This window comes from Pavona decussata, unplaced genomic scaffold (genome assembly GCF_977016875.1).
Source record: "Pavona decussata unplaced genomic scaffold, jaPavDecu1.1 SCAFFOLD_93, whole genome shotgun sequence".
NCBI classification, from domain to species: domain Eukaryota; kingdom Metazoa; phylum Cnidaria; class Anthozoa; order Scleractinia; family Agariciidae; genus Pavona; species Pavona decussata.
In genome coordinates, this window is record NW_028145510.1 from 2,075,899 (window position 1) to 2,146,718 (window position 70,820).

At 38.9% G+C, this 70,820-nt stretch overlaps 5 protein-coding genes across 44 annotated transcripts in view; 2 read left to right on the forward strand and 3 right to left on the reverse strand.

Moving 5' to 3' along the window:
• Positions 1-9,356: 9,356 nt before the first annotated feature.
• Positions 9,357-15,925, reverse strand: LOC146473558 (uncharacterized). Of its 3 annotated transcripts, XR_014866371.1 has the most exons (3): positions 15,117-15,924; positions 10,076-10,862; positions 9,357-9,746 (listed from the first exon to the last, which is right to left on the reverse strand). XR_014866371.1 is itself a non-coding variant. In XM_085118280.1 (2 exons), exon 1 carries the CDS (start codon positions 15,819-15,821, stop codon positions 15,123-15,125), a length of 699 nt encoding a protein of 232 aa, XP_084974406.1. In that variant the 5' UTR covers positions 15,822-15,924; the 3' UTR covers positions 9,357-10,862; positions 15,117-15,122. The 3 variants fall into 3 exon arrangements, 1 of the variants encoding a protein (XP_084974406.1); XM_085118280.1 differs by having other exon boundaries at positions 9,357-10,862; XR_014866372.1 differs by lacking the exons at positions 9,357-9,746; positions 10,076-10,862 and adding an exon at positions 13,241-14,765 and having other exon boundaries at positions 15,019-15,925.
• A 2,070-nt stretch (positions 15,926-17,995) lies between these two features.
• On the reverse strand, positions 17,996-24,543 carry LOC146473559 (uncharacterized). The gene is made up of 5 exons (XM_085118279.1): positions 24,390-24,543; positions 22,868-23,046; positions 22,314-22,449; positions 18,660-20,811; positions 17,996-18,308 (listed from the first exon to the last, which is right to left on the reverse strand). Exons 1-4 carry the CDS (start codon positions 24,515-24,517, stop codon positions 20,508-20,510), a joined length of 747 nt encoding a protein of 248 aa, XP_084974405.1. The 5' UTR covers positions 24,518-24,543; the 3' UTR covers positions 17,996-18,308; positions 18,660-20,507.
• Positions 24,544-24,573: 30 nt separating this feature from the next.
• On the forward strand, positions 24,574-32,001 carry LOC146473560 (putative sodium-coupled neutral amino acid transporter 12). Its single transcript, XM_085118268.1, has 6 exons — positions 24,574-24,719; positions 27,876-28,271; positions 29,067-29,348; positions 29,938-30,267; positions 31,163-31,264; positions 31,668-32,001. Exons 1-6 carry the CDS (start codon positions 24,666-24,668, stop codon positions 31,857-31,859), a joined length of 1,356 nt encoding a protein of 451 aa, XP_084974394.1. The 5' UTR covers positions 24,574-24,665; the 3' UTR covers positions 31,860-32,001.
• Positions 32,002-36,996: 4,995 nt separating this feature from the next.
• LOC146473561 (uncharacterized) lies at positions 36,997-41,432 on the forward strand. The gene is made up of 3 exons (XM_085118269.1): positions 36,997-37,798; positions 40,098-40,274; positions 40,739-41,432. Exons 1-3 carry the CDS (start codon positions 37,238-37,240, stop codon positions 41,309-41,311), a joined length of 1,311 nt encoding a protein of 436 aa, XP_084974395.1. The 5' UTR covers positions 36,997-37,237; the 3' UTR covers positions 41,312-41,432.
• An 8,174-nt stretch (positions 41,433-49,606) lies between these two features.
• LOC146473562 (uncharacterized) overlaps positions 49,607-70,820 on the reverse strand; it is a 22,885-nt gene continuing 1,671 nt past the window's right edge. Inside the window, exons 2-24 of one of the 38 annotated variants that reach the window (XM_085118226.1) lie at positions 70,239-70,334; positions 69,834-69,929; positions 69,316-69,411; positions 68,902-68,958; positions 68,364-68,459; positions 67,002-67,097; positions 66,488-66,583; positions 66,047-66,142; positions 65,547-65,642; positions 63,559-63,654; positions 62,728-62,823; positions 62,321-62,416; positions 61,876-61,971; positions 60,962-61,057; positions 60,555-60,650; positions 59,827-59,922; positions 58,862-59,023; positions 58,033-58,110; positions 57,058-57,125; positions 56,504-56,554; positions 51,159-54,496; positions 50,409-50,446; positions 49,607-49,752 (exon numbers count right to left, since the gene is read on the reverse strand). In XM_085118226.1, the coding sequence (XP_084974352.1) occupies positions 50,428-50,446; positions 51,159-54,496; positions 56,504-56,554; positions 57,058-57,125; positions 58,033-58,110; positions 58,862-59,023; positions 59,827-59,922; positions 60,555-60,650; positions 60,962-61,057; positions 61,876-61,971; positions 62,321-62,416; positions 62,728-62,823; positions 63,559-63,654; positions 65,547-65,642; positions 66,047-66,142; positions 66,488-66,583; positions 67,002-67,097; positions 68,364-68,459; positions 68,902-68,958; positions 69,316-69,411; positions 69,834-69,929; positions 70,239-70,334 (5,213 nt within the window). In that variant the 3' untranslated portion in view covers positions 49,607-49,752; positions 50,409-50,427. Of the gene's footprint in view, positions 49,753-50,408; positions 50,447-51,158; positions 54,497-56,503; positions 56,555-57,057; positions 57,126-58,032; positions 58,111-58,861; positions 59,024-59,826; positions 59,923-60,554; positions 60,651-60,961; positions 61,058-61,875; positions 61,972-62,320; positions 62,417-62,727; positions 62,824-63,321; positions 63,337-63,558; positions 63,655-65,546; positions 65,643-66,046; positions 66,143-66,487; positions 66,584-67,001; positions 67,098-67,952; positions 68,031-68,363; positions 68,460-68,862; positions 68,959-69,315; positions 69,412-69,833; positions 69,930-70,238; positions 70,335-70,820 lie in introns of all 38 variants that reach the window. The other 37 variants (XM_085118225.1, XM_085118229.1, XM_085118227.1 and 34 more) reach the window with 37 other exon arrangements.

Sequence of the window (70,820 nt, forward strand, 5' to 3'; positions counted from 1 at the left end):
GTCGCCGCAGTTGGCTAAATCAATCCTAAAGATTTACAGTTGGCTGAGACTTTCAGGATTCACATTATTGGACAGCTGAGATTTGAAAACCGTGACGTTATTTGCAAGCAACGCCGCAACCGGCTAAAGGGCATATCCGGCTGAGGAAGCAAACAATGAAACATAAGGAAGTTTAAATTTATCATTGCTTGTAAATCAAAATGTAAATTGAACCCACTTGAAACCTATTTGTAGTCAAACTGAAACAACAATTTCTATTCAAACAGTTAAAGCTTTAGATTTTTCATCAAGCTTGCATTAAATGTCGTAAAAAAAACAATGCGCAGAATTACTGAGATGGAAGTAAAAGGAACCCTCCATGCCAAGTCATTCAAATTTTTGGTTCATTTTTCCTCCGGAAGGAAGACATAACTATATGCTTAGCAGGCGGAAAAAACCGACAAGACAGGAAGTGTTTGTCTGAGTGAGCTAGTATCGATGAAGAGTAAAATCATCACGCACAACATCGCCGAGTGTGTTTTAATAATAATTATAGTACACCACTAAATTTACTCGTTGTCTTATTGGTTTAAATTGATCACGTGATGTGATACTGTTCGTCCGCTGACAGACACTATTAGCGCACAGTGTCCATCCAGCGAAAATGCCCGGATGGATAGTATTCACCTTGCGTTTATTTTCCCACTGAATTCAGGCCGCTTTGATTGTGTTTTTAGATCCGTACGTTGCTCATTTGTCTTTTTCGTTTCAAACGTTCCCCTTAAAGTGAGCTATAAATTCGCCAGTCTCATGCACTGAGCGTCCGTTTTGTGTGAAAGAAATTTAATGGTGAACAATACCCAATACAAAAAATAGAGTATTTCTGTCTTGGCACTGTCGGTCTGATAGTTGCCCCTTGAAAAATTTGATGTTCTTAACACTTCCAAATGAACCCTCAAAGCTTCGCTTCTCGGGCTAATATTTGTTTTAAGAACATCACATTTCCCCGGGCAACTACCAGTCTATATTCCTCGATTAAAAAAACGCTCTATTGTTTAATTAATAATTAGCACTATACAAAAATATACCAAAGAGCTGTCAACCAAACAATTCAAAATAGACATCAGTTTTTGCCAACAATTGAGTAACGGAAATGTAGCAGACCGGCGATGGAACACTCACAGGTGAATTGTCGCTTTGTAGGCTTTGAACCAACATGGGACGAGACTTATATAATATAATATAATATAATATAATATAATATAATATAATATAATATAATATAATATAATATAATATAATATAATATAATATAATATAATATAATATAATATAATATAATATAATATAATATAATATAATATAAAAGACCTTCTTTTAATACCATGATATTGGCCTATCACCCAGTTCATTTGCTAGCTAGACTGGATCATTCGACAATTTTTCTTCACGATATTTTACCCTTTTTACCTGATTTTGATTTCATTACGATGTTTTGATCTGCAGTTTTCCCCCAATTACTGAAATAACGAATTATGGGCAATTTTTACAGTACAGTGAAAGCCAGTTAATACAGACACCAAGGGGACATGGCAAAGTGTTCGTATTATCCGGGTGTCCGTATTAAGCGGGCTCTCAGAAAAACATGAAAAAACGTCACGGACACATGTTTCATCGATGTAAAGACTAAAGAAGACATTTTTACGTCAACCAGAAGTTTTTGAATTTCTTAACTTTACTTTAACTTTAACGAGTTCACCCAAAGAAACCTTACGCTCATTTATCATAGTCTCGGACAAAAGCTACTTTATTGTTCTTGAAACACGACAATGGCCCGGAGTCGAAGCATATTGACGTCAAAGAGGAAGATGAAGACTACAAGCAATGACTGCAGCAAAAGGCAAAGGAAATAAAACTTTTGTGTATGCATAGTAGACAGAAAACTTTATTTAAGGACTATGATAGCAGCCTGTTCCAGACCGCCACTTAAGCTTGTTGGGCACTAACGAAGCCCGGCCGGTTTAAGAAAATCATCCGGCTTATTTCTTTAACTATAAGAACCTGAAACATTAACAAGTTTCTTTTTCGATTTCTCCAATTCTTGCGCCTTCTATTTTTTAAACTTTTTTCGTTTTCAAGCTTCTTCAATCTTCTTTCTATTTCTTTTGGGTCTCCATTGCATCACGTAAGAATATTTAATTTTATGAGCGATGTAGTTTACTGTGGTCATGTTATATATATACTGTACTTAGCTAAGATAATTTCTCTTTTACCGTTTGTTTCATTGGTCATGTAAAGGAACTGTATTTAATTAGGACACGTTGAGCGTTGACTTGGCTTTGACTAGCAAATGATAGCACGCATGCGTAGACAAAAATGATCAGACCAACTACGTCATCGCTGTCATGCTTTGTCTACCATCGTGGTCAGCTGATCGAGCACTTGTCCTCAAGAGTAGTGTTTACTCCAGAGTAAGAGCCCAAATAACTGCAAAGGTTATTTATTTTTGTGTGATTTGCCTCTTTACAGTGTGTAATCATTGAACTATCAAATTTAGTTTTTGCACCGAAGAACAACAAAAAAGATAGCGGAACTCAGTTAAAATTTTTTTTTTGCCTCGTCATAATAAGTGCAATTCAAAAACGTGCCTAATAAAATAAACTATGATAAACGATGACGGTTAAAAAATGCTTTTGACGACAAAGCTCTTATTATTGACGTATTTTCTTTGGATTCCTACAAATTATTTTTCCCGGCTTTAATGCACATTCTAGCTCTGAGCGCTGTTCCAAATTACTGCGTAATTATACTGAAAATGTTTCAACACAATCCGCGAGGGCATTTTAATATTCGTAATTTTATAGCGCCTATGAAATCATTTATTTTTATGAAAGAATCAGATTAAGTTCATCCTATAACATAAATCCATCGAAATTTTAAATGGGGTCATATCGCGTTTACATAGCAACGTACAAAAGGTATGCGACCAGTTTCACCAAAATTTTGCCACCAAAGCACTAAGTATAGACAAGGCGAGGCCGGAACATGCAGGAAAACTAAATGTTAAGTTAGAAAATCTGTGAATTGTAAACATGCTCCGAAATAACTGTTTATACTTCGTGCCAAGGTTAAAATTATTTTCAACCAATCAGTGCGCATGTTAAGTGCGAGTTGTTTATGCCATTGACTAGTGATTTACGTCAACACTAGCCAAACAGCAAAAACTACTTAAATTGTCACCAGGTTATGCATGAAAGTCCATGTATAATACCTTTTACTTGTGAATTCCGTGACAGTGCAAAATCTTTTGAGCACTGTCGTCTTTCATTCTTCATTGTTGAACGATAACTGATTTTAATAATTCTGTTAAGAATTTAGAAAAAATATATATATTTAAACAGTTTTTTTTTTATAAACGATTCATCACCCTCGGCGCTTAACATTCATACTGAACTTGAGTCTGTGTTGTGGTAAAAGATGACATTATTTATTCTATTTCAGATTTGCCACTTTGTTTGATAACGGTTTTTAGTGGGATGGACTGAACTTTGTACTAAAGGCATGACAAATAAGAAGTACAAAGGTCATAGTTACCTGGGTAGTTAATTTGTCCGCTTTCAATTCTAATCATGCACGTAAACTGTTATAAGCTTAATAAAAGCAGTTCATTCAGTTGTCGAAAACTAAGTGTGAGTCGTGGCTTTGTCTGACGAAAAGCTTCTCGCTTTCCTTGTTTACCTTCAAAATATCTCTATAAAAGTTTTAGACCTCAGTATTGTTTGAAACAAATTTCCCCAGAAAATACCAACATAACGACTGAAAGCCAACCAAGTATCAAAACCAACATTTACTTTTTGCCTTGTCATTGTACGAAACCCAAACTAATTACGTAAATTGCTAATCAGTGAACATTTAATATTAATTTTTTTAAAAACATTTACGTCAGTTCTTCCAATGTTCTCTTCCATTTAAACAAAACGAGATTGATCGATCGATTTTCCATGAAATCACTGCACGGAAGTTGTATTCAAAAGTTATTTTTATCATAGACTTTATATTACATCATTTCTTATCACTATGCGACTCTTGGAATTAGGGAAATCAACCTTATCGAACCAATACCAAACACGGAACAGTTTATAGCCTTTAGCGTGTAGTACAACTCTCCGTAGAGCCCCGTCAGCAATTCAACCCAACGCTTCACTGAGGATGCAACCTCAAGATACAGAGAACAATTTTAATTCGGTGAGGTTAACCACCACAGGTCAACAAAAGATGGATAGACAATCCAGACGAGGAGATTGTCGGTTACTTCGCTTGACTCCTCTCATATGTGTCCTGGTTGGTTTGAGTTTAACTGTGCTGGGCCACGTTGCTTCGATAACGACCTGCAAGATCGTTGGTCCGGTTTTCATAGCTATCGGTGCTTTACTACTTTTCTTCCTCACATTATGGACTGATTCCAGGCGAAATGTTCTCAATGAAGGCATGGCTTCGAGTTGTGAAGATGTGATAGCGCTTGAGCAAAACGCCAGTGAAATAATTGCAAACGAAGGGCCTAACCCTGATCAGCTGGGACCCATTCATCACGTTGAAGTTTGGATTCCTCCAGAGCCACCTGGAACCGAAATTATACCTCCTTCGTACGAGGAAGCTACTAAGCAATAACTCAGTGCCAACACAGGAACTGGGAATGCAGGTGGGACAACGTGTCCTCTGAAACTCATTCGGACGACTGAGGAAATGAAGCCTTGTTAAAATACAACCGGATGCATGAGTGCGTAATCTCAGCATCGAAATTCCTGGTGTTTGTTATTGAGATGCTTTCTATAAATTCTCTTGGCCGAGGGTTTATTTTCAAGACGCCATTCCTCCTTGTTCCTGTGAAGTGTTTGGTTTCTTCGCAGTTCTCGCGTCCGTGGCTTTGACTGATACTCAAATTAGCTACACACGTACTATATAAGACCAACCTAAGAAACAACACGAATATTGGTGTCAAACAAAAAGAAAGATCGCGAACATGATTCAAGATTTAGTATTCACCGTGCCAAGAGCGTAGCAGAAAGAAAACATGATCAAACTGCCCTTGGGAGTGTTAATGTTGAACGACCAAGATATCGACCGAAATAAAATAATTCCACTTCATTAAGAAATGAAACAGAACGCGCTTTGAGAAACTATGGACGAAAACAGTTAATTAATAGGATTTAATTCGTAGAATTAGGCCTAATGATTGAATAATGGTGATGTATTTTACCTTAAAGTTTGGCGATTGGATTAAAAGATGCACGCTAAATAAGTTCACAATTTAGCTATATAGTAAGCTATAAATCTCTTTCCCATTAAAGACTTTTTTCCGTCGTGTTATTTCTTGCCTGCGTCGCAGCAAAATCCAAACGTCGTTGTGGTAGAATTTTTACCGAGGATTTGATTCGTCTTCGAAGCAGGCTAGTCATTTTCGAAGACGAAAGAAATCATCTTTTATCTACCGATACACAGGAACAAGATCGTCAAGTCATTTTTGAAGGCGGAAGAAATTACCCAACCACCCATAGACAAAACACAATATGTCTTAGTCATTGTATCGCCGAGTGGTTTAGTTTGAAGACGTAGGAATCGAACTAATTTTACCGATTTACACCCTTGTAAAATATAATAAACTTATCATTGAATATAAATATATGAAACATATATTTGAACTGCGGGTGAAAGATTAAATATTGCGAGGGTCGTTCTTCTGTTTAAACTTGTCACTGTAAATATTCACTTCTGCGTTCTGATTTGTGCCAGATATCAGGAACATTGAAGATTCGAACAAACAGCAGGTTGAAAATGCGGAAATGAAGATCGTTAACGGAACTTTTACTTCGTCAAAGTTTGCTCAATCACACCAGTTGATTGTCACAAAAGTCACACCATTCGCTCCTTTTTTTTTTTCTTTATTTTTTTTTTCTTAACTTGCGAAGCGTGAAGTTTTGAATAAAGTAGAATAGGACAGCATTACTTTCAAATCGCTCAGCTTGCTCAAGCTTCCTTAAGGGTGTGAATTGTTCATTCAATTCTTACTTATTTGCCAATTAGAATTTCTGTCATTTCTTCAGTAGCTATCAGTCAACGCAAGAGCAACAATTTGACCGTTTTTATACTTAAGAGGCATAATCCGTCGGGACAAACTTAGGGTAAACATAGTGCGTCTGGTTCAGTGCGCGACGTCTCGTAATTTGGTCTGGTATAAAGGCATATCCAAGACGGATGATCTAGACGAACCATCTCTGATAGTGCACAAAAGTGAAGTTCTTCCTTTATCACATTCTCAAAAATCAGTTCGGCTGACTAAACAGACCCTACGGCGCATTTTAAGTATTCGTTGAGGGCTATGTTAACTTTCGAAATCTCCACTGAAATTTCTCGACAATTGTCGCTTATGAGACGTATTAGCATTTGTATTTCTCTTTTTCAAATATCATAATCTGTGTTTTTTGCGTGAAACGCTCGGCAATTAAGCCGTTGCCTTGGCTAACACCTAAACTTCGGGATTTGACGTCACAGTAAAGGATCAGAGAGACAGGATGTGATCTCGAGGATTCCGCGTGTTTATAATATGCGGCAAAAGCTATCTTAGTAAGGGCTATTCAGACTACTGGAATGTTAAAAGAAAATTTTGAATAACCACGCATTTTTATTTATAATATCATACCACAACAGTTCCAAAAAAGCATCCTGAGTGTTAATTGTTATATGCCTTTACTGATCTTCATGCGAAAGGTTCTCTCTACGACTCGGTTGAATTGCCTACATCGAGTTCCCGTTCTTCACACACTAAAAATCTCCTAACTTGTAAATTTCCATTTTTTTTTAAGTGCTGACAGCTTCTTCGTACGAATTTGGGGTGATTTAGAACCGGACCAAATGGTTCTGAAGGACTGCAAACACTTGACTTGATGAATCAATGAGACCTAATTGAAAGCTGGAACCTTCGCCTGAAAGTGCTTCTTGAACATTTCGCTCGTCTTCACAACCTGTGTGCACCTCCGCAGCCGATCGTTCTTGTCTTAACCTCCAGATTGTAAGAGGAGTGTTATACCACCCAGTCATAATACAGCTCTTTTGTGAAGAAGCAATGCTGCTTACAACCGTCAAAATACAATCTGTCATGGCACAGATCAAATGGATCAGGTGAAAGTAGGTGGCAGCTCCCATGGCTGGTTTGCCTGTTAATCTTTGGCTGTCCTGTGACGTTTGATGCCAAGGTTGTTATGAATGGAAAGCGAATTGTCGAATGCCCTTGCTACTCAGAATAAAAACACAAATATTAAACTTCAGAAACTCGGTTCCTTAATTTTTTACTGAATTTTCCGCCTTTGCCGTTGGTCCGCTTTTGTGCACTTGTAGTACTGTCTAGAAAATTCAGCGATAACCAAAGTTATTGTTAGTGTTGAGGCAATCATTCTCTGTGCATGTGACATCACAAAGGAATCTGCTATCTCGTTTCTATAAAATAATAATAATAATAATAATAATAATAAAAAAAAAACTTTCCGCAAAATGTTTTCAGTTCACAAATTCATACACCTAAACTGACGCAGTTAAGGGACAGGTGAAAAGGTCATATTTTCAAAGCGGGTAAGATCTTTGGAAAATTTGCATGTTGTTTCCACACTTTACAACGGTTTATCGGGATCGAATAAAGATTTACATCACAGTCTGATACCACAAACAACTTGTTATTCAACGTAATAATCATGGATTAGTCAAGTGCGTTCGATCTCTAGTGAAATAATATGGCATCCAGGCCGAAGCAAGTCAACCCGCGGGACTTCACACAGCCAGCGGGATTCAAAGCTCTCGCGTGAAATCGAGGCGACTCGTCAGCCAGTCCTGAGATGGCGCCCAAACCCTGCTGAAATCGCACAGCATCCAGAAAGAAACGACAGGAATTAGGAATAGCTTGCGTTCTACTAACGTCGAACGCAATTAAAGTTTGAACCGTCCAAAAACTCGGTTGAATGATGAAACGCAACCATACGACCACGCAACTCACAGGATTGGCTGAAGCTGCGGAACAATGAATCAACAATAGAAACAATGGACCCTAACCCTGACCCAATAGAGCTGCGTGTTAAAGGTTCTGAAGACCCTTGTGCCATCTGAACCATACCATTGGTTTGATCCTTCAACTCTATGTGGACTTCTTGCACCGTTCACCATTCGTTCCTTATAAATCAGCAAAAACATTACGCATGGATAACGACAAATGTCTCTTTTTGTTGATCTCACAGCGTAGCAGCCTCCCGCGCAGACGTTCTCAGGGGTTCGTGGGGCAGGAACGCGTGACGAACCCCTAAGAACGTCTGCGTGGGAGGCTAATAGCAAAGCGCCTCGAGCGGGTTTCAATTTAACTTTGTCAGCCGCCGTGTATCAAACCCAGAAAAATGCTTGAATAACTTATTTATTCAAGTATAAATCTAAAGTGTCCACAGTAAGTATCGGGAATATTTTTCTCGGCTATCCTCTCTCCTCCGCAGAGACTCCTTCATATAAAAAGGGACGAAAAGTCAGAAATGGAGAAACAGGGGGCGCGGGGGACGATACACGCGCTACTCGTTGCTTCCCTCTCCCCAGTCCCTAATCTCGTACCCCGATCTCAGTCGTCGGTTCGGGAATGTCGAAATGTGAGCCTGACCGTGGGAGATCTGGGTACGAGATTACCCAGTCCCTTATTTGTTTCCGCTCGGGCGCGAAAGAGACCTCTTTGGAGGAGAGCCACCTTGATCCTTAAACGGTTTTATCTGCCTTAACTTGCAACGATTCAAGTGTTTTACTCGAGTGTTTTCTAAAAATAACTGTTAATCGTGAAGACGTGCTCTGATTGGTTGAACGCTGTTTTATAACAGCGGAAATAAACGAGATACTTTATATGCTGATTATTTGAAAACAATAGAGCGTATTCATATTCACGGTATTGAACTGGGTCAAGCTTGCAATGGAGGCTCTTGCTGGGGAATATAAAATAAACAAGTTGAGAACGCATAAACCGAAATACTTTGAATTACAAAATCGCTTCATTGAGCAATAATTCCCTTCAATAGACCTTTATCACTTGGCGGCCATGTTGAGTCTCGGGGGAGTAAAGAGCTTTGTTTTTGCACGGTAAGCGTCTCACTGAATTCGCGTCTGGCCGAGGCTTGCCGTGCGAAAACAAAGCTTTTTATTCCCCCCGAGACTCAACATGGCCGCCGAGTGATAAGGGTCCACATAGTGTAGAATATACATGCCACCTGAGTGACCTCTTGTTCCAATCAGTCACGTGAACAGTATCAAAATCCATTGAAGCAAATGATATCTCATGAGTATCAATATATTTCAAAGACATCAAATACATATATTTGACATTTATTGTTTTATATCGGCCCCTCAGCCGCAAATTGATTTTAATCTAACAGAAGAATACCTTATTAATGGAACGGTAGTTTGTCCAAAAATATAAAGGTTAAAAGCAGATGCATAAATTAAGAATACCTTTTCCTCAACAAGTTAAATTATATACAAACGTTAGACAAGTTACAGTTTTTTGGAATGTTTCACTACGTTAACGGTTATTTTCCGTGTAACATTCAAATGTTACATGCATTTAACTGATATCTATTCGTACATTCCAAGTAAAAACCAACTTGATAGTAATAAATAATAAATTATAATAAGATACTGTAAAATGACAACACTCGGTATCTTGCCTTCATATTGTCAATATGCCCTTTTTACAATAACTGTCCAAATTCCCGCGCGCTGATTGGCTCGTGGCTATTGTCTATAAGAGTACAGACAATAAAAATCATGTCAGATGTAACGCGCGCTTTCTCAACAAAAAAATAGCCAATTCCGCTCGTACTTTTTCCATGTTATTGTAAAAAACAAATTAACGGCAGTTTTCTATGGCCTATACTCTTACAGACCATAAAATGACGCCATAAAATGTCCAAAACTTGGCAGTGAAACCAGGTTCCAATTGAGTTTTGAACATTTTTTGACGTCATTTTATGGTCTACAAGAGTATAGACCATAGAAAACTGCTGTCGATTTGTTAAATGTACCACACTGGCATGATGGGCAATAAGTAATAATTGCCAATATATTACATCAAAGAATAACACCTTATATAAAGTACAGTTATACATACAGTCAACTCTCTCATAAAAAAAATCACCCTTGGGGCACAACAAAGTGGTCACTTACAGGAGGTGGTCACTTACAGGAAAGACCAACAAAATAAGCCTAATACTGGACTGACTACATAAAAATATTACCTGAGCAGCTGAAATTAGGTAAATAGAAACTAATTTATTTGATTTTTTCACATCCATTCATTCTTCTGATTGAAACTTTGTATAACAGTTTGGAGCAGATCACTATAACAATTCCCAATTACCTACAGATCTAATTATAGCCATTTTTTCTGTCTGTAAACTGTTATTATCTGTCAGCAGTCCGGGGTAGTGTCATTAAAAATTGAACTTTTTTTCACTTCTGAGTAATGATTTACTAACGATCATATGTGATTATATTGGGTGGTCGATACCGGAAACAGAAAACAAAAGAATGTGTGTAAAAAGTGGTCGTGGTCCCTTAGAAGATTTGAATGGTGGTCGCTTAAGAGAGAGCTCTTGAAACAGTATTTAACTGAGAAACAAAGCCGTTGTTTAAGAGGTTGTCGCTTACGGGAGGTGGTAACTTACGAGAAGTGGTCGCTATGAGAGAGTTGACTGTAGTTTAAAAATGTTTTGTATTTTCCTAATAATTATTATTGCATGTACTTCCCAATACATATATTTCAAGCTCTTTTATCCATAACTGGTATTTCAAGGCTTTGGAGAACCTATAGCACCCTACGAAAAAAAATCACAAAATCAGTAATTAGATAAATTAATGACAGTGCTAAACTGATGTTGAACCGGGGTTACCCAAGAGCTTTGGTTTTAGAGCCATTTTGCCTGAAAATTGGAATGGACTTGAACCAATTTGGACTGAGGTCTGAAAATACATAAGGATTGTAGAGGCCAGGGGTCCGTTTCTCAAAACTCCTGTAGAGTTTTCATACCCAAAAAGTATTTTTCAAATTAGTTTTCTATAATTTGATTGGTGGTCGTTTCATGTAAACTAGCCCTGTGTCTTACTTAATCTAGCAAGTTAGAAGGAGCTGGCTTCTTTAGAAAAAAAGCCAGTCATAAGCTAAGTGTCCTCCATATTTGTTGCCTTTTCGTCATTTTCAAGTGGCCAGGCATCTTCACTCTAGTAATTACTGACCATCAAAAAATTGCTGCACTCTGAACAATTGATGACAAAATGTGGGACATGGCTAAAAAGGACAAGTCATTTCAATGGCTAAAGGTTAGCAACCCATGTGCAGTACTTGCTGCTTAGACTAGAAACATTCACCTTTTTCCTCAGATCCTACATGTGTCAAAAATGTATAGCATTATGCAAATCAACAGTGAGAATGAGGCCGAATCCAGCACCACAATACAAATAATTTAGAAGAAAAATGCTGCTCTTAGTCTAAAAAAAACCCAGCCATTTGTAAGCTATTGATAACAACCCTGGCTACAGTTGTACATCACCAAAAGTACTTATATAAACCTGAGCTGTCATTTGGGGCTGTTACCCAATTAACACCTGTTATAGCCGAGCTCACTTGATGTTACTGGTGAAGCAAAGAAAATTGAAATTTTTTTCTCAGCCTTGCTCAAGAGACCTAAGAATGCATTTCTGCAGGTCTAATATTATTTTTTTTAAAAAAAATGTTCTGGGGGTACATGACCCCAGACCTCCTAGAAACTCAAGCCCATTTGGACCCTCCATTACACGGCCATTGGCCACATATTGGGGTGTTAGAAGCGAAAATTTACGTCATGCCTTTAATCCTTAATGGTAGCCCTGTGGACAACTCTGGCAAGTCTGATAAAGCCATGAGGGTTAATTCCTGTTGAGAACATTTTAGTTGCATCCACGTTATCTCTTAAAGTGCCCCTGGGACGAAAATTTCATTTTCCATCTTTTTGCATTTTCGTGTAGAATATGACCTTCTTACTCATGTTACCAAATTTCAATCCTTTACGGCGATTGGAAGTATATTTTTTTTAGCCTTTTATTTCGACAGATTTTACGGCCACCATTACTTGGCCTTGTTCCGGAGGTTAACAAGGCTGCTTGCTGCAAATTACAGGAAGTGACATCATTGGCTCAACACGAAAAATTCCACATGGCTAATTTTCATATGGATTCTACTTCATAAACTATGTTCTGCTGTTATTTAGTTCGCAACAGCAGAATACAGTTAGCCTGCGTTGCAGCCGGACTTGTCACTCAAGACCTTAAGAGAACTCGATATAGTTCGTCTGCAAAACGGCTCCAAATAGCTTGTTCTGGTACCCCGCCGGTTTGCACGGATATCTGTAACCATTTCTGATTGGCTTAATTTCTAACACGCCCTCTGATTGGACATTTCCTTGTTGAGCAATCACGCAATACTCTACAAATAAATAACCTTTATCGCACTAAAAAATGATTAGATAAAAAATAGCCTGTGCATGAAAAATACGCTAAGAGCAGACTAGATTATATTTTAAGGTTACAATAAAGAATTTTATGAGTAAAACGCCACATTTCAGCTTGATCAACAGGCCGCAAATTTGGCTACATACCATTGTGTAATACAGTGAGCCTCAAAAGCGACTCCGATTAACATCTTTTTGAATCCGTTCACAATCAAAAATGCTTCTCCAAGATTCAGTGGAGAGCAAGCATCCAGGAGAGCCATAGACAAGCACGAAATTCCCTTCAGGACCTGTCGCATGAACTCCTCGTCCTCTTCGTCTGTGATATGCAAACGCTGGAATTCCAATATCGATATCATTTAGTTGACGAACCTGGTCTTCCATAAGCAATGAACGGTGATATTACTACAATGACACTGGAACCACAAGGCCTTTAGAAATTAAAGAGCGTCTGCCGCAATTGGAAGACATTTGAATGTTAAAGATTTGCCATAGCCAGTGGCAGTCGGCAAATTCACAAAAATATTTTTACCTAACAGAAATTCCCGAAGCGAATTTTCTTGTTCCGGCAGAAGATTAGATATTTCAAACTGCTCTTTTTACGGCTCTAAATGCTCGTTCCCAACTTTCTTCAGAAATAGTCGTCATTTCCTTTTGATTCACAACGCTAAAATATTTCAAAACGATCAATCCAAGGGAAAACACGGGGAAATACAACAAGGACAAATCGTATTTTTAGCATCGTGGTTGGAGAGCAGGGTATTGCTCAAGAAGGAATGACCAATCATAGAAAGTGTTAGAAATTAAGCCAATCAGAAATGGTTACAAATATCCCTGCAAAACTGCGGGATACCAGAACAAGCTTTTGGGAGCCGTTTCGCAGACGGACTATACCAGGGATTGTATAGACTGTCTGCGAGGCAGGCTAAATACAGTTTATGAAGTAGAATCCACATGAAAATTAGCCATGTGGAATTTTTCGTGTTGAGCCAATGATGTCACTTCCTGTAATTTGCAGCAAGCGGCCTTGTTAACTTCCGGAACAAGGCCAAGTAATGGCGGCCGTGAAATCTCGAATAAAAGCCTAAAAAAAAAATACTTCCAATCACCGTAAAGGATTGAAATTTGGTAACATGAGTAAGAAGGTCATACATGTATTCTACACGAAAATGCAAAAAAGATGGAAAATGAGAATTTTCGTCCCAGGGGCACTTTAAACTGAATGCAGCCTAGCTAATTGACTACAATAATTGACTTTCAATCAGCAAACTATTACTGTAAGGTAGTTTGGTAGAGACTGTGTAGCGCCCATTAACTAGACTCAGTTTGTTTTGAAAAAGTCGTCGTTTCTGTTAGGCCTTTTACCCACAGTTCAAATATATGTTTCATATATACATCTTACTTAATGGTTTTACCCTTACATATGATGGTTTTAACCTTACATATAACACGCGCAGACATTTTGCTCATTGCTCGTATTTTTCCTCACCCCATCTCCACAACTCGCAAAATATCTGCATGTATTATATGTAAAACCATTGAATAAGAGATTTATTATTCCACTATGAAAAGATTTTGTCATTTTGGTTTCTCTTTTCTGGTTAAGAGTGTTGAAATACACCCTCATTATCTGTCCATCCAGCTGTCTATTTAACAAATTGACGGCAGTTTTCTATGGTCTATACTCTAAAAGACCATAAAATGATGTCAAAAAATGTTCAAAACTCAAGCGGAACCACGAGCCACAGGCGAGTGGTTTCACTGCCAAGTTTTGAACATTTTATGGCATCATTTTATGGTCTATAAGAGTATAGACCATACAAAACTGCCGTCGATTTGGTTTTCACAATAACATGGAAAAAGTATGAGCGGAATTGGCTATTTTTTCGTTGAGAAAGCGCGCGTATTACATCTGACATCATTTTTATTGTCTGTACTCTTATAGACAATAGCCACGAGCCAATCAGCGCGCGGGAACTTGGAAAGTTATTTTAATACAGTTTATGGCACGTGCAAATGACGTAAACAACACAGAAAGCCAGTGAAATGTCATTGCCCATATTCACCCTGTTGTACACAGGTCAAACCGGGACACTACAGTGTATTACGGTCTTGTATTTTGCGCGTTCTCTTGACCTTATTTGGTGAAATGACAAAACAGTGGAATGATAAATATTCATATTCATTTATTCATCCTTCACAGGTAGATCACGAACTCGCAATATGACCTTAACCCTTTAAGCCCTAACAGTGATCAGCATCAAATTTCTCCTTGTAATATCAATGCTTATTCAACCCCTGAGGTCATGACAATTAAGGATATGATCACCCAAGGTGAATTTTCTTGATATTTTAATAACTTCTCTCCAGTACTTTTAGATGAAACATATGGGGACAAGATAGGAGAATTTGTTCTTTGATATTATAGTAATATTATTATACATTATTAACTGTGTGCCTAAAACTATGATTGTGTAACTACATGTACAAATGAGTGAACTGGCTACACAATTGCTCACAAAGCCAGATTACACTTTTGGTATATTGGCATAAATTATAAGCACAAAGACAAGACATCTAAGTTACCTGAATCTAACTGGCCATGCCTTTCTCCAAAGGTGGTGCACTTGGAGAAGACGTACTCTGGCCAAGGGTACTTTCATAAGATGGAGGAGGAGGCATCTCCGCAGAGTACGCTGGATACCCCTGTCCAGTCTGTGGAGATGTGTAAGGGTATTGAGTTGGAGGGGGATAGGCTGATCCCATCGGATAAGGAGAATATCCCGCGGGTGGCGGTGGGTTATTCGGGTAAGGTCCTGTTCCAGATCCGTAAGCGTGAGTCTGCACATACCCTTGGGAGCCAGGGGGATATTGAGGGGCTGTTACTGCCCCGGTTCCTCCGTGAGTTGTTGACCCCGTTTGATTTGCGGTCGGTTCAGAGATGACTTGGCCGGCATTGTCCTTTCTCTTGGCGCGGCAATACAAAATGGAAGCGATTAACAACAAACCACCAATGCCCAAGAATATCGGCCCGACAATTCGACAGTTCCTTAGCTCTCGCTCAGTCTGAAGCCTGTCTTCGCGACAGAAGTCACACCAGTCGTCTTCTGGTCCCCAGAAAGGCTTTGCCAAATTGCCAACCATCGTCAAAATGAAACCGACGAGCAAAAACATGATGGTGAAGAAAATGAGACCGCATTTTGTACAACATTCGGCGCCGAACTGCACCGGCTGTCGCCTGTACACGGGCTGGGGATAAATAACAATGCGTGGAGGATTCTGCTGTTGCATTTTACGACGAAAAAACGGTTCCAATACTCACTAATGTAATATCGTGTATAAACTCATGCTATTACACCAAACAAAATGTTAGAGCCTCCTCAGTGCTGTCACCAAAACGAGGCTATGACGTCATTGTGTTACAAGTCATGTATGGCACATGCATGTTACGCACAGATGTCATGAAACAACGCACTCATACCTCCATTTGAGATTTTAAAACGACGTAGTGCCTAGAGAAATAACTTTTCTTCATATCGGTGGGTAGACCCCCCGGGGGGAGGTGTACTCCCAAAGGTATGGTTTTTCAGTTCTTTTGTTCATTGTTCGTAGTCACGCGCTATGACGTGGACGGATGTCTGAATTTGGGACCATCCGAAATCGGCTACCACGTGCATTTGGTAGAACACTCGACTCGCGTTGGTGTTCTACTTTTTGCTGTGCTACACTGTGCTGACGAGAGCCAACCAGCTCGAAACAGCTGTCCACGGTTGCCCCATTCTGTTGATTGTCGGTTTGGTCTCTATCATGTCGCTGTCGTGTTAAGTTTTCTACGCAGTCCAGCCTTGCATAAATCTGATTCATGGTTTTTGAGCCGTTTTGGTCTGAAAACAGGTATAGATCGATCTTATGGTCTTAAATCGGGTATAGTTTTCAAGAGGGTCCCCAATAGGTTTTACGGGATCCGGGATTTGGCTTTTTTTAAGGTCGATATTCGGGATTTTAGCGAAAAAGAGCGTCGATATTTGGGATCAGAATTAGGGACGGGACGCGAGATTTGCCGATTTTACGCAACCTCGTTCCCACCCCCAAGCTAGGGAAAAGGCCCTGGGAACGAGGTTGGATTTTACGAAGCGGGATGTGGCCATGTGGGAAACGTTACTTTGAAGAAACGAGATCGAGATCCGGGAAGTCCGGTGTCGAAAATGTACAATGAAAATCTAGTTGTTACCGTCCTCGACGAAAAAAGAAATTTACGGGTCCTGTGTCTTTACAGATAAAATTTGTTTGTGCTCCCTGAGACCTTGCAGTTAACTTGAGCTGATAAGCCTAAACAAATGCCACAGAGCTAGCGTACAACACGGCTACGGAACTAATTCAAACGGCTCCGAATGATAAGAAAACCTCCATTCGGAAAATTTTAGTAGTTTCCTTCATGATCAAATTAAGAAGATCAACAGAGAGATCTCACCACATTCTGATCGGAAAAGAAAATCTCTCACAAACGTACTCAGGGAAGCACTTAATCCAGAAGCCTAAGGTACATAATACGCAACCAGCGGGAGTCGTGTTTGGCCTGCCACCTTTTCAAATATCTGCTGCAGTCCCACGTTGTGGTACGTCAAGTATCAGTGCTCTTCAGACTTTGATGGCCGTTATCCCTGACTGAAAATTTTCCAAGGAGCAAAGGATAAGAAAGGCAGCCCTCACCATTCAATTGAGAGTAAAAGGGAAAAAAAAGGAAAAAGAACATCAAGCTCTAAAAAGAAATTACTAACTGACTTATTGACTGACGTGATTCGCGGGAACCTTTGAAAACGTCTTAAATGAACGATGTCGTCGTTATGATGGAAAGAAATAGGAGAAATAATCTTACAGCTAATTTCTCGGTGACCAAAGGCCAGTGCAAAGAGCAGTGCTCAGATTTGCAGTGGGAATTTACATCCAACCGGAAAAGTTTTCTTTTTTTTTTCCTTTCTTTTTTTTTTTTTTGTGTTGTCGAGGTAAGGGGCTTGAAAATAAATTATGACCTGACCGGGATCGGGATTGGGCTAAAACAGCTGTTGGGATTACGGGATTGAGGGAAAATTTTGTCGGGTCTTGTCGGGATGGCGGGATATTGAAGAACCCTATTGGGGGCCCTCTTTCAAGGAAACCCGGCACGAAAGCGTATAAACGTATTTGTCTTTTCAACTTCAAATGAATAGTAGCGGAGAAAGGGAAGTGTCCAAAATATATCATTCGAGTGGAATTTTCGGTAGCCTACGAACGCAGACGTATTTCACAGGCTCAAGTTTCGGTTGAATTTTACCAATTCTTGACTTCGGCACAGATGCGAAGCTTAATTACGCTACGCTATCGTTTCCCTTCTTAACTTCTCATTTATTATTATAATTTTTTTTTTCCTTTTCTTTGGCCCACAATATGTAAACTACTTGGTCTACCAGTAATTGTGCAAGCCAATAAAGTTTATTTATTTATTGTTGGTGGTACAGTAGGACCTCGCTTATCTCGAACTCTCCGCTAATCTCAAGCGAAAAGTTGTATCAGTTCCCTTGGATTTGGTTGTTTTCAGTCGTTTACTATAAAATACCCGTTATCTCGAAATCCCCGCTAATTTGAAGAATTTGCTGTGTCCCTTAATCTAACTTTAACCTAATTTAACCCTGCTGTGAAATGTGATAAATATGAACTCACTGCCCACAGGAACAGTTGATCCTGTGGAATAAGCCTTTGTTTGCACCAAACAAACGTGAAGCTTTATCCCGACTTCTCAAACTCATTAATTATTCATGCAGTCAAAAGCCAATAAATGACCTCCATTTCGGTCAGGTGGATGAATCTTGATACCCCAATGAAACACCAGATGAAACACCACCAGGTTTTCATCTGAGATGAAACATGTTTTTCATCTGAGATCAAACATTTGCATTTTAATGAGATTAATTTCTTATTGTTTCATTTGAGAAGACATGTCAAAAACTCGGGCTTCGTGCTTTATCACGGGTTCCAAATACCTCGAAACAGATGAAAGCACTCGGCCTGCGGCCTCGTGCTTTCATCTGTTTCTCGGTATTTGGAACCCGTGATAAAGCACTCGCCCTCGTTTTTGACATATTACTTACAAACTGAACTTTGGTTTATGTTACACTATTCTTGTTGTTTTTGAACTCTGCGATTTTACACTGAATTTCAACAAAGAATTATTTAACCCATTCAAGTGTAATTTACATTCAGTCAGGAAGGACACCTATATGATTTTCATGTACCCGTGTTCTAAAGAAAATTTGCCCACTTCGTTATTTTTTGAACTCCCCCTATCTCGAACACTTTTTAATTCCCTTGGGAGTTCGAGGAAACGGGGTTCTACTTTAATGTTTTGTGCAAACTAACCAAACGTGTTTCTTGATTTTTGAGGTTTTTGTTTTCAACGTGTTAACGTTAAAAATTACTAAAAATCTTTTGAGAATTAGTGTTTACATCATAAAGTTTTACTTTTGTTAAGTCTTAACTCTTATTAAAAGGTACTCAATGAGGACAGATTCCTGGCCTCCAACGGTAGCGTGTTGCAGAGTCTCATCATCATCATCATCATCATCATCATTTATTTGCCTTACTAAAAAGTTAAGTTAAGTTAAGGTAATGGCGAGGAGACCTCAAGAAACCACCAGGCTTATAAGAGAGGCCACCTCGGCTGTCATTAATAAATAGAAAATATGGTGCTGCGTAAGTGCGGCTTAATACATGATTTTACTGATAAAAAGTGAAACATTTTTTCTTAATTAAGGTGAAAAAACTAGATGAAGAAGTAATTGATATTGGGAGAGAGTTCCAGATTTTGGGACCTTGGTAAAGGACTGTGAATTGCTTAAGATTTTTGCGACAAGAATGCGATCGATGGTGGTTGGCTGTTCTGGTGCCATAATTATGCACTTGGCTACTTGTTAAAAACAAATTCAGAAACATTGGAGGTAATAATTGATTTTGATAATAAAACATAAATTTGGCTATTTGAAATGAATCAACTTGGAAAATGTCTAAGATACCTGATTTAGCAACTAAGGGAGCAGAGTGTGGTCGATAATCTGAATTGGCAATGGCTCGCACAACGCGCTTTTGCAAGTAAAATATTCTATTTAGGTTAGACACATATGTGGACGACCAGGTGGAGTTACAGTAAGTGACGTAAGGATAAATTAGCGCAAAGTACAAAGTAAGTTTTGTTTTTGAAGATAAGTAAAATCGGAACCTGAATATGAAACCCACTGACTTGGAAATTTGTTTACATATAAAGCTGATGTGATGCTTCCAGGTTAGATCTTCATCAACATAGACACCTAAGATTTTGGTGAGATTAGCTTGGTTCAGAGACTGATTTCCAGAGAAAAGGGTAAAATTGTAGTAAGTTTCTTCTGTCTAGATTTAAAGATAATGTAATTACTTTTTTGTAGTTTGACCAAGGGCTTATTACATGTCAACCATGCCGGCAAACATCAAAATTGCGTAGCTCGTCATTTAGTATGGAATGTAACTTGTTTGGGTCTGAATGAGAGTAGAAGATACTGGTGTCAACAGCAAAAAACAAGGGCTGTGTTAACTTAGAAGCATTCGGAAGATCGTTGATGTATAGTATGAAGAATAAAGGGCCTAAAATGCAACCTTGAGGGACTCCGCACTTAATAGTTTGCGTTGTGGAACAAGCTTCACAAATTGTTGGCGGCAGGAAAATAGCTATTAATCCACTTCAGAGCCACATCACGAATACCATAATGTTCCAACTTAGCGAATAGGATTTCATGATCAAGAGCGTCAAATGCTTTGGAGAGGTCTGAGAACACACCTGCAATGATCTCGTAACCAGAAAACATATATATATGAATTTTCTTTTTAATAAACAAAAATGTATTTACTAAAAGGTACCCGTATATTACTTTTAAAAATTTTAAAAAACGGTTAACCTGACAGAATTTCTTAAGTTCAAAGTTTTGAGCTCCCTCTCAAAAACTGAGAGAGAGTACGGAAATTCTTCTTAGCATTTACCACTTGTCTTTTTAAAGCATCAACAACCTCACAATACAAATTTGATTTAAAGTCTTTTAACAGGTTTCTGTTTAGCTGTTGTTGTCCTACAGTTGTTCGGCCCATCTGCACAGCTGTACCAAGTAACTCCTCAACAGTGCAAATCTTCTGGACAATTCCACCAGAAAGGGCCTCTTCTGCTACAAAACGTTTTCCCATGAGCGCTGCATCTGAGAGTGTCTTGGGATCTTTAATCTTCGCCCTAAACAAATTATGACAAAACGTCCAGTTTAGCCCGGTAAGGGTACATGGTGGCAGTTAAATTTGTCTTTTGTTGAAAATGTTCAAAGCAGTTTGTCTTCGTCCAGTTTGTCTTGGATTGGTTAACATAATCTGGAACTGAGAAAAACAAGACTCAAAAGTTCTGGTTTGGACAATTTTAAACCCCAAAACAAATAAAATTATCGAAACCACATACATGTACAAGTAAATATAGCCATTCATAGAATTCACCACTTCACTGCCGTATTGTACTGTGACACCGTAATAGTCAGTCTTTGCCTTCCCCTGCAAGCAAGTACTGCATACACTGTGGAATTTGCTCCATCCTTAAAGTACAATTGTCACTTGTCGTTACTTAGCCTCCGTTTTTAGGGGACTCGGGGAGGAGGTAATACGGGTCTACTAAAATCGACTGCATGGACAGTCGTTACTGGCTTTTCATATTTTCATTTACAAAACAAAGGTTTGTTAGCTCTATTTAATGCTCAATCTCTAACTCAGAACTTTCTTTTGAGAAGTCATGCCAAAAACTCAGGCTTCATGCTTCATCATAGTCGCCTACGCAGATATTCTCTGGCTCGTCATGTCAAACAATCCTCCCCATGAGCCCCATGAGGCATGGCGTGATAAGCCAAGGAATGTCTGCGTAGCGGGCTAGCTTCATCAGGGTTTCCAAACACCTTGAAACAATAAAAGCATTTCATCTGTTTCTAAGTGTTTTGAAGTAATATATCAAACACGAGAAAGCGTGTTTCATCAGATATCCAAACACTGAGAAGTAGGTTGAAAAAAAAGAGGCGCAGCCCAGTTTTTTTAGACGACTTCGAGGTGTTTGGATATCTGATGAAACACACTTTCTCGTGTTTGATATGGCTTCTCAAATGATCAATAACTCTTGAAGAAATTCAATTCATACAATCATATGTTACTGGTTATGAGATTAAGTATACATAATAATATGATTATAATTTATTTTCAGTCTCAAATCTTATAGCCTTGCAGATATGCCTTTACAATAATTTATTGGGAGACTATTTATTAAATGAATAATTCAAAATGATGACCCAAATTGAAGTGGTGCTTGGAAAAAAGCCCTAAGTGACTTCTAATAAATTACTAGATTCTCCTTCCAAATTGCCTTGTATTCGTCTGTAAAACGAAAGGAGAACTTGACTTTACATCAAAAGTCACTTAGGACCTTATTTCAATTAATATTCTTGAGCAGTTGTCCATATTCCATTAGGTATAGTTCCCGCAGTGAAAATAAAACACCATTTGCCCCACTTTCCAATATTAACTATACTAAATAACTAATATTAAATTTATTATTAATATTTAATTAACTAATTTCAATCATTAATTAATTATTCTAATAACCATTGCTTTCATTTTGAAACTACTTAGGATTTGCATACATAACTGAGATGCTCATTCACTTATTCTTTAATCTAATTAGTCATTCAGAGACTTGTTTTGTCGTACCTTATCAATAAGAAATTTGCATCCCCTAAGTGCAGGCCAAGGTGAATCTCATTTATGGAGAACCATCCCCTTTTTGTTCTCATGATCCGATAGTCGTGTGCAAGGGCTAGCAAAGCTCCTCCCGCAAATGCATGACCTGTGTTGACGCAAAAATGGTTGAATAAAATTGGGTCATGTTTCTCCAAGCCAGGGGGGGATTAAAAGAACTTACTGATATGAACAAACATTCCATCCATCCAACTTCTTTCTAAGATTTAACGTAGGGTGGGCCATAAGAAATATTGGAAGGACTGGAACATTTTCAGTGCAGGTAATATTATTATTTTCCAGCCTAAATTCTCCACACGTTTCTTTTCTTGAACAACTGCCTACAGCTGGATGTTATTTCCATAATTTTTCCTTGCACAAATTTCCTCTCAAATTTTTTAATGGTCCATCCCAAAGAATTCCAATTTTACAACATGCAGCCTGAAAAACTGTCAAATAATTTGGGCAAACACTTACTGGTAGTCTAAGTAGACAAAGTAATGGGTTGTCAAAAATACATACAGTACCATTTAAGGCAGCGATGGTTGGAACTGGAAATGTTAAAAGCCTTAACATCAGAGAGGGGAATCCATTTAGAGTTTCCAGGGCGTCTTCTGGAGAACATTTACTAAGGAAGTCAAGATCAACGCCATTTGAAAAGAATTTTCCACTCCCAGTTGTGATCATAAATTGAACATCTTCATTTCTGAAAAAAAAGAAAAAAAAAAAAAAACATCCCTGTGCGGTTGTAAATTCAATAAAAAATATTTTTATTAGTAATTAAGACAAACATATATGTTATTATTAAAAGGACATTTTTTTTTTTCACAAAAAGTGGCACAAGATATTTCAGTTTCTTATAATTATTGTAGAACACATGATAATTAACAATAAATAATTGGCAGTGGTGTAAAATAAATATATTGATATATTGGTCAGGACAATCTTTTTTTATTATAAGTTGCTTTGATAGCAGATTAAATTAATTATTTTTAGTGTATAGCATTTACTGTTAATTTAATAATGCAGAATGATTTCAAAATTTTATATGTTAACCATGTGAAAATGCAAGAGGCGTTCAGTTTTTTATTCACGGCAACCCCACAATGGCACACTAGAATAATACCTGCATGAGAATTGGGGCTGAGGTTACTCCCTCATATAATCTGATAAACTATATAGGTATGCCACCACCCAAAATGGTTCACAGATTTAAGTCTGGAGTTGGATATGGATAATTTTGTCTTCTGGTTGAAACTGAACTTTGTTTTTAAGTAAGCCGTAACAGTATGTCAACAAATATGCATTTTTAAATGAAAAGGAGATGGAGGGTGATAAGCAGCAATTTTCCACTTCAGATAAGCTAACATGCATGATGCATCCCGTCTGAATATAGGTTTTGTTTTCAGAGACCAGGTCTGAATAGGGATTTGGGAAATGAATAAAATAATGGCTGTTTTATACTAGAGGACACATTATCCATCTGGATGAACTTGGGGAGATATTCATTGTAAGTCTGGTTATGCGTCTCTAGTATAAAAACAGGCACCAGAGGCATCATCCATCTGGACAAACTATCTTCCGTTGTGCGTCGTTCAAGAGGTACAAATTATGGAAGATAGTTTGTCCAGATACATAATGTGTCTTGTGCTGTCTTTATACTAGAGACGAATAACCAGATGAACCAAAAATGTTTGCCCAAATTCGTCCAGACGGATAATGCATCCTCTAGTATAAATTAAAAACTCTAGTTTAAAGTACCCTTCTGAAATAAGGCTTAGATATCCAGGCTGTGCACCCCCACCAAAAATTCTGAGGAGTAGGTATTCCCCCAGCGCAAGACGGGGATGCAAAGTGTAACTTTAAATGGTATATGTACAGTGTATTTCTTACTCTATAGTTTCTGTAGGGGCCGCGGAGAGCTTGAGTGTTTGTAGCCGACCCAAAGTTCCGCCTATTAAACTTTCCCGGGAACTTTGGAGCTACCTGGTGAAAGCTGCCGGGAAAAGCTTAGCACACTAAAGAAAGAAATTAACTAAAGGCGAATACCTTTCAATTTCATCAAGAGAAGAATGAAACTCTTTAAGAAATTCAACATTCAGCCTGTTTTCACCACTTTTCATGCACAATATCGCGTAATGTTCCTTGAAAGATACCTCAAACATTTGGGGCGCCATAATGGACGAGTAGTAACCGAAAAGGCTGGGGACGAGAGACGCCTTTCTCTGGTCCAGTCTCTCTTATTCACAAACAAGATGGCCACTTTCAGATAGGAGAAGTTCGACGTACGAAGAACGCTTTATTTGGTCTTGAAGCCCATAAATTATGTCTGAAAAGTTAATCGAAACTCATTCTTCGTCATCCAGCTACTCCGGCAAGGTAAGCTTGATAAATTTAGTTGGAAGTTATTCAAATTTACTGCTCACTCATGCATGAAATAACAAAAAAAACCTGAAAAAAGGTTTCAACATATTTATTAACTCCCTCTTTTGAACAAAAAGTACCTGTTGTCAAGAGAAGTAGCCTAATAATAACGATTAAAACAGAAGTAAAGGTTAAAACTCCGAAGTGCAGTACACGAAGAAATTTGACAAATTCTAAACTTTTATCCTGGGAAGACGTGGAGCCACTAAAGTATAATTATAATACCGTCCCATATGTTTGGTTGACTCGTGATTTACTACTGAGCCACTAAAATAATTATATACAGCGTATCTTTTTCATTAAGACTATTGAACACTAATTCAGTTGATTGACAAAATGCTGAACCACCAAATTGGCAAGCCACTAAAATATATACCTTCCTCTTTCTTTAAGACATCTAGTCAACTAATGAGCCTTCAAACCACTGAGCTACTAAAGGCAGATTTACACAGTATGACTTTCTCACATGGGACAAACTTACTACAGGCCTACGGCACAAATTGTTTCATGTAAATCAAACCTGATGGCTTACCGTTCTACACCCCTTGAGAGTGGAATCAGCCCTGCAGAACTATTGATGGGGAGGAAAATCTGCACAAGAGTCCCTACCCTGCCTACCCTTTTGTGCCCAAGTTGGCCATACTTGGAGCAGTTTCGACAAAAGGATGCTTCCCTGAAAACCAGACAAAAGACGGACTTCGACAGGCGTCACTCAGCTAAAACCCTCCCAGACCTCCCTCCTGGTGAGCACGCTTGGTTACCAGACCAAAAAGCTGAGGGGACTGTGGTAGACAGAGCTGGTAGCCCTCGATCCTACGTTGTGGAGACTCCTAATGGCCAGCTGCGGAGAAACAGACGGCATCTGAACCTTCTTCCTGGAACACTCAAAGCAGACGCAGTAGCCACTAGCCCCACCTCTCCTGTTGTTGGAAAGACCGACAGTCCTATGCAGACAAACACTCTTGCGCAGACCTCTGAACCTGTTATTTCCAGGAGAACCACCTGAAGCGGTCGGGAAATAAGACTACCTGAACATTTCAGAATCTAGTAACTGTGAAGTTAATCATTCATCTAAGAACCTGGAGACTTTGCTTACTCGTTGCCGTTATTTTTAATCTCAGGGAATAGAACTGATTTATTTTGATTTCACGAGGACCCAACATTGATTGTTTAATTTAGGATAAGTTGTTACCAACTCTGAAGGGAGATGTAATGTCAGCTATTACGTAAGACTTTCCCAGTAGTCCTTGCGGGCTACGGAGTTGACCATGTGCTCGTTGTCATGTAACCTTCATGTCGATTCATTAAATGTATTGTGCTTATAATCAAGCCTGATTTAACACACCCGCCTTCGAACCGCTGTGATCGCTGTGGAAAATCACTGGGTCACGCAAGAACAAACTACCCGGCAAAGATGCGATATGCCTGGCACAAATACTCAAAGAGTGGCCACTAGGGAGCCAATTGCAAGTCCTCGAAAACTGTAGGCGAAGTTGAAGAAGAAGATTATGCATTTCTTGGTGAAATCAGGACTGAGCCCAGCGAGTCCTTTTGGTCAGTGGAAGTCACACTTAACAACTCTTCTGTCGCTTTAAAATTGACACTGGAGCAGACGTGACTGTTATTCCCGAGAGAATCTACAAAACGCTCCAACCGCCCCCCTCGCTCACAGAATCAAGCAAGACCTTGTTTGGGCCCGCCGAAACTATTCTTCCTGTTCGTGGATGCTTTATTGGAACAGTCCAGTGAGGAGACAAAACCTAACAGCAGGAGATATTTGTCTAAGCCCTCCTTGGCCGACCATCCATTGAAGCGTTAAAGGTCGTCGAAAAGGTCAACAAAGTGGAAGCAAAAGATTTCAAGGCAGAATTCTCGAAACTCTTCAAAGGACTTGGAAAACTTGATGGACCCGACTATGTCATAAAGCTGAAGCCAAATGCGAAACCGCATGCACTCTGTACTCCGAGGGGAGTGCCGGTGCCACTCCTTTCACAAGTGAGAGAAGAACTTTCCCAGATGGAACAAATGGACTTGCTTACGACTGTTATGTGCGTCACAAGATATGTCGTAGGATTTTAAAACAAATTTCGAAATCCTATGACAATCGTAGCTAAAAGCAATGTTGAGTGATAAGAGTTGCGTGCAATTTTTTGAATGACATGAGCAGCGCACGCTCTAGAAATCGCATGTTACAGTCGTAAGCAAAAGTTGTACCATCTAAATCGGCCTCAATAATTCAATCTGGAATGTATGGACACCTTTAAACAAGCTCCTAGGGCTCTTTGGTTCTCCATGTGTTAACAAATTACATTCACATTTTTTTTCACTTTTCACTTTCTATAAAACATTCAGCTGACTGGTAGCCTCCCACGCAGGGGAGGAGGAAATACGAGTCCCCTAAAAATGACTGTGTGGCAGGCTAGCTGACTGGTGAACCTTTAAGCAATTAAAATATACAGCTATTTCAATTAACGTTGTCGGATCAAAGCTAAAAGCTTAAAGACAAATTCATTAAAATCAGTCATGCCTGGAGAAAACAATAGGTTGTAATTAGCAGTACAATGACCTGCACGTGCAGGGAAGATTTTGATGAAATTATTCATAAAAAATAATCCCACAAAACATTGCGGTCTTGTCTTTTAGCTTTGTTTTAATCCGACAACGTTTATTGAAATAGCTGTATACCTCAGTTCAAAGCATTCAGTTGACTGATGAACAATCGAGACTCTACAATGCATACCTTTCTTACTCTATAAAGTATGTAATTGACTGACGAGCCACTGACCCACTGATGCAATACAATACCTACCCTATTCTAAAATGCAAGTACCGGCATAAACAAATTTGAAAAAGTACTATAATATAATCACTGTAAAAAAATGCTGGCCTTGTGGTCACCATATTATTGTTTTCTCTACACATTCCATTTTTCAGTATGAAGTTAACTAAGCTGTTTGCTATTTTTCTGTAAGTGCTCTAAGCTGTAAAATTTCAATTCCTCAGCTTTACTTGTGACATCAACACCTCCTCTAAATATCCACTCGACACTGAGCAGGAAATCTGTGAATATATTCAGCCCCTTGTAACATGTCTGAACATTTTCCATTTCAGGTTGCTGCAATTTTCCTTTTCAATCTTCTTGTTGGTGTAGGTATCCTTGCCCTTCCAGCGGCTATCGCCAAAGCTGGAATTGTTGCAGGTATACTATGTCTTGTCACTGTATCTTTCATGGCATTCATCAGTGTTACCTTCATGATAGAAGTGCTTGCGACTGCGAATGCTTGGCGAGGAACAAAATCAGTAACAAGGAAGGGATATGTAAGAGGCAACTTAACTCAGAATGAGAGTTTTGGAGAAACTAACCTAATCAAAGTCAAGACAGATGTGCTTTCACCACCTTTATTTGAAATTGAAGAGAAGTTTGAGATGGGTTATATGTCAGAATTGTTTCTGGGCACTGCAGGATCTACATTCTTCTATGCCGTGCTGTGCTTATATCTATATGGGGTGAGTATACAGCTAGTATACAAATAAAATACTCTAAAAGTAATTTGTAAGTTGGGAAAGGTTAGTAGCAAGATCTTAACCCTTTAATCCCTAATATCAAAGAACAAATTTTCCTATCTTGTCCCTACACTTTTATTATAAAAGTACTGGAGAGAAGTTATTAAAATGTCAAGAAGATTCACCTTGGGTGATCATATCCTTAATTCTTGTGACCTCAGGAGTTGAATAAGCATTGATATTACAAGGAGACATTTGATGTTGACCACTGTTACCCAGTTTCTGTAGCATGAAACAAATACAGTGTAGGGGTATTGCTAATTCTCCCCTCCCCCCCTCCCCCCTTATTGAATAGGATGCTATTCCATCCCAGGGTTACCCCCAGCAGTATGTCGCCAGTACCCATGGATTTTATATACACCTGGATAAAGCGAAACAATGTGGAGCAAAGTTTCTTGTCTGGTGAACAACACAGCAATGCAAAGACTTTTATTCTGACCTCTAGACTTTTATTCTTTTATTCATGTAACAGTCTCTTTTTGTTTATAGTCATGGCTCCCATTGATAACAGTATTTTTGTTTATAAATGTGGAGGGGATCACCCTGATTAATATAAATTAAAGTATCTGTTCTGTCCTGTTCTGAGACCAACCTAGCCTGAAGCTGCCAACCCTCTGGTCTTCCAACCAAAAGTCTGTTTGAAGGTCCAATTTTTGTACTACAGGGTACCCTCTATGCCACCACACCTCCAAAGTTTATCATGGATAATTAAAATGATCAAATATTCCTCCTTTGCAGGATCTTGCTATTTATGCTGTATCAGTGGCCACGACACTCGAGAAAGCCACAAGTGCCAGTCATCAAATATCTTATTATTCCTTCCTTTGGGGTTTCATCATGTTAATGGGACCGTTCTGTTTCTTCAACTTTCAAAAAACAACCTATCTTCAGCTGTTTACGATGGTGATGCGAAACTCGGCCATGGTACTCATGATCATGCTTACAGTGTTTGACATTGTAAATGGACACCATGTGCCAATAGATAATTTGATTTTATGGGATGCAGAAAAAGCTAAAGAGGTATGTTGGAGCTTAAGAATCTCTTAGCTTTTTTGTGTTTATCATTTCAAATAAAGTGGGCTTGAAATTGAAGTTTAATTCTCTGCTAAACCAGTTGTTGATCTTAGTTTTTCTTCTCAGATTTCTTACCACAATAACATTTGCCAACGAGCATGAAAATTTAAATGAAAACTTATTGTTAGAAATACCAAATTGGTGTGTCTAAAGCCAGGCAGACATCTTGGAGTCCTAACTAACATTAAATAAATTAGATTAGTTTGTTGCATTTTTAGTAAAAACTGGGTAGGAATAGTTTTGAAAAAGGATTTCAAGACAAGTTGTAGGAGCTGTTTATATATTATTATTATTCCCTTTACTGAAAAGTAAGGTGGCTCCTGCTTTTACATAACACTAATAACACTTTCATGGGTTTGTGAGTCAGTATATAACCAGGGAATAGGATCACTGAAGTTACTGATCTCAGACCTCAGTAAACAGGAACTCTACTGTAGGTCTTAGTATAGATCTGAGATCCTTCACCAGTAGCAAATTGATTAAGCTAGTCATAATGTCTCTTTTCATATTCATATCGTTTCTCTTTTTGTTCCAGCTAATCGGCATGACAGTGGTCACCTTCATGTGTCATCACAGCATTCCCTCTGTAATCATTCCTCTTGCTGATAAGACAAAAACTTTAAAAGTTGTTTTGGCAGACTACGTCATTGTGCTTCTATACTGCGGCACCATCGTTTTTGCAGCTGTCATCAACAAGCCAGCATCTGAAATTAGCCCACTTTACTCATTGAACTTTAGTGACAATTCCATCACTGTTTTGGCGAAGTTCCTCAGTTTGTATCCTGTGTTCACACTGAGTAGTAACTTTCCTTTAATCTGCATAACTCTGAGGAACAATTTAATGGCACTTTTTCCAGTGTCAAAGGTATGTGACTGGAAAAAGACTTTACTTTAGAGCTAGCCATTTCTATGTCTGCTGGCTTTGGCAGGAATCAGATTTAAAAGTAATTTTTCCTATGAGCCTAGTTTCAAATCACATAATTTTTATTAAGCAAGCAACATTTCTAAATTATAAGTACATATCTTTTCTATGGTAAGCACCATAGAACTTGCCATACTCCTCCTCCCATATCAGTCCACAAGGTCATAATAAATAATAATAATAATAATAATAATAATAATAATAATAATAATTATAATAATAATAATTATAATTATAATAATAAATAGGACTTTTAAATGATAATAAGGATAAGGATCATAAGGGCTTTTAAAATGATAACATTTGCAGCGCTGGTTTTAGAACTTAGTTGTTTTTTAGGGAAATTTAACTTAGAAACACTTTTCACTTTTTTTTACTATATTGATCAAGTTTTAATTATTTGTATACCAAGTTGCTTCATTTTAGACAGACGTCTTAGGCTACGTTCGTGCCCTACGTGTATGTACGTTTTTTAGGGACATAGCATCCAAATGTTTTATGATACTGCTATAATAATAAATAAACTTTATTCCTGTGTCAAAGTAAAAAACTTCAGCTGAGGAAAAGATCCCTCCACCAACTCAGAACACATAATTTCTCTTTACATTGTCACTGTCTGATCAAACATGAAGCTCATGAGAAAATTAGAAATGATCAGCATATCCCTAAAATAAAATCTCTTGACAAATATGAAACAAATTCTCCCATCTGGTTACCATGAGATATGCATAGAAAAAAGTAACAAGAGTGTGGGTGTTGATATTGCAACTTATAAGGTTAAGTAAAATTAACAACTGTCATCTGTAACATTAACAAGCTACTGCATTTTTTTTTTCAGGGATTATATTTTAGCCAGCAGATCTTCACACTAGTTGCTTTAATGCCTCCTGTAGTTATTGCTGTTTTTGTTCATGATGTTGGACAGTTAGTAGCTTTGACGGTAAGCATTTAATAAAATTATACAACTTTTTTTATGTAACAGATTTCACCCCCACCCCCCCCCCCCCCCCTCTAAAAAAGGCTCTTTTTTCTTTCAAGTGAAAAATGCAAAATCTCTAATACCGAGTCAATCAATAACATACTCTTTGCTAACCCCCCCCCCCCCCCACCCTTTCCCTAAAGGAAAAACCATGCAACAATGTGTGTTTTGGCTGGGGCTGTGGTGCTGGAGTTTTTTTAAAGTATTGCACATCATCATAGACTCATAGACAAACCCTCTAAATTAAGTTATCAAACAAAACAATAAGGTTTTGCTAGTTTTGTATGGGAAATAATTTGCAAGCAGTATTGGACAATCCTGTCACATAAAGCCATTCATTTAAATCGTTTCCTTTTTTTTTCAGGGTTCTTTTGCTGGATTAGCTATCATGTTTGTCACTCCAGGATTGCTTGTATTGTACTCAAGAGATAAACTAGACAAAACTGTGCCCCACTGGCGGCAAATCCACCATCACAAGTCACCTTTTCAGCACAAAGCTTGGGTCTACCTGACATTGGGTTTTGCGGCTTTCGTGTTGATGACAAGAATATTTTAAACATTGCATTGCTCATAAAATGACAGTGGGTGACGGCATAAAGGATGAATAGTTAGAACTTTAAAATGCATCAGATATTTATTTATTATTTATAACAATTTAATGGCGCAAATCGGGAAATAAAAAGTAACAAACATGTAAAATAGGCGTAAGGATAATTTGTAAGTGGGTAAAAAAAAACCACCCCATTCTGAGACCTTACCTATTTGGCCAAATGACGTTCATTGGTAAGACTGCGAGCAGTCTCTGTCTTCTCCTAAGTTCTGTAGCGCGCATTCCCTTTTCTAATTTGCATAAGTTTACCTTCACCTTGCGCACGTGATATGAGGGAAAGAGTACGACTGCTCGCGGTCTATTCATTGGGTTGAATCCTGTTCACCTAGCCGTCGTGCATCCTCGGGGACCCAGGGTTAGTCTGCATGTTGCTTGGATGGTAATTACATTCATTCATTCATTCATTCATTCATTCATTCATTCATTCATTCATTCATTCATTCATTCATTCATTCATTCATTCATTCATTCATTCATTCATTCATTCATTCATTCATTCATTCATTCATTCATTCATTCATTCATTCATTCATTCATTCATTCATTCATTCATTCATTCATTCATTCATTCATTCATTCATTCATTCATTCATTCATTCATTCATTCATTCATTCATTCATTCATTCATTCCATGATTCTTGGTCACAGTTTTTATGCTGTGTCCTTAGATGATCAAGATGCTGAAATCTAGCCCATCTGTTTTTACTTCTCTGGGTTTCTCTAACTTTTGTTTTCTAAATCAAGAATGCATGAATTAATCAAGCAAGCCTGGTGTGAAAGATTTATAATTTTGACAAGACATCTTGTTTCAACAGGGCTGTACAGTGGGATCTCGGCCAGAGTCAAGTGTAAATGGTCAGGATCGAGATAAATTCATCCAAACAAAAACGCAAGCTGAAAGGATAATCTGAAATGAACTGGCATCCCATCCAGGTTGCCTGGCTGAATTTCAAAATAAAAGGATGAGGGGTTAGTTGCTATAGAAACCGATTGGCTGTTCGGCTGACTGGCTGGCCCGGTGACGATGGACGGACAGACGGACAAACTGAATGGACGGGTGGAAGACGGAGCCCGCCCCCCAGGAGTTTGCACTGTCACTCTTATCGCCAATTTTCTTGTGCCCTACTTCCCACAAAGTGTTTCAGTCACTACGGACGGACTGGCCGACTTACTAAAGAAATGTAGCAGGAGCGTGGGTGCATGCAAGCGGGCTACATGAAATGGTCAATAAACATGACACAAGACCAACATGCACTTCCGCTAGAAAGTATTCCTGGAGGATAAATCGAATCTTTCGGATCATAACCTTTTTTTGACATATGAGAGATCTCTTGAAATGATACCTGTTAGCCAATTGCAAATTTCAGAGATCAGGACTGAAGCGTTTAAGAGTAATAAGCGAGAGAAGTTTGGTTTGATAACTCCCTTAAGCGGACATTTAAGCCTGAACACACCCTACAAACATCGAAATGACGTGTGTAACCGGTGACTAAAGAAATATTTGACAAGCGTGGGTACCGTACATGCAAGCGAGCTACGATAAACATGACACATGACCAAGATGTGTTACTATATTAAACGATAACGACCTTTTAAAAGCAGGCATTCAGCCCTGAACACACCCTACAAACATCGAAATGACGTGTGTAACCGGTGACTAAAGAAATATTTGACAAGCGTGGGTACCGTACATGCAAGCGAGCTACAATAAACATGACACATGACCAAGATGTGTTACTATATTAAACGATAACGACCTTTTAAAAGCAGGCATTCAGCCCTGAACACACCCTACAAACATCGAAATGACGTGTTTGAACGGGTGACTAAAGAAATATTTGACAAGCGTGGACGCACGCAAGCTAGCTAACGGTCAATAAAAATGACAGAGTGTAACACAAAAACCAACATGCGTTACTACATTAAATGATCACCAGGCTGGCTCCCACACTCCCACGTTTTCAGGGATGTTGTTTCAAAACGACCAGTACGTGACTAAATGATCACGATCTTGAAAAGTCATTGAACACTGAACACCCGGGTGAACATGACGCTCAGCAAACACCAAAGTCACCAATTATAATTATGAATATTTTCAATGTTCTGTTCCAAAGTCTAGTGTCTAAAATATAGTTTGTTTAAAATCCCAGGTCCCACTTTCTGGTAACAGAAAGTTAAATGTTCCGGTGTTAATTGGCTTGTTTAGTTCCTTCTCAGTCGCGGTGATGGGAAAGCTTCAATTGTTTGGTGTCTAGGGGCTTCTTACAGGTGGCATCAGAATGCAGTGTACAGCAAAAGGCAAGCATTCAACTTCCGATCGCCGTCCATGAACCACCAATGTCTTTCCCTCTTGCCATCTCGCGCGCAACCCTGGGGCGCGTTTTTTGGGACATATTCCGTATATTCCAAGATCAGAGTACCTCGAAAAATGAAATAAATTTTTCTAAAGCAACTGATAACTCGATTCGTTTATCTTATCCATTTGCATGATACTTCGTTACCGGGCAACACATACAACCGGCAAAGATTTTCGGTGTATTCCTTTTTCAGAATACACAGAATATGTCCCAAACACGCGCCCCTTGTGGCAATCATCTCTCACCAATTCAAATCTGGGGGTCGGGGAGGAGGGTGGGGAAGGTAAGGGATTCAGTCTCGAACTGAGTAAAGAAAAGGATAGGGAATTTCAAAATTGAAGGTTTGCGTAGTGATGAAAACGAAGTTTGTGTGTCCACATACGCGACCATTCAGTTTGAGATCACTCCTCACGAAAAGTGATGGTACGGTACCAGCGATACAGGCTTTCACCCTTTAAACTTGCGCTATCGTGATCGACTTTTTTCTGAAAAGTTCACTTTTGCGCTGTCCACACGAATGTTTTTCCAAAGTATAAGTTTTTACACCGGTTCACAGTCATGGAAAAAAAGGTTTTCAAAAGTTCCCCTTTTCAAGGGATTCCGCTTCAGACCGAGTCGGTTTTCTAAAGTTTGCGTTTTCGATGCGTATCACCGTGCGTGGACGGAAAATTAAAACGGAAAGACTGAAAAGTAAACTTGCCCCTTCGAATAAAAGCAAAGCACTCCCTTATTGACACGGGCAAAATAAAGAACGTTCGTGGAACAGCTGGGCTGTTTTTTTTTATGACAATGTGGTTATGGCGGTGAGTTCCAAGTTTCATCAGTGAATCATCAGTAGAAGTAGAATGAGAATTGAGCACTCAAGCCGCTTGAGAAAATAAGAGGGGGGGGGGGGGGGGGGAAAGGGACGGACTTTACCGCTCCCACTGGGCGTCCCAGGCATGTGTCCTGGTCCTGTACATCATTCGTCCAACTCCTGCTTCCTGCCTGTGAACACATGCACAGACTAGTGCAACCAAGGAATTCTTGTGAGATTTGTCAGCAACAAAAAAACTCGTGACTAAAAGTCTTAATTGTGCAAGTGCTAAAAATATAAATGACAGGGTCAGTGGCCATTGGCAAGGTGGCACCACAGCCGATCCAGCCGGAACCACAAACTCTCGAAGACCATTCCATTTGAGGATGGTTCTCCCAAAGAATGGCTTTTTGATGGGCTTGATTGTGAGAATGGTACCCATGACGTGTCCCGCATTCAGTTTTATCAAGAGAGGATCATTAAGGGGTACCCCTTGATCCTCTCTTGGTTTTATACATGGTCTTGGGTGCTCAATGTGAATTTCGTCTGTCACTCAGTTGAACAGTGAAGGCTGGAGGGTTTAACTCTTTTGCCCATGCCATGCCCTTTGTCGTGTTTCTTTTCGCAACACGCCTACCCATTTTTCATGAAGTTAGTTTGAGATCGAGATTCTAACGCGCTTATAAATTTGTGCCGGATCTAAGTTGCCAACAGTAATCAATTTTCGCAGTCAAGGCCGAGCGAGGAAGTGAATGTGGGAACTGTGGTAAACATTTGGGGTCGCCGATCATTGCCCGAATACTACTCCAAATATTTAGTGGGAGTGTGCCGCCCAATTCTCCAAATTTTATGCGATCCTATTTAAGACCAAAATATTCCACTTTCTGTGTCGGTTTCAGACCCTAATTTCATGGCTTCTAAAACGCATTCCATTTCTGTACCTGACTTGTCTTGAATCTTCTGACCCCTGAGTTGAACGGTAAACATGTACCCGACGAGATCGTGAGTCCCTCGCTAAATATTGTTTCAAGCACAAAATTCCAGACTAAGACGAGATGCATTCTTGTTCCGACATAAATTGTTGCGGTCTCTGGGTCGTCACTGGAACTGATCGAGAGTGAGTTCGACCACGAAATCACGTCAAATGAATGTTTTGGTTTTTCTGTCTCTCTCTTTCATCTCAAATTCCTCTCTTATTCGTTGAAATATCTCTATACACTCTCATGGAAACCAAAACATCCAATCTCATACCAGAAAGCAAACTTGTATCCAATTCCTACTTTCTACGCTCGTTTTCCGACCAAAACGACCACAAAACTAGACCCTTTGGTAGCTTATACGGATAGTACCCCCACCCCTCCCTTGACTGGAGTTGTAGCCTGCCGTTTCCGCGTGCAAATCGCGGGCTAAAAGCGAATTCAAGAAAACACCTAACTCGGTGAGGCCTCCACAGATATGAGAGCCTTCGTGTCCAAGACGTGACCGTACGTGATCATAATTTGGAGCTGTAAGTTATGACAAACAAGGACTTTTTTGTATTTATATATGAGCGAAAGAGTGGTTATTATTAAAATTGGCTAATCATTGTGAGCCTGTCCAGGGGGTAGGGTATGCAAGAGTGGCCGCACGCATACGTGCTCAAATGCCACTACCCTACATTGAGTGATTGTGGTCAGCGATTTTGTTTATGCATTCTGCGGTTGGTTTAGTAAACAAAACCGAACCCCCAAAATATCTTTCAAATAGAAAAATGGATAAATAAGTATCCAGCTTCAAGCAGTTAACAGCCCCGCACTGAGAATAATTTTTTTTTATGATTACTATTTGCAAACATTGTTTTTGTTATTCAAATGTCTCTCCTGGTTGGCACATTAATTAAGTGTCGTAACGCTAAACAACTCTGTCAACTCTAAATTTTGCAATCGGTTAGAGGTTTTGTAATAAAATTTTTTCATAAGTTGGCTTTCACTCAGGTACTTTAATTATGAGGTAATCGACAGGGCAGACAGAGGAAATATCAACCTTTTTGTTGCAATTAAGAATCGGTAAATGTTGACGACCACGCAATACCTGTGCTATTTTGCAATTCCCGCGTAACGTCACGTGTCACGCACACGACCATTTACACAAAAGAAGGGACCGACTCGCGAAACGGCTTAGATGTGTTTTGATGGCGATCACGGACAGTAAACACGTCGAGTCGGAGGACAGCCTCACAGAAATATCCACTGAACAACCTCGGCCACCTTTGTGGAGAAGGGCAAAAGCAGCAGTATTTAAGAACTTTCTGCCCATCTGTCTGATATTCTTCTTAGTTTTAGGGATTGCCGTTCCGCAACCCGGCGTCTTCTTTAGCGAACTTCCAACGCAGTATGTTTGCGTTGTGGGACTTTTTCTTCACAGCGGACTCAAGCTTAAAACGGGAGAAGTGAAGGACGCTTTGAAATCTTTCAAGGCTCTGTTATGGGGAATAATTTGTATTTTATTTATCACCCCTCTCATTGGCGGTCAACTCACCGGCTTGATGCCGTACCAGCAAAATTACGTGGCTGCGGGCACTGCGAAGGAAAACAGCGTGCATTTGAACGGCAATCATTCGTCGAATAATGCGACTCCTTCGCCCACCAGACATCACTTGGAAGGTAGTTCGATTCTTGGACCAGCGCTGTTTCAAATAGGAATACAAATTTACTTCATTGTTCCGTGTACGATCTCGGCGGGAGTGATACTGGTGAGCTTATTGTTTACAAGTTATTAGCTTATGAGCTTTAAAACAAATATACAAAATTATCAGGAGGGCATAACTCCCGCCTTTTCTGTTTTTCTCAAAATTATGGAAAATGATATGTAGTGTTCACATTTTATTTTCCTATTTTTTTCCCATACTCGTCGCTCAACCCCCGACCTATTCTCAATCTTGTCTTGTTGACCCTCTCCTATGCTCGAGACACTCCTTGGCCAAATACAGGGGTAGATGGAGGCGGAGGGCGGGGGGGGGGGGGGGGGGGCGTGGAATCTGTTGGAGTGTCTTCATATTTACAAACAAACCTTGCTTGGACACTTAGTCATTCTGGAAAGTTCACTTTGTACTGAGAGGACATAGATTCATGGAAATTTTTTCAAGTTTTTGCTTATAGTAACACTTGAGGTGCCTCTATGTCCAGAGAATTAAATTTGACTATACATTCTTCTAAGACCTATTGTTCTTAATTCTTGCAAAATATTATTTTTGGTTCCTAATCCGTGAAAGTCACAGTCACAAAGCATAAAACAATATAATTCAGCCTTCTAATACAACAAGAAGACCTGCAAAATAAAAAAGTTATTTATTGTTTATCATTGGTTTTTTTTTTTGGGGGGGGGGGGTGGGGCAGGGGGATGGAGGATTTGGTATTTTTAATAGGCTGATTTAGCAACAGAACAGGAACGTCATTTGAGGGCGCGAGAGCAGGCGCAATAGTCTGGATGCGGGTCTATTTCGACTATATATCGGCATTCTTAAAGTGCGTGGTGTTGTCAACTGGCGTTCCAATTCTGTTGCTAAATCAGCCCATTATTCCAGAAGCAACCTAGCCTGCAAACATGGACATATTTCCGGCTGTCGCTTCTCTCCGCCGATGGCGGAGGGAACCGACAGCCAGAAATACGTCTGGGTGCCGGGCTAAAAGCAACCTGGCAGAATATTTATTTACAGCTAATTTTAAATAAACCATGATTTGGGGTTCAGTTGGAACTTTTTAATAGCCTTAACAATTTTTTTCTGGACATTCTTTGTACAAGCAGGATTCAGGGACCTGTGCGGGCCTTCTGTTATGAAAGAAATTGATTTTTGTGACAAGAAGTACTCATTTTTGGGAAGTTTATTTTTTATGTGAAACCTTTTAAATATTTGTGAAAATAGGCCTGTGTTGTTGGGTTTTTTTTTTTTTTTTTTTTAGTGTTTCTGATAACAAGGTGCATCTCTCAATATTGAAGCATTTTCAAAAAAATATCCACCAATTTATATTCAAACAGGTCAAAACCTCTAGAACTTTCCACATTTCTCTATATACACAGTCCGATCTTCTTCATTATTTACATAATACAGACAATGATAATTTGTTTATTTATACAGTAATATTGTGAAAACTTATATATGTAGCTGCAGAGTCAGACAGTTGTAATCTACTTTGTGCATGCAGGGTTAACCCTCTTTGAGAGAATTACTTAAATCTTACTTACCGTATTGTTATTCAAAACTTTTCCTCTTTAGATATTATGTTATTATTCTCCTGAATTGGCACAAGTTAGATTGTTTTTCAACAGAAAGGAAATATTTGCAGACTTTCCAATTTGGGTTATTTTTTCTTTTCAAAAGTGAGGTCAAACCTGGAGGTTGGTGTTACTTTGAAGAGACACAATGCTACCTAACAGAAGTTTATTTTGAAGTTCCAAGGGGGAGGGGTCTGCATGAAAATGCAAGGTTTTTGAACAAAAGTATGGAGCTAAATTGGAATTCACAGGAGTAGGGTTGGGGGATTGGAGGGGGCGGGGGTAGGGTGAAAACTAATAAAAATATGTCATGTGAGAGGTATGGATATTTTCTGGAAGAACACAATACATTTTAAAAAACCACTGAACCTCTGTTTATCCCTTAAGCTATTTAATATTAAACTGGGTTATCCCTTGTTTACTTAATATCTTTTGCTTATTTTATACATGCATACAAACATACCGTTCAGTAGTTAGGTTTCACCATAATGATTGAAATTATTTTTATTCTTGTTTCTAGAAACTGTAAATGGTTCATTCAACCGTAGCTAAGGATGTTTCAGTGTTCTCATGTGCCTTGCTTTCTTCAAATTTAAATAGAACAGATATTTCAAGCCTGTCAAGTTGATATTAAGCATTTTCCAGAAGTTTCCCTCACCAGGCAATGTGGAGGTCAAACTGTGAGACCGTGAGACCATGCTCCAATCCTTAACCCTCAGCATTAATTCTAGGCTGTGATAATAATAACTAAGATTCTGATAGTTTTTCTTTTTCAACAGACAGGTCAAGCAGGGGGAGCAGTGGCATTGTCCGTCATGCTTACAGTGATTTGTAACTTGTCTGCTGTATTTACAGTTCCGCCTCTTGTGGCTTGGATGATAGATTTTGAGAATGTCAAGCTGGATCCTGTTAAACTTTTGGTCAAGCTGATATTGACAGTATTGCTCCCATTACTGGTAAGAACTTGAACAAGATGTCTTCCTCAAGGCTGCTGCCTAACAGGAGCCTGGTAGCTTGGGACAGGCAAGAAAATATGCTCAAGGTGCCGACTTTTTTTGCAGCAGCACCTAATACTTCACATGTTTGGCCTCTTAACCTCTTCTCTTGCTTTTGGCCTTGTGGGCTCCTTGAAATTTTAGTTTAGACCATAGAAAACTTAGTTGATTTGTTAAATACAATAACATGGAAAAAGTATGAGCAGAATTTAATGGCTATATTTTCTGTTAAGAAAATGTGTGCATTACATCTGACATCATTTTAATTGGCTGTACTCTTACAGACAACAGCTACGAGCCAATCAACATGTGGGAATTTTCTAAACTGACAGTTATTGTAAAATGTAACTTCTTCCTGATGTTTTTAATGCTCAAGTTCTAAGGAGTTGAAAATTTACATAAGATTCTTGTTTCATTTTGTACAGGTTGGCAAAGGGCTAAGGTACATACCTCGGGTGAAGCCTTGCATCATTAGATTTTCTGATGCCCTCAAGGTGATTTCAATCATACTGCTAACGATAATTCCCTGGTTGAAAGTCAGCCAGGCAAGTGCACAAAGAGCCTTCAGTGGTATCTCAGTCACAAGCATTTTTGCCGTTCTCGGGTGGGGCATGGCAATGCATGTCCTGTTTATCATCGTCATATTTCCTCCATGCCTTCTCCTCAAACTGAACAGACCTGCTCTGAAGTCAGTCATGATAATGGCAAGTCAGAAATCCCAGCTAGCAGTCGCTGTGACAATTTCAGGATTTCTTCCTTTCACACAAGCTGAGCAAGGCCTCATCAGCTTGCCTCTGATCATAATTCATCTTGGAATTCTGGTGACTGATTCCATTTGGGCATCATGGTGGTTTGCATGGGATGCCAAGAAGGAGAAAGCTGCAAATAAAAGCTTGGCAAATGGACATGCAGTCATGCTTGAAGTTAGAGATGATGAGGATAAAGCTGATGAACTCATACAACAAACGGATGCAACTGCTCATGAATCATCTCTTTGAATCGCTGTACATAAACGCCATTTACAAGCCTCAAAATGACTTGTATATATTTCCAAGAAAATGAATAATTATTATCTCAAGGAGAAAATGGAAAGAATATTTTATTGACGGGCTGGGCTCAGTTACTGCAGTGAGAATCATTAAGAGACATGATTTAATTACTGTGTATAGAGCAGGTTTTACCTGTGTCAAAGTAATTATTACTCTGGCCAGTCACAGCAGCCCGTTCTTTGCTCCGGGAGAGACCCGAAGGAGAGAAGGAGGTGAACCTTCATTTGCGTTCTTCTGGCCCCCCTCCTTCGCATCTCTCGAGGAGCCTGGGACAGGCTAAGTCACAGCAGACATAACACTATCATGAACCACTCAGCATTCAAAGCAGATACATATAACAAGAACCAAGTTTGGGAAAATGCGTGCAAGCAAGTCACAATTGATTTTGGGCTTGCTTCTCACTGGTTGAGAAACTGGTGCATGTTTAATTAACTAATCACAGAGTGTCCTACACTGTAATTAAAAGCAAAACCACAATAAGTGCATGTAAATTACTTTTAACACTCAATTGATAAACTCTCTATACATATATCCCAATCTAGGATTGATGCAACTCTGATTCAGGTTTGATTCAATTAGACTTTTTTTCCACATTTACTGGTAGTTTCAGCAAGCAAGGTGAAAATATCAATTACTGGTAACATTTTAAAAAATATAAATTTTGTGGACAAGTGTTGATTGCCTTTCAAACAACAGGGCCCAAATAACTTAGCCACATTAATCAGTATGGAAGCATTCATGATGAAAGCACTAGGGTTAGAATTGGCTCAGTGAATGTTTAAGTCCTGCAAGATAGCAAGTTCTTTTTTAACTGGGCTTTGTTTCAAATTTTTTTAGGGGCTTGTCTTTTTTTAATAGGTTAGTCTATTAGTCTATACATATGGGTATTTATTGGCATACTCACAATCACTATTATTTAACAAATGAATATAGCGTCATTCAGTGGTTTTGTAATGTAGTGTGGGTAATAATTATTATTGTACTGTATATGATTTATTATTTACATACAGTATAGATCACAGTCAAAATACTGTATTGGTAATAGTACATTATTAATGATACACTGAGCTGACTAGAAAACATTGTGATACATCAGTTCTAGTACACAAAAAATCACCCACAGTATCTAGTACAGAGAGCTGTTTAGGGACACAATCCAGATTCACTAAAATTATTGGAATTTTTAAAGGTCAGTTTCTAAGGAGTGGAGGAAACTGGAGTTCCCCGACATAAACCTCTCAGAACAAGGACAGCAACCAAAAACAAACTCAGCCCATGTATTGATACCAGGCCCATGTACTAAACTGTCACAAAAATCTCACGTTTGCACGACACTGGTCTGAAAATTTGTCTTATCCCTAACTGACACATGCTGTTTCCATTCTCGAAATCTTTTAGCTCCAGCCACACGTTTTACAGTAATTGGTCACGTAACCATTATTGCTGCAAAAGGTAAATTTTGGGGGGAGAATTAGGATACAGACCCAAGAATGGTATGCACACACTCATCACTCCTCTCTCAAATTGCAGACCCTAAACAAACTCTGTGCAATATATACTGATTAAAGTCCTGTGAATAGGATTGAATGAAAAATATAGTTTGGTATTTATAGTTTTGAAGAGACTATGTAAGAAGTATTTTATGTGCATTACAAAATAAGTATGGAAATATATTCCTTCTATATAAGAATTATAGTTTCTTTGCATATGATTAATAAATTATGCCCTCTGAGCAAGGGTTTTACCAAGAGTGTGTGGACGTACTATGGATATTGAATTTGAATTAAAAATTTTGTAAAAAATTCACCTGATCTTTTAAAAATTATATGGGAAGACATGTCTAGACCCTCAAGATTTGCGGCTCAAGTCTGCTCATGGTCACTGGTTGGAAACCATGGTTTGTGTCGAACAATTGACACAAGGTCAAAAGATATGGAAACAAAACAGTCAGCTAAGCATGTGGCAGTTTTTATTGTACAAAGTAAAAATGTTTTATAGTCACTAACAAGTGAAGATATATTCAAAGACAATTTAACTTTGCCTTGTGCAATAGAATGGAACCCCTCTGGAGGCTGTGAAGATATCAGTTGGGTATCGCAGAAACTGAATCTTATTTTCCAATAAACAGCCACTGGATATGAGCAAGCACTCACTCAACAGTCGATGGTTCAACTCTTTACCCTTTCCCATATCAACTTGCACAACCCCATTCATATACAGTACATAAACTGAGAAATTATTGTACCCCTCTCTTACAAACCTCAAGATAAGACAGAGACTCCCTTTTTTTCTATCAGGTGTAACTGTTGCATTTATTTATGATTTCTGCTCTGCATTTGCCACCCTTTTTGCTACCATTTTGATACATTTATTTCCACGACCCTTTAAAATACAAGAATTCTGCACATTACCAGGGTGGAAAGGGCAACCCTTTTGGGTGGAGCCTTCCCGCATAACCTACTGTTGTGGAGTATTTCCCTCATTGTTGCCCCGGATGGGATGCTAGTCCATTGCAGGGATACCCCTCAATTGTGAATACAGTGAAACACCCACATTTAAGAACCTACTTTTTTCAAGGTCAGCCTGAATAAGTCTTCATATATTTATTGCAAGGTTCTTATGTAAAACAGGTGTCTAAAATGATGAATTTCAGCCTGCAGGTTCTCAATCCACTTGTTCTTTTATGCAGGTGTTTATTGCTTTTTTTTTTCTTTTTTTTTTTGGGGGGGGGGGGGGGGGGGCAGGGGAACAACTTGCCCAGTTCCTAGGCCTATCTGTTTTTCATCTGGGTCAATCCGGGTCACGTTCGCCTTGGATACATCACCAAAACAAATTGACTGTGAGGGCCTGGGAGAAAGCCGTACAGGGACTAGCCAAGGAAACAGCCAAGGAAACAACAATGCAGAGGTCAACACTGGATCATTGACACTCTGGTCAAAGGTCTCATCCAATCAAAAGTCTGAAATTGAGCATTTTCACTCTACAATAAGGATAGTGTGTGGAAGAGTTGCCAACCAGGACAGACATGACTTTGGATGTAACAGTCATAAAAAATTTTGGCCACCCTTGTTGAACCAAGCAATAGCCTTTTGCACTGATCTCTATGTTTTAAGTGTCAAAAATGATAAACTTGCCTTATATCATAACTGGCGAGAATTTATTTTTCTTCACCTTCTTTGGATTGCATTCCAAACTTTGTAATAGGATGAGTGACGTTCCAGGATTGATCAACTTTTAACAAGCCACTTTTTGGCAAGTGCTGGTAACTTGTATTTTCAAAACCAAGTGATGGTAAAAAAGATGCCACATGTTTAGCAATTCCAAGACAAGCAGTAAGACCTGTTGAACGAATTCCACCCACAGTGATCCACCTGTTATTTGGCAGGCACTCTATACAGTAATCTTTAAACTCTGTGGCTGGCCGCAGACCGGCGTATGTGCCTACCACAGCATGCTCCTGGAGAGAGGGGACAACAGTTTTTGCATGAGTCACTAAAGTTTCAATCACTGTCTCATCAGTTTCAGTGTTGCTACGATCTAACTGATCCTCTGCAGTGGGACCCACCACAATGTTACCATAAACTGTGGGAAACACAAGAACACCTTTGGTTTTGGGCGTAGGAACAGGAAAGATGATTGAATTCAAAAGCTTGCCGGCTGACTTGTCAAAAACCGCATACTGTCCTTTTCTAGGTTTTATTGTAAATGGACATTGTCTGTGTATTGATTCTAATTTGTCCCCATACAAACCAGCACAGTTGACCACAACCTTAGCAGTGATTGGTCCTTTCGATGTTGACAGGTGCCAATCATCTTCATGCCTTTCCCCACTGTTTACTTGACAGCTTGTCAATAGAGTTGCTCCTTGAGCAATGGCTATCTTAGCTAAAGTAATGGGAATTCTCCAAGGATCCACAATACTTTCCCCAGGAACATAAACGGCACCTAAAGCATCGGGGCTCAAATGCGGTTCCTTTTCAAGTAGATCGCTGGACGTTATTTGCTTAACGTCTGTCGCCCCTGCTTTATGAGCCTTTGCAACTAATTCAGGCAATTTTTCGAGATCACTTTCATTCCAAGCAACAATCAGGCCCCCAGACTTTCTGTTAGGGATGTCGTACTCTGAGAAAAAGGTCTCGTTCAAGCTTCTTGCTTGCTGAAGACAAAGAAGCTCCAAACTGTCGAACGGAGCATCGAAGCCTGTGTGGAGTGTCCCACTGTTTCCAGAGCTCGCACCACTGACAAGACTCTCTTCCTTTTCGCAAAGAACACAACGAAGGCCCAAGGATGAAAACTCACGGAGAACAGCACAGCCTATTACTCCACCGCCAACAACGACCACGTCGAATATTTCCGTTTCCGCCATTCCGCACAGAACAGCAGAGCGGCACAGTCGTACAGAGCGGTACTAGGACGAAGGCGGTACAGTGCGATGTGGCATTCACCATTCAACGGTCCTCCCCCAGGAAGGGGGGCTGGAGTAATGAGTTTACCTGATTCGTGTCATGAAAGAACAAGTCTGGAAGACCATTTTAGCTCACTCTCACGGAAATTGGAAAACTACGGAGGCAGACAGTGAATTAACCCAAGTAGAGAAATGAAATCTTACGTACGGAGGTGCCTCCGGGCCTTTTCGATACGACCGTCATATATGTATGTCCGATTTGTGACAATCCACCTTACCGAAAAAGATGGCGACTGGTACCTTTACCCATAGTTCTTAGCAAACGAAACCCTGAAAACACTCACAAAAAAAGCACAGAATAGTTCTGAAATCTTCAAACCAGGTCCAAACCAATTGCAAGCACGGCACACTGTTGTTAGTACAGCTACGAATTTCACAAAAACTATGGCTATTGGCTTTGTTAGGTTTGCAAGGTATTGTGATAAAATGTACAGCCGCCATCTTTTTTCGTACACGGTATTCTCTCAAGATAACTGGACGGTTTTACGACGATGAAAAAAAAGTTCGCCAGTTTACTGAACCTTTTTTAAACATCTGCATCTGTGCCGTGCTTGTAAAGTTTACCTTACTGAACCTTTTTTAAACATCTGCAGAGTTAGATTTCACAAAACTACGAAATAAAATAACAAGTAAAGAAATAAATTATAAAATGAAAAACATAATTCTACCGTTAAAGTCTACTTGACTTTTGCTACAATTTTGTTGACTCTTTAGCCCTTCCCGCTGATCTACAACCAAGCTACGAGTATTTCATTATTTTTTCGATCCCTAACAAAATTAAGGGACCAGATCGTAGTCTACCGCCAGCATAAGTCCAGTAGGAGTGGCTAATGACAAATTCAAGAATTTCCGAGAGAGCGAGATTACTACTAATTTCTGCGAAGCTGTTCAGCAAGCGCTCTTAGGTTTTGGGGGAAGGGGGGTGGAAGAGAGCTTGCTCGCAGGCTGCAGGCCCAAGGTTTTCTTTGCCTTGCAAAAGATATCGAGATCCCGCCATCACCTCGAACAAAAAATCGAGACCACGAGACCCGTATATTTTGCCGGACTAAAAGTTTTCGATACCCATATTTTGTTTGGAAGACAATTTGTTTCGAATGTCCCTCCATTTTGTTTTTATGATAGGGGCTGTGGTGGGCCTGAGTACTAGGAGATCACTTTAGAGCCCAGTGTCCAGATCGTGCCCAGGAAGAGCCAAACTTGTCACCAGAGCCCGCGTGTATTTGTTAGGTTCGTTATGTACGGGGACATAGCTGTCATTTTTAGCCGCCTTGTCCATAACTATTTATCGTTGACAGTCCCGTTGCTTCATCCTTATCTTTCCATATGAATTTAAAATTTAACTGATACACTTCTTGTATGATGTTTTCAGGAATGGGCAACAAAGATGTATGAACAAATTTTGGTAGAAGCAGGAGCCAGTGCGCATAGAGAAGAAGTAGCAAATCGCTCAGGGCTTTTCGCCGTGGAGAAACTCCCGGCTAACTCACCCTACGTTTATTATTCTTCATGTGAATACGTTTTTTTTCATTTAGCAAATGTTGGTCTAGTTTCCCACACAGTCTTTTAAGGGAGTTGTACATGCGATGTGAAGAAATAAGCGACTCCGCAAACTAACGACTACGTTTGAGCGATGTGAGGAACAGCCGTTAGGCTTGTATTGGCTCTGAGCCTCCAGCATCAGGCCATTTCATACCAAAACGTTGGATGAGAGGATGTTTCTTGGTGCCAACTCCCCTTCCGAGAAGAAGAGTCTCCAAAGTCCAAAAGTGTGTATTACGACTGTCTGTGTACCTTAAGGCGGGGGTACACTTGAATTTGAGTGAAATTTGAAGAGGTTTTAAGAATGGATAGAAGAAAGAAAATGATTTTTGGAACACTAACAGACAGTCGATAACCACGCAAGAGTACCCCAGGTTGCTAGTAGGCTAACTTGGTATCCGTCTATTAATTATCAACCACAAATTCTAATTTTAAAACTTCACTAAATCTTCAATATTTCTTATTTCTCTTAATTTTACTACTCTTTTGAGAAAAACTATCTCCTTCCAAATATACCTAAAAATCATCCAAAAATTTACAAAACACCCCAAAACATTGATTTGTGTAATGAGCATAGAGTTTTTGTATTGCTTGAAACGCGAACGAGATATTTCCGTTGAACCGATTTTAAGAGGCGTGAAAACGGCTTTCAGGTGTACCCCCGCCTTAATAAACGAGGACATATAGAGAGGTTTATAATTAACTATTAATTAATGTATAATCCCGAGGGCTTGCGCTCTGTAGTCTAAATTCACTAAAATTTTGTTCCGCAATCCACCAATCATCACCCGAATTCACAAAATGACACTTTTGTAAACTTTCGTGCTACTGGTCAGTTATTCAGTACTGTTAGGTTTTGTTCAGTTAACTTGCAGTCAACTTTTTTCTCTTCACTGAGGAATAGATAACCCGCACTCACAAACAAGTTTACTAACTGAACTTGTTTATTTTGAATATTTCATGGTGTTACAATACTTTACATTTTTCAGCTGCCTAATATATAAACGGCAAAGGCTGGCGAACGGTCTTTTTTCAAACTGAAAAATGACGAGAGGCGTCTTTTGTAAGGCTAAGAAAGACGTGCTAGCATAAAATTATGAATTTTTCCACTGCCGCCCTTTGCTTTGGTCTGTGGTTTCCACAGCATAAGAGGTCTAAAGTCAAGTTACTAAAGCCAGATTAACGAAGAATCAAAACTGCTCTCTTGTAACAAATTTTCAGCTCAGGCCTCGATTAACAAAAGGAACCATACGTTTGCAAAAAAGACAATACAAGTACACTTAAATAACCTTCAGCGATTGAGTTAAACTTACAGTAGTTGCTCACTACTACATATGTACATTAACTGTTGGAGCAGCAGGATATTACTGATTTGGGGCGCAATCTGATTGCTTTACGGTAACGGACGTCATTTCCTATACTTGGATCACCCACATGTTTCCTTTGGATAATCGGTATTTTACCCTGTGCTTTATAATTAGTATATTATAAAATTATTGAATAAAAGAAAGGCCCTCGAAGTTATTTACATAACTTAAAAAGTTGCGGAAAGAAAGGCTAAAAAAAATTCAGGCTTGAAAGAGATTCGAACCCATGACCTCTGCGATACAGGTGTAGTGAACTTCCAACTGAGCTATCAAGCCAACTGGGAGTTGGTCATATTGTGAGTTCCCAATATACCCGTGGAGGAATGATGAATAAATGAATGTGAAGACCCTAGCAAAAAGCGGCTTGAGTTGTGTAAATAACTACGAGGGTCTTGCTTCTATTTGGTCTTTCACTGGCAGTTGAAATCTATGTTTCGTGTATTCATATTTATATATTATGAATCATTTACACCCTTAACTTATCTTACTGACTTTGACGTAGAATTCAAGAATTCTTTAACTTATGCTTTCATTTGTGCTTAATCTGTAGACGACAAAAATCTGAAAGCAGCTTTTATGAAGGAAACTTTTTTTTTTAATTTAAAAACTTTGTTTAACTAAACTGAGCTTTTAAACGTGTTTAAGCCTTGTTGTGAATGGGGCATTATTTGATCATTTCCTCTCAACGACTTGTATGTGTTGATCCACCAGTGCAAAACCGCCAGCTACGCAGGCTATAGGCTATAGTTTTTGTGTCTGCTTTCCCTTAAAAAATTTTCCCGGGTAAGTTACTGAAAAACAAGTCAGGTAAGCTAAAAACAGTAAAATGAAGTCTTATCGAGTCTAAATATTCCAAGAAGAGCACAATTGGCAACACAAAAACAGTTACTGCGGATCATTATAATCTTTCATTATCATTATATATATCATCCAACACTAGGAATGTCGCTATTATCATAGCGGATGTTTAAGTTTCCTGTAATATCCGTTGGATTATCGGATTGTTTTGCTTGGCAGTTCTGAAACGTAACAGACACCGCACGATTATATGTTGACATGTGTAATCACAGTATGCAACAAACTAGGAGACGTGGTTTAGTATAGGGTAAAGGTTTCAAAATCCCAGTGGCACACCCTCATGCAAAAATCCAGGCAGTACACCCCACCCCCTTAACCCCCCCCCCCCCCCAACCCGGGGGATATAGCCTTAGTGTTAGTGTTCCAAAAATCATTTTCTTTCTTCTATCCATTCTTAAAACCTCTTCAAATTTCACTCAAATTCAGGTAGAGCCCCACCTTAACAGAAACAAAACGTTCAAGTATGAGAGAAAATTTCACTGTCATATTGGAATTGTACATTGCGCATTATTTTTTTCCCCCATACTGAAACCAGACCATGTATCAACTGGTCGCTTATCACAGGGTAAATTATCAAATTATCAGCCCCCAAAGTCTTCACGGCCGGTCTGTGACGTTCCAACTGTCCGTGGGGCGGGATTTACAAAAGTTGTAAAAGTAGCCGCTTATACGAAGTAGTCCTACAGGTTTGATTGAATCATTTTTTGATGATGACTCGGACTGCAGTAATTTTAATTACTGCAGTCCGAGTTAAAACACTACTTTATTCCGTTGTATGACAGATAACGGAAGAAAAGTTCACATTACTGTAACTTACCATCGTCTAAAGCTCTTTCTCAGTGATCTAAAACATTACTGAAACAAGAAAGAAAATGACACATATATGACCATCCGTTAACAATATAAAACACTTTCTAATGAAGGCAAACTATAGACAGCAACAAGGACACCACACCGGCTTCGGGGTGTTGCCAGAATCTTACGAATGCTCACAGCACCGAATAATACCAAGGTGGCAGCCAAGGAGAGCTGCTTTTCCCTTCACACGACACACACAGGTGCCACAAGTGGTCCTGTTATACGGATCCACTTCTCCATACGCATTTCCGAAGTTTGATTTGCAATCCTCAGCCAACAGCTCCCAAAACGAGTTTGTGGAGATGGGGTTAAAAACATTACTTGTGACCACCACTTGCAAGGACAGTGTACCGCTCCTGACCTGGGACTACCACTACCCTGGTAGAATTGAAGACGTAATTTGGCCACCGTAGATTAATTGAGATTTGAGTGTTGATGTTTCGAGTGTTGGCCCTTCGCTCGAAATGTCAGCACTAGAATCTCTTTACCGCTACAAAATTACCTTATTTACTCGGTTGATAAAGCCAAATATTTATTAATGAAGGGCAGTCACCATTCATGCGAATGAAAGCCGCTCAGCAGTATTTCCTAAGGCACACTTTACGTTTCGAATTTGGGGACCTAGGGTTATAGGGTTAAGAGGTTTTGAAATACTTTAAATTAATAAATATTCAAAGGTGACGTTTCCAATCAAGCCCAAACAACTTACCTCAAGTGACCGAAACTCAGTGTTACGTCATCGCCGATCAGCACAAACGGAGCCCAGTATTTAATGTCACTGAAGTTGTCAGATTCCCGCATTTGTTTCATGGTCTGGTGGAGAGCCTTACTGGCACGTTGTCCTTCCGCCAAATGCTCGTAGAAGTATCTCATAAACTGCAGAGTAGCTTCGTCACTAATGGCCCACAGTGATGCAAGGACACAACGAGCACCGGCACCCAAAAAAGCACGGGCAAGACCCACCACACCCTCGGCCTTGATCTTCCCTCGGCCGCTGTGGCAGCAGCTTAAGACAACCAATCTTGCTCGCAGTTTGGCTTTTAACACATCAGCCATTGTCAAAAGGAAGTCTTTCTCTTTGGGTCTTTCATTGGCCACCGTTGGATTAGGAGACAAGAAAATTTCACCAGTTTCCGCACGGCCATGGGCTGCAATGTGTACCAAGGCCACTGAGTTTAGCCTGCTCAGCACTTCAGGTTTTGTTGCCTCTTTTCCAGTCAGAGGTTTGACGTTCAGAATAGCGCCGATCATTTCCACCTCCTCTTTGGCAGCCGGAAGCTGCAGGATTCTACGTCCTCTGAAAAGGATACCTTCCACCCATGGATCACCAACAAGAAGAGCACCAGACGTACTGTGGTACCCCTCAGGACACTCTGTCATCAGCCTCAAACTTGTCAGTGTAGGAACCAGTCGAATTGTGAGCGTTTCAGATAAGTACCTGGAATGTTGGTCCAGAAGTGCAGCATACGGAACCAAAAATAGTGGACCATCAGGAACAACGATAACTTCATCGCTTTGTAGTAGATGTGAAATCGGTCCCAGGACCACATCGGACAACGCCTTTAAAGCATCGATTTCGCCTTCTACAGATGCCTTTGATTTTTCATCCCGATTTTGATAAGGAACCTCTTCAGATTCTTCATCTGCTGGGCCATCCAAGGAACGATTTTCACACATGACTTTTTTAAAGACTCCAATCTGTTTGTACGTTTTGTGGGTCAGAGACTCCAAACTATCACCGATTGCCTTTTCCTCAAACTGACAAGGATGTCCTTTTTGCAGCACCCAGAAGTTGAGTATACTGGGGGATTCAGCAAGAAATATCGTTTTCGATGGAAGGTGGCTTGGAATGGAAGACATTGTATTCGTCTTCTCAGCAGATACTGGATGAACTGATTTTACGCCGTACTGTGATTCCATGAGATCCATCAGAGCTTGTGCACGTCCACGCTCAGCAGTAAAAAGCGCCTCCACTGTCTTGTTCTGTTGTAACTGAGTAATCCATAAGCTTCTGTAGATAGTCTCATGTTTGTTTCGGAAGTCGATTTTCCATTTGTCATTCGATTGAAGAAGACCCCTAAGTTTATCAAATAATCGTACACTACATTTATAAAAATCTTCAGCTGTACAAACATCGTCGAGAAGGTGATCATCACCAAGACTTCCATATGCCGTTGCTTCAAGCATTTTTTCTCCAGTTTCTTTAGCGATACTTAGAGCTTTCCGATGGTGCTCGACGGCTGTCTTGAAATCTCTTTGCCGGAAATAAACAGTTCCAAGGCTCTCATGTGTGCATCCTTCCAAATATTTGCTACCAACTTCTTTAGCGATACTAAGAGCTTGCTGATAGAACTCCATAGCTGCCTTAAAGTTACCAAGGTATGTATAAACACCACCAAGATTCAGATATAACCCTCCTTCTAAGGTCCTGTTCCCAATTTCTTTGGCGATATTAAGAGCTCGCTGATAAAACTCGGTAGCTTTCTCATAATCCCTTTCAGATTGGTAATCAATACCAAGCGCACCGTATACCATTCCTTCTAAATCTTTGTTACCAGTTTCTTTACTGATACTAAGAGCCTGCTGATGGAACTTGATAGCTGTCTTAAAATCACCAAGAGACTTGTAAGCACTACCGAGGTTCATATAAACTCCTCCTTCTGCATCTTTGTTATCAGTTTCTTTATTGATATTAAGAGCTTGCTGATAGAACTCGATAGCAGTCTTGAAATCACCAAGAGAGTGGTAAGCACTACCGAGGCTCCCATAAACACTTCCTTCTAAATTTTTGTTCCCAACTTCTTTGCTGATACTAAGAGCTTGCTGATGGAACTCGATAGCTGTCTTGAAATTACCAAGAGAGCCGTAAGCACTACCGAGGTTCCCATAAGCGCTTCTTTCTAAATACTTGTTCCCAACTTCTTTACTGATTCTAAGAGCTTGCTGATGGAATTCGATAGCTGTCTTGAAATCACCAAGAGAGCCCCAAGCATTACCGAGGTTCATATAAACTCTTCCTTCTAAATCTTTGTTCCCAACTTCTTTACTGATTCTAAGAGCTTGCTGATGGAACTCGATAGCTGTCTTGAAATCACCAAGATAGCCGTAAGCACTACCGAGGTTCCCATAAGCGCTTCCTTCTAAATTTTTGTACCCAACTTCTTTACTGATTCTAAGAGCTTGCTGATGGAACTCGATAGCTTTCTTGAAATCACCAAGAGAGCCGTAAGCATTACCGAGACCCACATAAACGCTTCCTTCTGAATCTTTGTTCCCAACTTCTTTACTGATTCTAAGAGCTTGCTGATGAAACTCGATAGCTGTCTTAAAATCACCAAGAGAGCGGTAAGCACTACCGAGGCTCCCATAAACGCTTCCTTCTAAACCTTTGTTCTCAACTTCTTTACTGATTCTAAGAGCTTGCTGATGGAACTCGATAGCTGTCTTGAAATCACCAAGAGAGTGGTAAGCACTACCGAGGCTCCCATAAACACTTCCTTCTAAATTTTTGTTCCCAACTTCTTTACTGATTCTAAGAGCTTGCTGATGGAACTCGATAGCTGTCTTGAAATCACCAAGAGAGTGGTAAGCACTACCGAGGCTCCCATAAACTCTTCCTTCTAAATTTTTGTTCCCAACTTCTTTACTGATTCTAAGAGCTTGCTGATGGAACTCGATAGCTGTCTTAAAATCACCAAGAGAGTGGTAAGCATCACCGAGGCTCCCATAAACGCTTCCTTCTGAATTTTTGTTCCCAACGTCTTTACTGATTCTAAGAGCTTGCTGATGGAACTCGATAGCTGTCTTTAAATCACCAAGAGAGTGGTAAGCACAACCGAGGTTACCATAAACTCTTCCTTCTAAATCTTTGTTCCCAACTTCTTTACTGATGCTAAGAGCTTGCTGATAAAACTCGATAGCCTTCTCGAATTCACCGAGGCAATGGTAAGCAAGACCACGGATCATGTATGACGGTTCTTCTTCTAAACTCTTGTTTTCAACTTCTTTGGTGATATTACGAGCTTTCTGATGGTACGTGAACGCGCTCTGGAAATCACCAAGAGATTGGTAATAATTAGTAAGGCTCACATAAGGCTTTTCTACTAAATATTCGTTTCCAACAGATTGTTTCTTCGTTGCATGCTCTTGACGTGATATTTACCATATATGTATTGCATTTTTTGTAATTCCCAATGTAAGAAGTCCTGTAACGTTTCTTAATGAGCCCGAGAAATGTTGGTTGAAAATGTATAGGGGATGTGTTCGTCGATGTCATGCAAGGAAATAACAAAGGAATTTAGTGAGGATGAATACTTTGGCACTGGGCATTACGGGATATATCGCAGCTAGTTGAGGACACAAACTCTACCGGCTGGATGAAAAATCTAAATGAATCACAATCAAATTTCACTCGTAAACGAGAACTGCAACGGGATTTCATGTAGATGATTAATATTTTGGCACCCGGCAGATTACAGCCAGAAACCGCCTTGGGTACAGTCCCAGTGGCGGATCCAGGGGGAGGGCCTAGGGTGTCCCCCTATTAGACCGGTTTTTGCTTGGTTTTCTGTTTGTTTGTTTGTTTGTTTACTACTTGTTTGACACTTAAATCCCTGCATCGTCAGGGAAGCATATCATTATTCAATTGGTTAATTTTTTTAAATCATTTTGCCATTAAACTAAATTCCAAGTATATTCAAAACTGTAACTTTTGGGGGGTACCCTCTAGTGGGCTGTTCGCCTCTGCTCTCAAAGCAGTATTTTCCTCGATATCATTCACATGGGTCAGGTAGACTACAATCAATGCACAAGGCCTTTGACAAATCTGATGACCTTCGGGTTCATTTTGACCTTTGTAATTACAAAGAATAGCCTACACTCTCAAACCCATTGCAGCCAAGCTTCAAAAGAAAGACCAGGATGTCTTCCAGGCTTATTCTATTATTGACGACACTATCAAAGCAGTTCAGTGACAGGGTGATGTCAAACAGAAGAGGATGTGCCATGAAGGGTTTGAACACTCCTCTAGGCTGGCTGATAAGAAATGGTGCTACAGTCTCAGCGCCAAGAATCAATGGTAAACAGGCACTTAGAAACAATGCATCTAGAGTAAACCCGGAATCGCCATACCTTTTAAAGATCATTTATTGGAAGAAATGAATTCAAGATTCAAGGAAGACAACAGGGCTGGGGCTGAAATCTTTGCCTTACTTTGTTCCATCTGCCGTGGTTCGCTGTACGAAGGTAAACGGTTCTCGAACTTAGCTTGAGGGGTCACTTTGTTTTCCCGCCCCACCCCCCCCCCCCCCCTTTCGTAACTTCAAAGCCATTTAGGCTTCAGCAGTGAAACTCGAAGGCTATATAGCATGTCCAAAACTGTTTTTTTTTAGCTCCAGAAGGTGGACTGGTGACGTTATATCACGTGATAATTGAATTATTTGTTCTTCGCAGACCCGCCACCTGCATTTTCCGATATCTCCAAAACCGCAGAAAATTCTCCAAATTGGTTGAAAATTCATTAAAATCAATAAATAAGAATCAAATGATGTAAAATTGTAAAAGTTATGAGAAAATTTCGAAAAATTGGGCTGTCAAGATCTTGTTTTTATGGCAACAACAAGCCATGTAAGCAATCAATTATTGTATAAAGTTGTTACCAAATAATTTTTTTGAAAATTCCCCAAGTTTGGTGGTGTTTGCTTTTTTATTTAAGAAGTTATATATATTCAACGCCAGCTCGGAGGGGGGCACTTTGTGCCAACACCCCCCCCCCCCCCTCCTCAGCACGCAGCCTGAATAGGGTTGAGAGGATGATGTCTAGTCCGGATCGATCGTGCACATAACCTTTTTAAATGACATTTATTCTGTTGAAAATTATAAATAATTAAACTGTTTTTTATCCTAACAAACAGGACCTACCCAGAGTTATATACTGCTAACACTAATTTGCTTTAAAACAAGGAACCTATAGCCTTCAAATAAAGTAAGTAACAATACCTTTTGAATACCTTTTTTAAAGCGCTTAAAAAAGTAAAAAAAAGTAAATAACAATACCTTTTGAGACCTACTTCTGAGTTGCAACAGCGTCGCATTTTCTTTGTCGAACTTTTCAAAGTTAAGGTTGTTACGTTGTAAAGATGCGCATGCAAGTAAATTCGATGAGACGTTATAATCATAATTTTCAGTTGTACCTGATCGGCTACTTATGCCATAATTCATCGGCAAACAATTTCTTTGCACCTCAGGGTTATAGATACTCGATTGTAAACTGACATGGTCTTTAAAACGGTTTTGCGATAAAAGTAGGGGTAAAATGGCGTACATTAAAGTGTATGCAGTTCATTTTAAGGTTCTCTTGTGTTCTCTCTCAACTACTCTAATCAGATAAGAATTATAAGGCATATACAGAGCATCCTATGTTTTATGCTGTGGCAGTATAAAACGTAGGAATGCTAATCATATCATTTTTTTGCAGGTGATGTGGGGGGGGGGGGGGAGGCACGTTTTGTGTTGGGACATATAAGGGAATTCAGTACTGCCTTTCATTATGAAAACAACCTTATTACATCCGGGAATGTTTATGCTACAATGAAAGAAGCAAAGGATACTGCTAATCCTTGATCACACCACGTGTTCGCTTCTTCAAACAGATTCAGCTCCACACAAGCACTTGCTCCTAAAAAACATACATGGTAACTCGATTTGTTTTTAAGTCAAGCTAGTTTACCTCAAAATTTAGTTTCTATGTTTGCGCACGTGTATCATGATCGTGACACTTGAGGATGATGAGAAAGGATCGCCATTTTGCAACACTGTTAGGGTGCGTTCGTTTATTCCCGAAAAGGAATACATACAATAATACAAGAAATTCCTCAAGGGGTTTTTGGAGTTACTGGAATACAAAATCGCTCTTAAATTATCATGTGTCAGCGAAAATTTGTACAAATGTCTTCCCAAATTTACTTAAAAGAAAAGCTAACAACTATTCCGCTTATTCTTATTCTGGCATACGGTCTTTAACATGCACCACTTTATGGACAGCCGCCAAGTCTTCACAATGAGAGGATATATTTTCTTACATGATGAAACCCGCTTAATATGGACACAGGGGCGACGCGAACACTTCATACAATAAATAGGTTAATAGCAGTCATGAGGTTTATGCCGGCCATGCGCAATGTCAGACATCTGCACCGGTGTGATAAAAGTTTGTTGAAAGAAAAAAGACATGTTTCTGAACAAATTGTTATTTCGGTATTTTTGCGCACGTTGGCGATGTGTAGCGATACACTTTTAAAACATATAAAATCGCATATATGCAAGGTACCATCTTTCACAATGATATGACATTTGATACGGACAACCAGTTCTGAAAAACAGATGGATTTTGTATAAATTCGCGACTCGTTGACCTATCTGGTGTAAAAGAGTCATGATCTATACATCTGCAAAACATTGTTAATCGCCCTCACTTCATAGATTGTATCGGGAGACTATGGTAGATATCGCGGCGGTAGATTGCTGCAGTTTTAAACTCATTACTTTCTTTAAACTACTACGTCTAGAATTTCACGACATCTTACCTCTAATGATTGCTTTCAAATAAGATGGTTGTAATTCAGTGGAAACTTTTGCATCACTAAGTGAATCCCGATAATTCCCTAAAAATTATAGATAAATATAAAAATTCATTTACCCTCAGGCTAACGCACCTGGCCAGACCTCTAGCATTCTCGGAGACGCAAGGGAAGCTATTTGGTGTGGGACGTAGTAAAAATCCGGTTAAAATCGGCGGGAAAAAAGTTTTCAAGAACAAGCGAAAGAGCGCTTCTTGGAACAACTTCGTTCCAGGGCCATTTCCAAATGGCTCCCTGATCAATTAGTGAAAATCTGTCCCCTGTATTATTATTCTCAATCGGTAGGCAGCACGTCTCGAGATACATCTGAAATTAATTTAGTTTAGAAAGTTCATCGAGCTGTTTTCCGACTTACTTGCTGTGATGTATTTTCAAAAGTTCAGAGAGTCGTTAACAAGTAGGATAGCCTCGTGTTGTGGTTATTCAACAGAACCGATGCCTTGCATTTATCATATTTAAGGATCATTTTATTATTTCGAAATCACTCCGGTATGCTTCCGTTTGTTTCTTATTACTAAGAAAACGATCAGCAATAGCTGACTATATCATCAGTGTAACTTTAGCGGCTCAGGAATTAATGACAAAAATATTGAATAACAAGGGCCCTAACACGTAGCCTCATTTTCTACGAGGAGATATACGCGGCAAATTGAGAAATATGAATAGAGAAATGAGAATTGATCCGGATTCATTTCACAGCTCAATGCGTAATACCTAAATTACAGTAACTAAATAAATGCTGAATAAATAAGAAAATTGAAATAAAACCTCTCACCTAAACGAAAGTGCGCTGCCGCCCTGTTGCAATACAGTTTGGCTTTCAGTTCTTCATCCTTGCAGTTCACTTTAATTCCTTCGGTGTAAAAGTTGATGGCGTTTCTGAAATTCCTTTTCCCGTATTCATCATTACCGTCATTCTTATAAACCTCTGTTATTGCTACAATGAAGCAAAATTAAAAAAATCTTTAAAACCGGCTTGGGAGTACTGTGAGATACTGCACAAACTCCAAGATTGTGTCGCGGTGCTGTGAAGTGTTTTATAGTCAGGTTATGTTGTGCTGTGTTTTGCATACGGTGTTACATGACTGTTATACTTTGTTTTGTTGTGTCATGTTTTGTCTTGTTACAAGTATTTCGTTGTACTTTTTGTCTCTTTGTGCTGGGTTTTGTCTTGTTGTTAAGCCGTTGCGTTTTGCTTTAGCGTGCTCGTTTTGTTGTGCTTTTCTGTTCGTTGTTGAGTAGAGTGATGTGTCTGTAAGGATATGGCGAGTTGTGCGTCATACTTACTCGTAAGTATACATTCCCTGTAATATTTTCCAGCAAGCATATTTTAACCTTAATAACGGCCAACTTTCATTTGAGCTCCATATTGTATAGCCTAACGTAAAGAGACGATGCCAATAAGGGGAGAAGCCTGCGACTGAGCAAGCTCTTCATTATAGGTCGGCCGCGAGAGGGTAAAGCGCGAGCCGAGGCGGGGGCTCGCCACTCTTGCTATGTCGTCTCGCAGCTGACCTATAACGGAGAGTTTGCTCATAGGCTATAAGGGGAAAGGGAAGGGGACTATATCCGGAAGGGGTTTATTATAACCACACTGGAGGATTAGAGAAGGCAGGGAGGGTGTTTATAAGTAAGAAAAAGTGGCTTTTACTACTAACACCATTATCCATTAGCTATCACCCAAGGACTAAACTCAGCTTTCTTGTGATAAACAGGCAACTGACAGAAATGACTCTTTACCTCTCAAAGTGTCATCATCGAAATGCAAATTCTCCTCACCAGCTGGTGTGACGTCACTTCCAGGTTTAGCTTTGACTTCGCTGCTTACCATGGATGCTGAGAAAACGAATATTTTTATTTTTAGGTTAAATAATCAGTGATAGTTCATCCACTAGCTTTATCCTCTTTTATCATTGTCTTGTACTTAGTTATGTAATGTTAAATTGACTCTGAAAAGCCCCGTAGGGAGGAGCCAATAAAATATGTATGTGTGAATGTATACATAGACTTATTGTCAACTGCAAGTTAGATACTGGACAAAGACAAACAGTACAGAATGAGCTGAAGCTTTAAATTTTACTGTGTCCACTCAAACCTTGTTATTACGAACAGCATGTACAGCAATTTCCAAATAGAATTACGAATTCTTACAAACTAATATAATGGCATCACTTTTCATCTTATAATAAATGAGTAAATAAATAAATAAATAAATAACTAAATACCAACAAATAAACCATTAAAAACAAACAAGCAAACAGAAACAACAAAAAACAGACAAAACCAGAAACTTTCCCTGGCGGCTTTCCACTAAGGGGAGTAGAAAGTAGGGTTTACAGTTAAAAAGGGCGTTTGCTGTATCTCCATCCATGCACTTAACTCAGTTCTCTTACAACTGTGAAGATTAACAATAAACAGTTTTCCAGTCTAAGAACGACTTCTGGTAAGAAAATAACATGAATCCTCACCTTTCGAAGTGTCATCATCACACTTCAATGTCTCCTCACCAGCTGGTGTGACGTCATTTTCAGTTTTGGCTTTGTTTTCAGTGCTTGTCATGGATGCTGGAAGATCAAATATTTAAATTTAATCAGTATACTCAGCTTATAATTGTAACTGTAAAATTTATATTGCGAAACTTTCCATGTAAGATGATCAAGTGCGCTTTACATGTGTAAAAGGATAATAGAAAATATATATAAAATCGCAGACAACAACAATTATAAAAACTTATGATAAATGAAATTGTAAAACTGTACTCAATCAATTAAATGCAACTTTAAAGGAGTATGTCTTTGAAAGCTTCTTGACGTAAAGCAGAACAGTTTTCTGGTCAAAACACAACTTCTTCTACGATAATAACATGAATCCTCACCTTCCGAAGTGTCATCATCAAAATGCAAAGTCTCCTCACCAGCTGGTGTGACGTCACTTTCAGGTTTGGCTTTGTTTTCATTGCTTCCTATGGATACTGCGAGATGCAATCGAATATTTTATCAGTACTGCAAAGCCGGCAACACACCTGGCGATTTTATACGCCGATCGCCGCGATTGGCAAAAATCGCCACGTGTGCCCGGTGCAGCAATTGCGATTTTTTACCGATCGCCACGATCGGCGTATAAAATCGCCGATATCTGGCATGTCAAATATCGGCGATTAAATTCGCCGGCATTCGTCAAGTGTTCCGGCCCGTTCCCGCGATTTTCTACGCTCATCACTGCGAATCGCCAGTAAAGTCAACCCATCAGGTAGGGCAATTTTAACACAATGACTTTTCGAAACTGCCACATCAACGCGATCGGCGAAAAAAATTGCCAGGTGTGCACAATAATCGGGGGCGAATATCGCAAGCGATTTTCGCTGGCCGATCAAATTCGCCGCCATCGGCGTATAAAATCGCCAGGTGTGTCGCCGGCTTAAGATTACAGGCGTCAGCTGATCAAAACCCGGAACTGGATTGTTTTAGCCAAAGACTGAGAGCTTGAAGCCTCAATGTTTGCATGAACGTTAAATGAACAACTGTTAGAAATAAATAAAAAAGAAAAAAGAAAACGATAAAACTTTATAAGAACAATCAAACAAACAAACATGCAAATAAAAATAGCAACAAACAAACAACACCGAAAACCGGAAAGGGTTTGTAACCAGTTCTGGCGGATTTACTGAGGCGTTTGCTGTATCTTCACCTATGCACTTAACCCAATTCTCTTTCAACTGTGAAGATTAAGACACAACAGTTTTTCTGTATAACAACTACTTCTGGTAAGAGAATAACATAAAATCCTCACCTTTCGAAGTGTCATCATCAAATTCCAAAGTCTCCTCACCAGCTGTTGTGACGTCACCTTCACTTTTGGCTTCGCTGTCAATCGTTGCCATGGATGCTGGGAGATCAAATATTCAATCAGTATACTCAGCTTATAAAGTGTAAATGCAACTTAGATGCTAAACTATGCCTAGACACACAGTATAACAATGAGGTAAACTTTTAATTTTCAGAGTGTGTACAGCCAAACCTTTTTCCAGCAATATTACATTAACGGACACAGTTTCGAAGCATACATTAATAACAGTTTTACCGCTGGGGGAATAAAACAGGCTGACGGAAAGGAGGCGTTTGCTGTATCTTCGTCCATGCCCTAAACTCAGTTCTCTTACAAATGTGAAGATTAACATTGAACAGTTTTCCAGTCTAACAACGACTTCTGGTATGAGAATAACATGAATCCTCACCTTTCAAAGTGTAATCATCACAGTTCAAAGTCTCCTCACCAGCTGGTGTGACGTCATTTTCAGTTTTGGCTTTGTTTTCTGTGCTTGTCATGGATGCTGGAAGATCAAACATTTAAATTTAATCAGTATGCTCAGCTTATAAGTGTAACTGTAAAATTTATATTGCCAAACTTTTCATTTAAGATGATCAAGTGCACTTTACACGTGTAAAAGGATAATAGAAAATATACATAAAATCGCAGACAACAATAATTATAAAAACTTAACATAAATGAAATTGTAAGACTGTACTCCATCAATTGAAAGCTACGTTAAAGTAGTCTGTCTTTAAAAGCTTCTTAACGTCTAGGAGAACAGTTTTCAGGTCAAAAAACGACTTCTGCTAGGATAATAGCATGAATCCTCACCTTTTGAAGTGTCATCATCAAAATACAAAGTCTCCTCACCAGGTGGTGTGACGTCACTATCAGGTTTGGCTTTGCTTTCACTGCTTGCTAAGGATGCTGGGAAATGCAATCAAATATCTAATCAGTATCCTAAGATTGAAACGGCTGATCAAAACCCGGAACTGGATTTGTTTTAGTCATTTGACTGGCGGAGAGCTTGAAGCCTTGATGTTTGCGTGAACGTTAAACGAACAATTGTTAGAAATTTAATTATAATAAATAAATAAATAAATAAATAATTAATTAAAAAAACTATAAACATTATAAGAACAATTAAACGAACAAACATGCAAATAAAAACAGCAACAAACAAACAACACCGAAACCCGGAAAGAGTTTGTAACCAGTTCCGGCGGATCTACGGAGGCGTTTGCTGTATCTTCACCGATGAAGTTAACCCCGTTCTCTTTCAACTGTGTAGATTAACATTGAACATGTTTCCAGTCCAACGACTTCTGGTGAGAGAATAACATGAATCCTCACCTTTCGAGGTGTCATCATCCAAATCCTCACCAGCTGGTGTGACGTCACTTTCAGGTTTGACTTTGCTTTCACTGCTTGCCATGGATGCTGGGAAATCAAATATTTAATCAGTATACGCAGATTATAAAGTGTAACTGTAACTTACATGCTAAATTATGACTGGACACACACTGTACTTGACGTTAAGGGGCATTTGTTGTATCTTCATCCATGGACTTAACTCAGTTCTCTTACAACTGTAAAGATTAACATTGAACAGTTTTCCAGTCAAACAACGAGTTCTGGTCAGAGAATAACATGAATACTCACCTTTCGAAGTGTCATCATCAAGCTTCAAATTCTCCTCACCAGCTGGTGTGACGTCACCTTCACTTTTGGCTTTGCTTTCACTGCTTGCCATGGGTGCTGGGAAATCAAATATTTAATCGGTATACTCAGCTTATAAAGTGAAACTGTAGCTTAGATGCTTAACTATGTCTGAACACACACCGCTGTACTTGACGTTAAGAGGCGTTTGCTGTACCTTTATCCATGGACTTAACTCAGTTCTTTTACAACTGTGAAGATTAACATTAAACAGTTTTCCAGTCTAACAACGACTTCTGGTCAGAGATTACTGACATGGTGTCTCACCTTTTGAACACGCCTGTTTTGCAGGCTTCCATAGCGCAAGCCCGCAAAAAAAAAGTTTTTTGTCAAGTGCAACTGAAAGCAAGCGTAAGAACGAACACAAACGCAGAAAAAATTAAATCTCAAACATTTTCGGACGAATAAACATTATCGTATTATTATAGTAGTGTTAATTTTATTATTATTATTATTATTATTATTATTATTATTATTATTATTATTATTATTATTATTATTATTATTATTATTATTATAATTATTAATCTCCGAAACATTTTCCATTTACGCAAATATAAAGTCCAAATATCTTGTTTTCGCCAGATTTTTTATTATTTTTTTCGGTCAGATGACGCGCCAGTTACAACTTATGTAACTTCATCATGGAAAACGAAATTATTATGTATACATCGTTTATGACACAATACATAGTCTCGCTTGCTGTGCTTATATCCAGTTAAAATTATGCTTTTCCATGAAATTTTGATGTCTATTTATCGTTCACTTGTACAGTAGAACGTAAAGCAAAGTGTCTAGAGTGAATTTGACAATAACATTAAGTTCCAAATTTTCTCGAAGTATCACACAGAAACTAACTCCAGTTTGACTCAGTGTATTAATAATAGCATAGCACAAAAATATGCATGAGTATGCTTTCTTTCTTTTTTTTCGCGGAAAATGCCAAAAAAAAAAAAAGGTTTGGAATTCATTTCCTGCTCCCTTTTCGCGAGTATTCTCGGTTTTTGTTTTTTTTTTTCCTTTTTGTTGTTTGTTTGCTTGCTGTTGTTTTTTTGCTTTGAATGCTTATATGGTCTTGAAATCTGAATCCGCCCCGCAGCTCGCCACGATGTCCTTTAACGCCTTTATGAGTGACGGGTGCTTGTAGCAAAATGGCGGGCTCTGATCGAAAACCAGAATCAGATTTCTCATTCATTGAATGAGAGCTCATTCATTGAATGAGAGCCTGAAGCCTTATTTTTTGCGTGAACGTTAAATGAACTATTGCTTGAAATAAAAACAACAGAAACAACTGATTAAACATTATAAAAACAATCAAACAAACAAGAATGCAATTGAAAACAACAACAAACAAACCCGAAAACCGGAAAGAGTTCATAGCCAATCTGGCGGATCTACGGAGGCGTTTGCTGCATCTTCACCCATGTACTTAACGCAGTTCTCTTTCAATTGTGAAGATTAACACAGAATAGTTTTCCAGTCTAAAAACGACTTCTGTTAAGAGAATAGCATCAATCCTCACCTTTCGTAGTGTCATCAAAATCTGGTGTGACGTCACATTCAGGCTTGGTTTTGTTTTCATTGCTTCCTACGGATGCTGGGAAAAGATATCGAATACTTAATCAGTACTCTAACATTAAAACGCCGTCGGCTGATCACAACCCGGTACTGGATTTTTTTATATTGCACAATTTTCCATATAAGATGATCAAGTGCACTTTACACGTGTGAAAGGATAAGAGGAAATATACATAAAATCGCAAATTACAATAATTATTAAAACTTAAGCGGAGTTAATGAAATTGTGAAATTGTACTCCATCAATTAAATGCTAAGATAGAGTAGTGTGTTTTTAAAGCTTGTTAACGTAAAGCAGAACAGTTTTCTCTTCTAAAAACGTTTTCTGTTACGATGATAACATGAATCGTCACCTTTCAAAGTGTCATCATCAAAATCCAAATTCCCCTCACCAGTTGGAGTGACGTCACTCTCAGGTATGGCTTTGTTTTCACTGCTTGCTAAGGATGCTGGGAAATGCAATCGAATACTTAATTAGTACTCTAAGATTAAAACGGCAGCGGCTGATCGAAACCCGGAACTGGATTTTTTTTTAGTCATTGACTGAGGGCTTGAAGCCTCAATGTTTGCATGAACGTTAAACGAACAATTGTTAGAAATAAATAAATAATTAAAAGAACGATAAACATTATCAGAACAATCAAACAAACAAACATGCAAATAAAACCAGCGACAAACAAACAACACCGAAAACTGGAAAGAGTTCATAATCAGTTCTGTCGGATCTACGGAGGCGTTTGCTGTATCTTCACCCATGCACTTAACCCAGTTCTCTTTCAACTGTGAAGATTAACACCGAACAATTTTCCAGTCTAACAACGACTTCTGTTAAGAGAATAACGTGAATTCTCACCTTTCGAAGTGTCATCATCAAAATCCAAATTCTCCTCACCTGCTGTTGTGACGTCACTTTCAGGTTTGGCTTTGCTTTCACTGGTTACTATGGATGCTGGGAAATCAAATATTTAATCAGTATACTCAGTTTATAAAGTGTAAATGCAACTTAGATGCTAAACTATGCCTAGACACACACTATAACAATGAGGTGAACTTTTAATGTTCAGTGTGTATACAGCCAAACCTTTTTTCCAGCAATATTACATTAACGGAAACAGTTTCGAAGCATAATGATAATTTTACCGTTAGGGGAATAAAACAGGCTGACGGAAAGGAGGCGTTTGCTGTATCTTCGTCTATGCACTAAACTCAGTTCTCTAACAACTGTGAAGATTATCATTTAATAGTTTTCCAATCTAACAACGACTTCTTGTAAGAAAATAACATGAGTCCTCACCTTTCGAAGTGTCATCATCAAAATCCAAAGTCTCCTCACTGGCTGGTTTGACGTCACTTTCAGGTTTGGCTTTGTTTTCACTGCTTCCTATGGATGCTGGAAAATGCAATCGAATATTTAATCAGTATACTAAGGTTAAAACGACGTCAGCTGATAAAAAACCGGAACTGGATTTGTATTAGTCATTGACTGAAAGCTTGAAGCATCAATGTCTTTGTGAACGTTAAACGAACAATTGAAATAAATCAATCAATAAATAAATACAAATAAAAATAAAAACTGTAAAACGTTGTAAGAACAATCAAACAAGCAAACATGCAAATAAAAACAGCAACAAACAAACAACACCGAAAACCGGAAAGAGTTTGTAACCAGTTCCGGCGGATCTACGGAGGCGTTTGCTGTATCTTCACCCATGCACTTAACCCAGTTCTGTTACACATGCAAAGATTAACATTGAACAGTTTTCCAGTCTAAGAACGACCTCTGGTATGAGAATAACACGAATCCTCACCTTTTAAAGTGTCATCATCACACTTCAATGTCTCCTCAGCAGCTGGTGTGGCGTCACTTTCAGTTTTGGCTTTGTTTTCAGTGCTTGGCACGGATGCTGGAAGATCAAATATTCAAATTTAATCACTATGCTCAGCTTATAAGTGTAACAGTAAAATTTATATTGCGCAGCTTTTCATATAAGATGATCAAGTGCGCTTTACTGATGTGTAAAAGGATAATAGAAAATATAAATAAAGTCGCAGACAACAATAATTATAAAATCTTAAGATAAATAAAAGTGTAAAACTGTACTCCATCAGTTAAATGCTACGTTAAAGTAGTGTGTCTTAAAGCTTCTTAACGTAAAGCAAAACAGTTTGGCTTTGCTTTCACTGCTTGCCATGACTGCTGGGAGATCAAATATTTAATAGGTAGAGGTTTCGAATTTATTTCCTGCGCCCTTTTCGCGAGTATTTTCGCATTTTTTCCTTTTTGTTGTTTGTTTGCTTGCTGTTGTTTTTTCTGCTTTGAATGCTAATATGGTCTTGAAATCTGAATCCGCCCCGCAGCTCGCCACGATGTCTTTTAACGCCTTTGGGAGAGACGGCGCTTGTAGCAAAATGGCGGGGTCTGATCGAAAACCAGAATCAGATTTCTCATTCATTGAATGAGAGCCTGAAGCCTTAATTTTTTCGTGAACGTTAAATGAACTATTGCTTGAAATACAAAACAACAGAGACAAATGATTAAACATAAAAACAATCGAACAAACAAGAATGCAATTGAAAACAACAACAAACAAACCCGAAAACCGGAAAGAGTTCATAGCCAATTTGGCGGATCTACGGAGGCGTTTGCTGTATCTTCACCCATATACTTAACGCAGTTCTCTTTCAACTGTGAAGATTAACACAGAATAGTTTTCCAGTCTAAAAACGACTTCTGTTAAGAGAATAGCATCAATCCTCACCTTTCGAAGTGTCATCATCAAAAACTGGTGTGACGTCACTTTCAGGTTTGGTTTGGTTTTCATTGCTTCCTACGGATGCTGGGAAAGGATATCGAATATTTAATCAGTACTCTAACATTAAAACGCCGTCGGCTGATCAAAACCCGGTTCTTGTTTTTTTATATTGCACAATTTTCCATATAAGATGATCAAGTGCACTTTACACGTGTGAAAGGATAAAAGGAAATATATATAAAATCGCAAATTACAATAATTATTAAAACTTAAGCGGAGTTAATGAAATTGTGAAATTGTACTCCATCAATTAAATGCTAAGATAGAGTAGTGTGTTTTTAAAGCTTGTTAACGTAAAGCAGAACAGTTTTCTCTTCTAAAAACGGAATCTGTTACGATAATGACATGAATCGTCACCTTTCGAAGTGTCATCATCAAAATCCAAATTCTCCTCACCAGTTGGTGTGACGTCACTCTCAGGTATGGCTTTGTTTTCACTGCTTGCTAGGGATACTGGGAAATGCAATCGAATACTTAATTAGTACTCTAAGATTAAAACGGCGGCGGCTGATCGAAACCCGGAACTGGATTTTATTCAGTCATTGACTGAGAGCTTGAAGCCTCAATGTTTGCGTGAACGTTAAACGAACAATTGTTAGAAATAAATAAATAATTAAAAAAACGATGAACATAATCAGAACAATCAAACAAACAAACATGCAAATAAAACCAGCAACAAACAAACAACACCGAAAACCGAAAAGAGTTCATAATCAGTTCTGGCGGATCTACGGAGTTGTTTGCTGTATCTTCACCCATGCACTTAACCCAGTTCTCTTTCAACTGTGAAGATTAACACCGAACAATTTTCCAGTCTAACAACGACTTCTGTTAAGAGAATAACGTGAATTCTCACCTTTCGAAGTGTCATCATCAAAATCCAAAGTCTCCTCACCTGCTGTTGTGACGTCACTTTCAGGTTTGGCTTTGCTTTCACTGGTTACTATGGATGCTGGGAAATCAAATATTTAATCAGTATACTCAGCTTATAAAGTGTAAATGAAACTTAGATGCTAAACTATGCCTAGACACACACTATAACAATGAGGTGAACTTTTAATGTTCAGTGTGTATACAGCCAAACCTTTTTTCCAGCAATATTCATGTCAGCCTGACATTAACGGACACAGTTTCGAAGCATAATGACAATTTCACCGTTGGGGGAATAAAACAGGCTGACGGAAAGGAGGCGTTTGCTGTATCTTCGTTCATGCACTAAACTCAGTTCTCTAACAACTGTGAAGATTAACATTTAATAGTTTTCCAGTCTAACAACGACTTCTGGTAAGAAAATAACATGAATCCTCACCTTTTGAAGTGTCATCATCAAAATCCAAAGTCTCCTCACCAGCTGGTGTGACGTCACTTTCAGGTTTGCCTTTGTTTTCACTGCTTCCTATGGATGCTGGGAAATGCAATCGAATATTTAATCAGTATACTAAGGTTAAAACGGCTTCAGCTGATAAAAACCCGGAACTGGATTTGTATTAGTCATTGACTGAAAGCTTGAAGCATCAATGTCTGCGTGAAAGTTAAACGAACAATTGAAATAAATAAATAAATAAATAAATAAATACAAATAAAAATAAAAACTATAAAACGTTGTAAGAACAATCAAACAAGCAAACATACAAATAAAAACAGCAACAAACAAACAACACCGAAAACCGGAAAGAGTTTGTAACCAGTTCCGGCGGATCTACGGAGGCGTTTGCTGTATCTTCGTCCATGCACTTAACCCAGTTCCCTTACAAATGCGAAGATTAACATTGAACAGTTTTCCAGTCTAACAACGACTTCTGGTAAGAAAATAACATGAATCCTCACCTTTCGAAGTGTCATCATCACACTTCAATGTCTCCTCACCAGCTGGTGTGACGTCATTTTCAGTTTTGGCTTTGTTTACAGTGCTTGTCATGGATGCTGGAAGATCAAATATTTAAATTTAATCAGTATGCTCAGCTTATAAGTGTAACAGTAAAATTTATATCGCGCGGCTTTTCATATAAGATGATCAAGTGCGCTTTACTGATGTCTAAAAGGATAATAAAATATAAATAAAGTCGCAGACAACAATAATTATAAAAACTTAAGATAAATAAAAGTGTAAAACTGTACTCGATCAGTTAAATTCTACGTTAAAGTAGTGTGTCTTAAAGCTTCTTAACGTAAAGCAGAACAGTTTTTAGGTATAAAAACGACTTCTGTTAATAGATTAACATGAATCGTCACCTTTCGAAGTGTCATCATCAAAATCCAAAGTCTCCTCACCAGCTGGTTTGACGTCACTTTTAGTTTTGGCTTTGCTTTCACTGCTTGCCATGAATGCTGGGAGATCAAATATTTAATAGGTATAATCAGTTTATAAAGTGTAACTGTAACTTTGATGCTGAACTATGACTAGACACACACTGTAACAGTGACGTCAACGTTATAATTCTCAGTTTGTATACAGCCAATCCTATCTGCCAGCAGTTATGAATTTGCTTTAACGTAGAACAGTTTCGAAGTATAATGACAATTTATTTCTTGGCAGAATATAAACAGGCTACAACGTTGTTTTAGCTTATCACGTTGCAAGATCGGTGAAGAAGTTTCGTCCGCTTCCGTCTAGTTCTCAAACTGAGGCCACGTCGTTGTCTTCTGGATCATACAGATACTTGACGTTACTTTCAATAAAAAGCCGTTTTCACGCTCAAAAACTCGATGGCTGTAGGAATTTGATACCATTGAGTGTATTTCTTCTGTTATAACGCGATGAATAATCGTTCTCTGGAACAGACAACAGTGAAATTGAGGCTTGAAATTAACATT

Bases quoted from the DNA above. Each gene is read 5' to 3' on its own strand.
- LOC146473561 (XM_085118269.1), top strand. From the start codon at position 37,238: ATGGCGATCACGGACAGTAAACACGTCGAGTCGGAGGACAGCCTCACA. The intron at 37,799-40,097 runs GTGAGCTTATTG...CTTTTTCAACAG, and splicing joins TCTCGGCGGGAGTGATACTG to ACAGGTCAAGCAGGGGGAGC. The intron at 40,275-40,738 runs GTAAGAACTTGA...CATTTTGTACAG, and splicing joins CAGTATTGCTCCCATTACTG to GTTGGCAAAGGGCTAAGGTA.
- LOC146473560 (XM_085118268.1), top strand. From the start codon at position 24,666: ATGTCTGAAAAGTTAATCGAAACTCATTCTTCGTCATCCAGCTACTCC. The intron at 28,272-29,066 runs GTGAGTATACAG...CCTCCTTTGCAG, and splicing joins TGTGCTTATATCTATATGGG to GATCTTGCTATTTATGCTGT. The intron at 29,349-29,937 runs GTATGTTGGAGC...TTTTTGTTCCAG, and splicing joins ATGCAGAAAAAGCTAAAGAG to CTAATCGGCATGACAGTGGT.
- LOC146473559 (XM_085118279.1), bottom strand. From the start codon at position 24,517: ATGGCGCCCCAAATGTTTGAGGTATCTTTCAAGGAACATTACGCGATA. The intron at 23,047-24,389 runs GTATTCGCCTTT...CTTTTTTTTCAG, and splicing joins TCTCTTGATGAAATTGAAAG to AAATGAAGATGTTCAATTTA. The intron at 22,450-22,867 runs GTACTGTATGTA...GCGTCAACACAG, and splicing joins AACCATCGCTGCCTTAAATG to GTCATGCATTTGCGGGAGGA.
- LOC146473558 (XM_085118280.1), bottom strand. From the start codon at position 15,821: ATGCAACAGCAGAATCCTCCACGCATTGTTATTTATCCCCAGCCCGTG.